This window comes from Loxodonta africana, chromosome 8 (assembly GCF_030014295.1).
Source record: "Loxodonta africana isolate mLoxAfr1 chromosome 8, mLoxAfr1.hap2, whole genome shotgun sequence".
Classification (NCBI taxonomy): Eukaryota; Metazoa; Chordata; class Mammalia; order Proboscidea; family Elephantidae; genus Loxodonta; species Loxodonta africana.
Genome location: NC_087349.1, coordinates 14,857,970 through 14,930,058, shown reverse-complemented (window position 1 = coordinate 14,930,058; position 72,089 = coordinate 14,857,970). Strand labels below are relative to the sequence as shown.

At 42.0% G+C, this 72,089-nt stretch overlaps 1 protein-coding gene across 2 annotated transcripts; it reads left to right on the top strand.

Annotated features, from left to right (window-relative positions):
• The first annotated feature begins 20,304 nt into the window (after positions 1 to 20,304).
• BPGM (bisphosphoglycerate mutase) lies at positions 20,305 to 53,398 on the top strand. 2 transcript variants are annotated; one of them, XM_010600443.3, is made up of 4 exons: positions 20,305 to 20,665; positions 30,083 to 30,186; positions 34,600 to 35,257; positions 51,752 to 53,398. In XM_010600443.3, exons 3-4 carry the CDS (start codon positions 34,657 to 34,659, stop codon positions 51,928 to 51,930), a joined length of 780 nt encoding a protein of 259 aa, XP_010598745.1. In that variant the 5' UTR covers positions 20,305 to 20,665; positions 30,083 to 30,186; positions 34,600 to 34,656; the 3' UTR covers positions 51,931 to 53,398. The 2 variants fall into 2 exon arrangements, with proteins under 2 accessions (XP_010598745.1, XP_003420916.1); XM_003420868.4 differs by lacking the exon at positions 30,083 to 30,186 and having other exon boundaries at positions 51,752 to 53,396.
• Positions 53,399 to 72,089: the final 18,691 nt, after the last annotated feature.

The following is a 72,089-nucleotide window of genomic DNA, read 5'->3' as shown; positions in this document are numbered from 1 at the left end:
CGGTGGGTTATAATTGGACCTTTGGTTTACAGCCAAGCACTTAACCTTTGTGCCACCAGGGGTCCTTCTTTAGTCATTAAAAAACCCATTGCTGTCGAGTCAATTCCAACTCAGAGCAGCCCTATAGGACAGAGTAGAACTGCCCCACAGGGTTTCCAAGGAGTGGCTGGTGGATTCAAACTGCCGATCTTTTGGATAGCAGCCAAACGCTTAACTACTATGCCACCAAGGCTCCCTTTAGACATTAAAAAAAAAAAAAAAAAAAATTTTTTTTTCATTAGGGACATGTAAATTAATACTGAAGTAAGTATATTACTCACACCCACCAGAACAGCTATAATTAAGACCGAAAATACCAAGTGCTGATGAGGGTATGGAGCAATGGGACTCCTCTATTGCTGGTTGGAGTATAAAATCATATAATTGCTTTGGAAAAGGGTTTGGCAGTTTCTTATAAAGTTAAACATACCTTATGATCTAGCAATTTCAGTCCTAGGCAATTACATAAGATAAATGAAAATGTATGTTCACAAAAGGACTTGTACAAGACTGTTCACAGCAGCTTTATTCACAGTGCTCAGAAATTGAAAACAACCCAAATGTCCAGGACCAGGAGAATTGGTGAACAAAGTGTGCTATATTGCCATTCAGGAGTAGAAAGGGATGAATCACGGTTCCGTGCGTGCAACACCATGAATGGATCTCACAAACATAACGCTGAACAAAAAAAAAGTCAGGTACAAAAGAATATCTATTGTATGATTCTGCTTATATGAAATTCCAGAACAGGCAAAATGAATTGAAGGTGGAAAATACTCAGTGGTTGCCTTTGAGGGTTGAGGGGAAGCATGAGGACTCTTTCTCACCAGACGGCAATGTGGTAAGGGTATGGGTAAACAGGTTTACCTATTTGTCAAAATGGCTCAGTTAAGATTTTTGCATTTCGATGTCTGCACATTTCACCTTAAAAACTGAAACATAATTACAACCGTGAAATGGAGGTGGTGGAGTAGGCTGAGGTAAAGACGAAACAAGGGTGGCGGAACGTCGATAGTAGTTGAAGCTGAGTGATGGGTAAGTGGGGTTCATTATACTATTCTGTTTATTTATGCTTGAGATTTTCCACACAAAAAAAAGTTTTTATAAAAGACAATATAAGCAAAACTCATCAAAGGGCTTTCCAGGAACTGAAAATAGTCCTGCGTGGCTAGAGCAGAGAATGGCCTTTCCACTCCTTCATCCCCCAGGAATCCTCCCGACAGTGGTAAACTGGAACACCCAAGCTCTTAGTCACATCCGATCTACAGCATGGATGGTTACAATGACTAGCTGACACAAAGGAATAACTGTGGTAGGAAAAACAGGCGCTTACATCTCACGTATAAACATACCGTGCCAGATATTGTTCCTTGAGGTACCTGGCAACTCTCAATTGGAACAAGAATTTAAACAGGAGCCACGTAATACCATGGAATATGGACATGTTTAATAGTACAGGTTCAGACCAGTATAATCCCCTTTCCGAACTTGGGAAATCTCCTGAAGTTGCAGTTGCTGAACTACACCACACCCAACCAACAATTAATTTAAAAAGTTATAAATGTCTTCTAAAGGAAAGAATTATGCACGAAAATGCACAAAAAAGATGCTTAATAATTATCCCCTTCATCACCTCTCATCACTCCCTATTTATTTTAAAACAGATTAATGCCAAATGCTGTGGGTGTTTTTATAAAGGTGTGTATTAAATGTCCGTCATCTTAATACAACGCTTGTGTGTGTGTGTGTGTGTGTGTGTTTGTAATCAGGGGTCCATGTAGACTCGTTAGAGTGAATTACGGATTTCTTTTTAGGAAGGGAACTTAAAGCCATAGTTCAGGCCTTTCGTTTACACATCAGGGAATTGAAACTAGGAAAAAGGAAGTGCCTTTTCCAAGGTGACAAGGGGCAGGACCACAACTCTGACCTTCTGGTTTCTTTGAGTCGAGATGTATTATTCTGCAAAGTACACAAATATGGAATGCTTTCCATTGGCCGCATCCATACTACATAACAGAATTCACAGGATACTACACAAACACAGAATTGTGTAAAATGTTTCCAGTGCACTAGTAGAAATACTCTCTTGCCCCATGGAGATTACAGTGCTGGAACAGAGCAACACCTTCAAATGATTTTGGAAAATCCTGCTCTCATCGATTGGATCATGTCCCCCCAAAAATATCTGTATTAACTTGGTTAGGCCATGATTCCCAGTGTTCTGTGGTTGTCCTCCATTTTGTGATTGCAATTTTACGTTAAAGAGGATTAGGGTGGGATTGTAACACCCTTACCAGGTCACATCCCTGATCCAATGTAAAGGGAGTCTCCCTGGGGTGTGGCCTGCAGAAAGGGGGGACCTCATACCACCAAGAAAGCAGCGCAGGGAGCAGAGTATGTCCTTTGGAGCTGAGGTTCCTGCACTGAGATACTCCCAGACCAAGGCAAGACTGATGATGAGGATCTTCCTCCAGAGGTGACAGAGAGAGAAAGCCTTCCCCTGGAGCTGGCACCCTGAATTCAGGCTTGTAGCCTACTGAACTGTGAGAGAACAAATTTCTCTTTGTTGAAACCATCCACTTGCAATATTTCTGTTACAGCAGCACTAGATGACTAAGACACCTGCCAATTCACCATTTGGCTATGTTTGTGGACACAGCATTACCATAGATACTGAAGTGCTCAAAACTCTGTTCTCTACTTTCCCTCCTTGCCCTTCTCTTTACTTGGGTACCATCACATACTCTTTACATCAGTGTTTTCAAGTTGTGGGGTACAACCCATTAGTGGGTTATGAAATCTACTTAAAAGGCCACAATCAGCATTTTTAAAAAGAAATCAAATAGGTTAGAAAATATCAGCATAAAACGCACATAGTTACAGCAAGTATTATTTTGTGAAATTTTTGTTTCAGTCACATGCATAATGTATGTGCACTGGGTGGCAATGTAAAAAGTTCTTACTGTGGATCACAGGCAAACCACTTGACAGCCTCTGCCTTACTCCATAATAACATTAGAGGGGGATAGAGAACCGGGTCTTCTCTAGGCATTTACACGTACAGAGGTCAAACCCTCGGCTACACAGATAAACAACTGGGAAACGAAAAGAGAGGAGGGGCGAGGAGCTTTGTGGTTCATTTCACACCACATGCTGCCCATAGCTCCTTCCATGTTCACCTTCTTATATATTTTAAGTTGTCTAAATTAATTGTAATCTAAATTAGTCACTGTTCTTCCAAACTACATACCAGTGGCCATCAAGGCGATGCCGACTCATGGCAACCCCATGTGTGTCACAGTAGAACTATGCTCCATAGGGTTTTCGATGGCTAATTTTTCAGAAGTAGATTGCTAGGACTTTCTTCCAAGGTGCCAAGGACTTGAACTTCCAATATTTTGTTTAGCAGCTGAGCATATATTTACCATTTGCATCACCGAGGGAATTCCCCAACAACATAAACCCATTGTCAAGTCGATTTCGACTCATAGTAACCCTATAGAACAGATTATACTGCCCAGTAGGGTTTCCAAGGCTATAAATCTTTACAGGAGCAGATTGCCACGTCTTTCTCCCGCAGAGTAGCTGGTGGGTTTGACCTGCTGACCTTTTAGTTAGCAGCCAAGTGCTTAACCACTGCATCACCAGGGCTTCCCCTAAACAGCGTAGGGACCTTAAAAACCTTTAACTCTGATTACCTTTCTCTCAACTCTGATGTCCTTGTCATCCACTATTTTAACTCTCATTTTTTTAGCCACTCAAATTAGACATTATCATCATTTATCATATTATACAATGTCTAGACTTACGTACGTTTGCTATTTTTTTAATCTCTGAACTTAGATTGTGTGTGTGTGTGAGATAAAATTCACATAACATGCAATTCATTATTTTACCCATTGCAAAGTGTACAATTGAGTGGCATCTGGTACATTCACACCGTTATGCAAATATCACCACCATCTAGCTCCAGAACATTTCCAACATCCCAAAAGCAAATCCCATACCCATTCAGCAGTCACTCGCCATTTGCATCTGGGGCCACTCTAGTCTCTTCAAAGGTTCTCACTTAATGGAGGAGTCTCACTTCCCATTTTGCAAAAAGTTCAAGACTTAATCTTCTAATCTGAGTACTAGGTGTTGACATTTTCCCCTAACATAGCCCTAGCCTTTTCGTTTAACTGTTTATCATTCCTATTTTAGCTGTTTTTCAATTTTCTGGGGATTTTCCTTCTTTCTCGTAAGTCAGCGATACATTCAAATTTATATTTGAGACGTGTACATGTTCTAGTTCTCTTTAATGGGAAAGCCATTCTATCTGGTCTATCATAATCTAGCAGTGAGAGGCGTAAGAAATATTTTTATCTGTTTTCAGTGGAAGGTTGTGATGTTGGAAGAAAAAAGAGGACGTGAGAAATACGCCATCTAGATGTACTGAATGACAGATTTGGCTTCTTGGACCATGACTATACCATGCCTCTTCTGAGAGCTAGAAAGAGAAAGCTGGATAGATGGAGAAAAGTTAGCTATACTTGGTGCTAGTATGGGCTTAAACCAAGGTCATCCTAAAAAGAGAAAATGTTGTCTTATATCTAACTACTTAAGACATGTTGTATTTAGTCAAATGAGATCCTAACTTGCTCTATAAACTTTCACCAAAAACTCAATAAAAAATAGACAAATATGTCGTATTTTCATGAAATAATATGCTTCTTGAAAGTAAGGTCTATACTTCTTCCATTTTACCTAGGACCCCAACATAGAATAAGCACTTATGTACTCATCGGGGCCCTAAAACTGCTATGCTAAAATGACCTTTAAAGGCCACGTAGTTAGTTCTACAGCTTCAATTTGCAGACAAATAACTTGGACTACGGTTTTAGGGGACTGGTCTGGAGGTTACACCATTAGTGTACCAGATTGTGGGAGCAGACCAAAGCCTCCTGACTCTAGACCATGCTCCAGCACCATCAAATCAAATCAATAAGACTTGTTCAAGTCTGTGGCACTGCATACCAAAAAGAAGGGGAAATGCCCTTTGGACTAATTGTGTTCCTTCCTTCTCTTTGGCAGAACTGTTGACTTCATACATAACTTTGTGTGCTGAAAGAAGAGCATATTCTTTATGAATATAAATGCTCAATTGTGCTTTAAAAAAAATTTGCACTAGAAGGACAAAATCCTGTTTTGTAATAGTTCAACTCCTAACCTCAGTGGCTAAAGTTGGACACTGTCTTTGAGTAGGCGTCTAGGAGAGAGCTGATTGGTGCATGAAAATCCGGTGTCTAAAACAGGGGTATAAATAGTAAATGTGATGAAAGAGGCTGAGAGAAGAAACAGAGCCATGCATGTATGAAAAGGGCCAAGCTGGGCTCTGAAATTCTAAGAGATAGGTATGCTTTGTTGATTTGGGGGGTGCTTTTAAAGGGGTGGAAACCCTGGTGGTGTAGTGGTTATGGAAACCCTGGTGGTGTAGTGGTTAAGTGCTACGGCTGCTAACCAAAGGGTCCGCAGTTCGAATCCACCAGGCACTCCTTGGAAAATCTATGGGGCAGTTCTACTCTGTCCTATAGGGTCGCCATGAGTCAAATCAACTCGACGGCAGTGGGGGTATGTGTGTGTGTTTAAAGGGATCAGGGTCAATGCATACTGTCAATACTTATCCACTTGCTGATATTCAGGGAAGGGCTGCATATAACTGGGTTGACATTTCTTTAGTGGTTTGTTTAGCGGAAAGTTGCCACATGGTTGGGGGTTTGCTTGTCACACACTAGGGACCCCAACTTGATCATCAGGTTTGCAGGACATCCTTGTTCCCTTCTCCAATAATAGAGGTGAACTATGGAGGTAGGACGGGCAACAGGGTGTATAGGATAGATTCCACTAGCCTGGGTGGAGCAGAGAGCAGTGAAGGACAGGCGTATGTATAATACAGGTGAGGATAGCTAGAGATGTAGGTACCATAATGACAACTTTGGGCATTCGAGAATGGGCACAGGACTCTTTTGCACAGGTGGGGTTAGTGCTACAGACCTAGCAGGAAGACACTACACCTGTTTCACTACTGGAATAGCCATCTCTGGTGTGTGGTGCTTGGCAGGTAAGGCCTGGTAGCTTTTGTTGGCCCACTGATGCATGCAGCAAGAAGTGATAAAAGATGGAGTCTGTGTACCTAGAGAAAGGGTAGCTAGAGAGGAGACAGGGAGACCAGCCACAGACAAGTCAGAGAAATGATGGCAACTTGAGTAACAAGGAGGTTATAAGTACAGTGAAAAAAGATATTTAAAATTTATGAGACAACACTACATAATATTTTGGTACCATAAACTTAAAAATCTAGATGAAGTGGATTATTTTATAGAAAATACAAATTACCGAAATCAATTTGGGAAGAGATTGAAAATCTGGATAGACCAGGTAGCACCAGTGATCTGAGGTGGAATTGAGGGGGTCAAAAGCTTGTAAAAATATGTACTGTCTGCAAGACTCAAGCTCAAATGATTTAGCAAGAGTACACTATCAAACACGCAGAGTACTACGTATGATTTTCAAATTATCCGAAAGCATCAGAAGAGAAGGAAATTTCCCAACTCGTCTTACAAGATGAGAATAACCTGGAACCAAAACCTTATGAAGACTCCTTCAAAACTATAGATCAGCCTCTCCAACAAAATATAGATGCAAAAATCCTGAATATGTAACAGTTGAATCGCATATTTTAAAAAAATACACTGTTCCCCAAAAGGTTTTATGTCAAACATTAAAGAATAACCCCTGTGCCACCAGGGCTCCTTGGCAGTTAATACTAGGATGTCTATAAAATGATCAACTAATAAATTTTATTGGTAGAATAAGAATAAAAGCATAAAAGACCAGGAGTCAGTAATTAGAGCAGAAGTCAGAGGCTGAAGAAGTGGTCCTTTTGGGTCCAGAACTAAATACAGTGAAGATAATCATTCCAAGCAAAGAATAGGGACAATGAGGAAATTAAAATATGGAGGCAAAAACCAAACCCATTGTCATCGAGTCAATTGTGACTCATTGTGACCCTACAGGACAGAGGAGAACTGGCCCATAGGGTTTCCAAGAAGCAGCTGGTGAATTCGAACTGCCGACCTTTTGGTTAGCAGCTGAACTCTTAACCAGTGCAGCACCAAGGCTCCATGGAGGCGGAGTCTGTATATTTAAATGTCTGATGATCTTTCCTATTACTTTTTCCCCTTGGGGCCCTTCAGCTACCATAGGAAGACTCCGTCCATCTAGAATGAATTATTCAAGCCATGAAATACATTAGTACCATAGAGATTTATCTGTGCAGTTACCTGGTGACTAGGAGTCCAAGCAGCCCTGGGATTGCACCTGTGAGGCGGTAAGGTCGCTAAGGAGAGGTCAGGTGATCAACAAGCATTTGGGTTCCACCCCAGGCAGGCTTTGATGCAGCCAGCCCTGAGGAGGAAATCTGCCCTTGCACTCACTTGGTGACCTCAGGCCATTACCTCGACTCTCTGAGGCCCCATAGTCACCTCTGTAAAACGTGGACCCTATGAAGTATCTTTCGAGACTGTTTCCAAAGTTAAATGAGATCATTAGTATGAAAAAGCTAGTCCAGACCCAGGCTCACATTCAATGGCTGGTAGCTGATACCTTGATGACGACTGCGTTCTCTGACTGCCAACCCTTCACGTGTGCTTTTTCCTCTGACCACCAGAGAGCAGACCAACACTGCCCTTCGCACATAAGAAAAGCCCTTGCCCACGTCCTGAGACTTCAGAACCGTTCTGGCCAAGCCGTTCTATAAGTCCTGTCGAAAGTGCAAACCAACCTTCCTGAAGGGCATAAACAGAGTATCTGCCTCCCTCTTTCTGTATTAGCTGAGAAGTCAGTGAGCAGGCTGTAAGTTACACAGTCATTACATTTGAAATACATAGAAATATCAAAATATGCTAAATTCCTGGCATTAGGAAGTAGATTGGAAGTCTTGATTTTCTTTAAAAAAATTTGGGATACTCATTGCCTTTTCTAAGTATGAGCATATAGGTGTAAATATTTTGTTTCATCCTCACAATAACACTGTGAGGTACATAGGACAGAGTACATCGTTCCCATTCAATTGGTGTGAAAACTGAGGATCAGAGAAGTTGAGTGACTCATCCAAAGCCACACAGATGTCTGTTGTCAGAATCTGAACTACAACCCAGATCTTAAGACATCATGTACAACTCTTTTTCTTCCTCGTCTTTCCTCCCTCGCTTCCTTCTTTTCTTCCATTCTTTTCTTTCTCCCAGACCCCTCCTTCTTCGTTATGCAACATTCACACACAAAAAACCCAGTGTGATCTAAATAAAACGAATGCCCACTAACCCATCATTCAAGGTTAAGAAATATGATAGTGCCAATGCCTCTGAAGCCCAACTGCATTCTACCCACAACCAGTAACCTCTATGCTGGATTTTTTAGTTATTGTTTCCTTTTCTTCCTGGTTTTATCACACACTTACGCATCCCTAAGGAGCCCTGGTGGTGCAGTGGTTACGCACTTGGCTGCCAACTGAAAGTTTGGCAGTTGAACCCACCAGTGGCTCCGTGGGAGAAAGATGTGGCAGTCTGCTTCTGTAAAGATTACAGCCTAGAAAACCCTATGGGGGCAGTTCTACTCTGTCCTATAAGTCAGAGTCGACTCAATGGCACGCAACGACAACTTACATCCCTACAAATATACATGTTGTTTAATTTTAGCGTATTGTTGGACTTTACATAACTGGAATCGTACTACACGTATTCTTTTTTCTGCTCAACATTATATATCTGAGCTTCATCCTTGTTGATGTGTCTACCCGTAGTTCATTCATTTTCACCCCTTTAGGGTTTTCCATTTTATGAATATACCACACTTTATTCACCTATTCTACTGATGGGCATTTGGGTTATTTTCAGTCTTGTGCTGTTCTGAACACAGCTGCATACGACTCCTGTTGCACCTGTGCAAGAAGAGTTTTGCCAAGGTATTTACCTAGACGTGAAATTACTATTTCATCGCTTGTGCCACCTACAATTTTACTAGCGAATGCCAAATTATTTTCCAGGTTGACTGTTCCAGTTCCCACAAGCATGGGAGTTCCCATCACTCTGCATTCTCACCAGCTTGAAAGTGTTAGACTTACATTTTAGCCAGTCTCACACCTTGTGCTCATGTCTTGTTTTCTAAACGCCATTCTCCAGTAAAAGGAACCAGGTCTCTTGGGGACAGAGTTGAGCCCAAGCTAGGGATATACCAGATGACCCTGGAATGTCTTGTGGGGCTGGAAAGGAAGAAAATGCTATTCTCTCTCCCTCCGAAGAAAAAAACAAAAAAAGGCGACCTGAAGAAGCTCCTAGTTGCCAAAGCTGGAACAATCTGAGCAGCAAAATAAACGTAGTATTGGATTTTAATCCATAAAGTATAATAAATATCCAGGAGTCCATGATGATACAAATAATCAAATAAGCAAATAATGAGTTGGGCAGGTCTTTCTTAAGGTAAAATTCCAATTATAAATGTAAAAGAACAGGGAAAATTAGAAAATCACCATTAAACACCACAGCAATGACTGTGGTAGACAAGAGTCACTACCCAGACAGAGATGCTAAAATTAGTGGGTGCAAGTTTGAGGAGAAATAAAGTTTGCATGGTCCTAAACTATCTCTCCAAGGGGGCATATGGGAACCCCCTGTACTTTCTGCATAATTTTCTGTAAATCCCAAACTTCTCTAAAAACAAAACCAACAATAACAACAAACCATAATTCTATTTAAATTTTAAAAGATATCTCCCCAAAGATATTTATTCAATACAAAGGGAAAGAATAACTTTACATTGGAGAAATTGGGCATAAACCACCTCAACCAAGTGACCAATGTCAACACCCCCAGTAGTAAGACACACTGATAACACAAGCCTCGTGATTCGATGAAATCATACAACACCCTCCCTGTGGGATTCTCACCTCAACCTCAGTTCAATCACGAGAAACCATCAGACAAACTCAAGTTGAGAGACATTCAGCAAAATCAAAATGTAAACTAACCTACACAAAAGAAAACAAATCCTGATTCCAACTTATAGCTACCCTATAGGACAGAGTAGAGGCTGCCCCATAGTTTCTGAGGAGCGGCTGGTGGACTCGAACTGCCAAACCTTTTGGTTAGCAGCCAAACGCTTAACCACTGTGCCACCAGGGCTCCAAACTAACCCACAGACTCGTCTAATTGAAAAGTCATGAAGTAAATACAGCAAAACGTGAAGATGTGATTGCGCTGGATGGTAGATGCACAGTGTTTACAGATTATTCTTAGTTCTTCTTGGGGTGTTTCAAACATTATAATTTTAAAATCCTAAAAATAAATAAATAAATAATAATTAGGGGTAAGTTCAGTGAATCGGGATGAAACATGTTCCAGGCAGAAAGAACAGCAGGTATGCAAAGGCACAGAGGTGAGAAATACCGTAGAGGTCTAGGTAAGATGCCTGATGAAGGTGCTTAGCAGAGAAAGAAGAGAAATGGCAGAGTAATTAGAGGGCATAACAGAGTCAAGATCTAGTGAGAGGAAGTCATAAGATGCTACAGCTGCTCACTGACCATTTTAAAAACACAGCAAACAGAGGTGTTTGGTGGACAATTCATACAGCTAAACCCGCATTAAACACCACCGGGAGAGAAAGGGAACTATCGCACGTGGAGCACCTGTACGTAGCAGGCACTTTACATAGGCCATCTCATTTAATCTTCCTAACAACCCAGCGCTAGATTATCACTATTCCTATTTTACAGGTTACTTCTCCTTGCCCCCAGGCCCCTCCTATACACACACCTAAGTACCCCCCTGCCACCAAAACGCCCTGTGAGGCTGCAGTAACTGCACTTGCACTTGGATTTATTCTACTGTAGTCAACAGTTCATGACTGGGTCTCTCCCCTGCTGGGCCGTGCTCCTCGAGGACAGGGATGAGGTTTCGCTGCTCTTTCCTTCTCTTGCACCTGGCACAGTACCTTGATGGTAGGCACTAAAAAGATGTCGTTAACTCACTGCCTTCAAAATTCCTAATACAAGGTCTTAAACATTAGGAGACATCCAGTGACTAGTTGGCTACTTACTTGTTGGTTTGATTTGCTAATTGTGACCAGATCCTATGCATTTCTGAACATTTTACTCATATTCCAATTCTTCTTTTCCTTTTTCACTCTTCTTCCTCCTCCATTTTCTAGAGAAGGTGGTGATGCAAACTGTAAGGAATTAGATGAATTTAGCAAAGAGGAATTATACCACATTTAGCTTTTTTTTTCAGTTAAAAAGTAAAAACATTTTGCATACTATTTTGTTAAAAGTTGATCTCTTATTAATATTCTGCCTAAAGTCATTGGGTTTGGAGGTCCTTTCCTATTGGTCCTAAAAAACAATTCTTTACAGCCGAGAAGTTCTATCAAGATTAGAGATTATACAATTGCTTAAGGTTCTGATGGTGAAGGGACACAGGCCAGTTGAAGCTGCAGCTCTCTGCCTCAGCTGCCAGTGCTCATGGGCCACAACCACCCACCTTCCAGCTCCTCACCTCACCTGGAACCATCGAGCGCTGGAGCCTTTGCCATTACTCACCTTGTAAAGCACAGCTAGCACACAGAGCACCAGGTGTGACAGTAACCGTTCTTCTCTTCCCGATGTTTTCATCCTGTGGTTGCCCACAGGGGATTTATCTATCACTCTTACCTGCTGCCTACAGAGAGATGATGTCACACTAGTTAGGACACTCACCTGGCATGAAGAGACCAACACTGAGTTGTTGGCACTGACTGATGGTGGTGACAAGACTGGTCACAAAGTCCTTATTCTCAGTATTCCTCACTTTAAGACATACTAATAAATGAAGCCAGTCAAGCTATTTGCTAAATTTATTTCATAAGGATTCTGTGAGGATTCAAATGGGGAATGTGGAGCTTTGCCTCGCTCCTGTTGGAGTCACAGATCTCCATAAAGTATAGATCTCATGAAGTAGCTTCTCTAAGTGGGGCATAAAATAGCACCTAGAAGTAGCTCTAGAAACCACCAGAAAGCATTGTTAACAACGGTGCTACCTGGGTTGATAGGTAGCCTCCAAAACACCAAGTGAAATGTGTTTTATATAACCAGGCTTAGTTCAGCTGCTTAAGATGATCTCAGCTTTAAGTAGGTTGTCTTTTGTCATCTGTTGTGGTATTTTTATACTAAGAGTTTTAGATTAATTTCTCCCCCTCTGTGTATTCTTCAAACCCTGTAGGCTTCACATTATCTCAACTCAACTGGCATCTGCCACTAGGCACTTGTGCTGACACTGATCACATGCCTTTCCCTACCTAGCGTAGCCCCTGGACACTTATCTTCCAGCACCAGCCTTTCACTGCCCCAGGAGGGCCTCCCAGTTGCTTGCTCTGTTTTTCTCCAGAAGAAAACAAGAGAAAATCAACAAGGTTGATTTTACCCTGCAAATAAGAAATGGTATTTGGTCCTTTATCACTGAGACTTTTTAAAGTTAAAGTTTATTGAGCTATTTCCATGTATTAACTTGTTTAAATAACATAACAACTTTATGAGGTAGGTACCACTATTGTGGCCATGATATGACAGAAGAAAGAAGGCAGGGAGGTGAAACTGGTTGTCCAAGGTCACATGGTTAGTGTGAAATAGAGCCAGGATTGGGTAGTGTGCTTCCAAAGCCCACACTCTTATCCACTGTACTGTTGCACTTCTTTTGCACCCCAAAATCATGGTTCCCCTCTTGGACAGTTATTTGTCCCCAAACACTTGCATTAGAGATTCAGCCTGGGAGTTAGGAAGCTTGGATTTTTGTTCTGTGTTTAAGTACTTTTATAATCTTAACAAATTCTCTCATTTACTTGGGCCTCAATTTCCTCATTTGTAAAATAAGGGAGGTGAATTATATGATCCGAAAAAAAAGTGTTTTTCAGGGCTAACATTCAGAGTCTTTGTATAAAATGTCACATTATTCTTAAACATATATATAAATGTGTGTATATATATATATCCCATTGCCATCTAGTCGATTCTAACTTGTAGCAATTCAAATCCACCAGCTGCTCCTTGGAAACCCTATGGAGGCAGTTCTATTCTATCCTGTAGGGGCACTATGATTTGGAATCGACTTGAAGGCAATGGATATATATATATATATAGTTTATACGTACATACACACACACACACACACACACATATATATATATATATATCACATTTTATCTGACTAAACCACTAGGGTCTGAATGCCTAAAAGTTTTTTAAAAGCCGTGCTTCAACATGAAAAGTATAATCAATGTCATTGAATTGTAAATATGGAAGTTGTGCTGGTGGGTGTTTTGGTGTGTACATTATCACAAGGTAGAAAAAAAGACATGCTTATTTGTATGAGTTATATATGACAATACTATGTAGGGAAAAAGGTGGAGGGAATTTCATTGCTTATTTCATTGCTGGTGGTGAAGTGGTTAAGTACCTGGCTGCTAACCGAAAGGTTGGTGGTTCGAACCCACGAGACACTCCTTGGGAGAAAGATGAACGTATGTTAATTGAGTAGAGGCCCGGTGGCGCAGTAGTTAAGAGCTTGGCTGCTAACCAAAAGGTGGGCAGTTCGAATCCACCAGCCGCTCCTTGGAAACGATATGGGGCAGTTCTAGTCTGTCCTATAGGTCGCTTTGAGTCAGAATTGACTTGATGGCAATGAGTTTGGGGTTGTTTTTTAGTTACTTAAGCATGTACTACCGTCACTTTGCACCAGTGGTAAGCCAAAGCATCAAAATCCAAGCTCTCCTGAAGCTCGCAGACCAGTAGAAAGAGATATAATGTCCAATGTAAAATTTAATTTGTGTTAAGTCTATAAAGTAAGTGTACATGGTATCTTGACAACATGTAATTAACCTAGGAGATCTGAACCAGGCAGGGGGATCAGGTTTTCCTGGAGAATTGACCACTCAATAGTATCAAAGTTGACTAGGAGTAAATGAGACAAAGGGGACAAAGAGGGGTAGGGGAGGGAGAGAGGGAAATGGCGGGAACAGCAGCCTAGGAAGGGAAAACACACGTGCAAGGCCTGACGGCCACAGGGAGGAGAAAAGATGTCAATGCTGGGGCATGGGAAGCCTCTGCAGCATTTGAAGCCTGGAGGAGGAGAGGTTTAGCTGTGACATGATCACAAAGACATTCTACCAGCATCACCCAGGTTGGCCTGAGGGGAGCCAAAGTGGATTCAGGGAGACTCATAGAGGGCTACTGAGGAAATCCAAGCCAGAGGTGACGGTAGTCCGTGGTGTCAAGGGACGGGGGTGGTGGTGAAAAAAAGTATTTTAAAACATGTACCCTTTACTGAAACTGTGGATTTTGTTTCCATCAAGTAAAGTGGCTTTAACAAACAAATCCAGAAATTACACGTCCAAATTACTGCCTTCAAAGTGTCATATTGGGAGGTTATACACCTGTTTCAATGATGCTTCATGGCTCTAAACAATTCTGAAAGCCTCTTTTAGAACTTCCTTCAGAATCAGTTTATGAGCCAAATAAGAAAAACAGAATTATTGCTGTATATATAGTCATTTTTTTTTTATATAGTCATACTTTACAAATCCTTAAAGCTGAGAAAACAAACCTAAGTCATGTTTTTAAATTGAGGCAGCATTTATAAGAACTTCCTTTTATGAGTTTGACCTTCCAGTATATACAGTGATGTCACTTTAAGAAAAAAAGCAAGTATGTGGAGGGAAAAAGCCAAGTCTCATTCTACATCAAAGAATGAGGATATGTTCTTTAGGCAAAGAGCTAGCCAGCTGCGAAACCCATGCTGTTGTTGTAAAGTGCCGTCATTCCACAGGGTTTTTTAGGCTGCAGTTTTTACAAAAGGAGATGGCCAGATATTTCTCCAATGAAGCTGCTGGGTGGGTCTGAACTGCCACCCTTTCAGTTGAACGCTCAACTATTGTGCCACCAGGGATCCTTGAGGAAACCCCATGTTGTTGTTGTTAGGTGCCGCAGAGTCAGCTCCGACTCACAGCGATCCCATGCACGACAGAACAAAACGCTGCCTGGTCCTGCGCCATCATCACGATTGTTGCTATGCTTGAGACCATTGTTGCAGCCACTGTGTCAGTTCGTCTCATTGAGGATCTTCCTCTTTTTCGGTGACCCTCTACCGAGCATGATGTCCTTCTCCAGGGACTGATCCCTCCTGATAACATGGCCAAAGTATGTGAGATGTAGTCTCCCTATCCTTGCTTCTAAGGAGCATTCTGGTTGTAGTTCTTCCAAGACCGATTTATTTGTTCTTTTGGCAGTCCATGGTATATTCAATATTCTTCACCAACACAATTCAAAGGCATCTAAATTCTTCTTTGGTCTTCCTTATTCATCGTTCAGATTTCACATGCATATGAGGCAATTGAAAACACTATGGCTTGGGTCAGGTGTACCTTAGTCCTCAAGGTGACATCTTGGCTTTTCAACACCTTAAAGAGGTCTTTTGCAACTGATTTGCCTAATGCATTGCGTCTTTTGATGGCTTGACTGCTGCTTCCGTGGGTGTTGATTGTGGATCCAAGTAAAATGAAATCTTTTGCAACCTCAATATTTTCTGTTTAGTATAATGTTGCTTATTGGTCCAGTGGTGAGGATTTTTGTTTTCTTCATGTTGAGGTGTAGTCCATACTGAAGGCTGTGGTCTTTGATCATCAGGGAGTTTGACCTGTCAGTTTGTTGTTCTGTGGGGGCTTGTGTGTTGCTGTGATGCTGGAAACTATGCCACTGGTATTCAAATACCAGCAGGGTCACCCATGGCAGACAGGTTTCAGCTGAGCTTCCAGGCTAAGACCAACTAGGAAGAAGGACCTGGTGGTCCACTTCCGAAAAAAACTAGCCAGTGAAAACCTTATGAATAGCAGCAGGGAAACCCCAAAGACAGAAGAAATTATTATTATTTTTTTTAGGGAGCAGATAAGAAATGTCTTAGAAGATGAACAACAAATTCCCCACAGAAAAAGAATAATAATGAAGTTACATCCATAAGTTTTTACAGTTAGCATCCACAGTGGAAAGAATTCAGAGTTTAGTAGGAAGACTAGGAGTCGCACTAGGGCTCTGTTGTTGGCTGTGCAGTCTCGGACATAGTACCTGGAGGCATATTCACATGATGGAAATGTATATTGATGGAAGAGTAAATGACACAGGGAAGTGTCCATGACAAATTAAAACTTCTGCCATAAAATAGTATATACGATTGCAGACTTTTTAAAATAACTGATTTATAGGGAAGAAATACACAAAATGTTAACAGTGAGTTCTGTCTGGGTGATAGGATCATGGATGTTTTAGAATTTTTCTTCTTTTATTTTCCAAACCTTCTACAATAAATGCAATACTTTTATAATAAAAAGTTATAACATAGCCTTTAAAAAAAACCTCACAGGGCAGGAATTGGGACCACTTTGTTCAGTACCGCATAAAATCAAGCATTTAAAGAAATGTTTTTCTGAGCAGTGAGGTAAAGAATTTGCAAAAGGGGAAAGTGTCTGTTTCGATTTTCTGCAACGGTCCTTCCTTTTTCCAAAGGATTGTTTTGTTTTCTTTTGGAATTGAGAATAGGAAAAAAAATCAACCTGGCTCTTTTCCTACCCCAAAGTGCTTCATGTCAAGGTTTCGGGTAGGACATCTCCCTTGGTTCAGACCTCCCAACAGCAGAAGCTCCTGGCCCTGCCAGGTCTCTACTCTCCTCAAGTCTCCATTTCCTGACAGTCGCTTCTCTGGGAAGCACAAGATAAACAGGGAAATTCCTATTCTATATCCTCTGCAGAAGTCCAAGTGTCTGCTTCAGCAGAGAGCAGGAAAAGGGGGAAAATCACAAGGCCCAGACCTTCTTGTTCTTACCATAAGAACACTTTGGAGTCGTTAAAGCACTTCACATTTAATCATTTTTTAATAGTGATCGTTGCTGTTGTTTGTTGACATTGAGTTGATTCCCACTCATGGTGACCCCATGTGTCCAGAGTAGAACTGCTCAACAGGGTTTTCAAGGCTGTGAACTTTGAAGAAGCCAGGCCCGTCTTCTAAGGTACCTCTGGGTGGGTTTGAACCTCTAAACTTTTGGCTACTAGTCGAGTACTTAACTGTTTGCACCACTCAGGGACTCCATTGTTAATAGCTGTCATTTATTTGAACACTTCTTATATGACGGGCCCCACACTACGTCATCTCATTTAATTTCCACACTGACCATTTAGATGTCATCCCTACTTCACAGAGAAGGACAAGGAGGCTGAGGTCAGGCTACTTGCCTAAGGTGCTAGGAGGTGGCAGAATTATAGGTTTTAGTTCAGTGCTATTTCAAAGTTGCCACCATTATTCTTCATACTACTTTGTGAAGTAGGGATAATTCTAAATTTTAGCTTGTAAAAAGAAAGAAAAGATGGCTTTAAGGTCCTTTCTAAGGGTCTGGATGGCTGATCTGCAGAGCATTTCCAGTTCTTATTATCAGGAAAGGGGTCCTGTGTTTAGTAGGTCAGCGGTGGGGGTCCAACATAGCCCTCTCGCATTGGGTTACGGATGGCAGAATTTAATCTGACCCCGAAGAAGGTGGGGTGCTGTGGGAGAAAAGATACCAGCAGCTAACAGCCAGATTATAATGTTATCCTGACACTATTAAGAGGAGACTGTCCTGTGTATGGACTATGGAACCAACTAACTCTGGAGTTTGCTAGAGGGAGGGAGCCAAGGGCTCTGTCAGGCCAAGAAAAGGCAGTCCAGCTACTGTCAGTGGGTGATGATGTTTTGATGCTTGGTGGACCAGCTCAACCCTGGGAAAATGCTAGGGCCTATGTGTAAATACCCATGAAATTACTTTGACCAGGTATATATGCTATCACAAAATAGTATTTTATTCAGACCCTGAATAGGGCAATCTGCTACACTAATCCTTACTGTAGTAATACAATATTGACTTTTCAAAATACACACATGACAGAAATAAAGACACACAAAGAGAACATGGGTATAATACTTTTTTATTTCTTGTTTAGATGAAAGTAGGATTACCAAAAGTTGTTTGAAGTAGTAAACTGACATACAAGGAGCTATTTTTATAATATCTAAACCACTTGCTATATCAGAATTAAATTCCTCATGATGGGTTTTAATGGAGGTCAATTTTAAAAACTAGTAATCTTAAATTTAAAAAATATATACATATATTGCCAGGGGGTGGGAGAATGGAGGCAGCAGGAAGGGAAAGTATTTTCCCAGAGTTATGAATTAGCTACCTTGGATTCTTGTGCCAGCTCCGCCTCCACCCAGCTATGCAATTCTGGGCAAATCCTCAAGCTTCAGCTTCCTCGCCTGTACAACTGAGAGGCTATGCTTAATTTCTATCCCTTTCGAATGCTAATACACTTTGGAGTTCATTTTTGTCTTAAACAGACCTATGGTTATCTTTGTGGGCCAAGATCTCTTTATTTAGAAGTTCATAAGGGAGACAGTTCATCAAATAGACCGGAAAGTAGGGTCCAGGACGTGGTATTATTATTATAGCTATCTATGGAAAACACTTTTGCCATAGGACAACAGTGAGTTTTCGAATTCTTCCAGAATCTTGGTTGAGATCAAGTGACACATTTCATTTTAAGTAACGACTGCTGAAAACCTTCATCTTTGTGTGTCTGGTGCTTGGAAAACAGAGGACAACAGTGTCTGCACTTATTTGTTCTACAAAGACCACACCTATTCCTGGCTAAAATTGCCTTTTAATTTCTATTCGACAGAATCACTGACTAAGTTGCTTCCATCTTATATAAAAGTCACTTATTCATACACCAAATACTCTCAGGAGTGATTCTGAAGAGGAGGTGATGTTTGATATTGTTAATATTCTATGTGACAAACCAGCATTCCCTGGGTCTCCATTAAACAGTTAAAAACTAAATCCAAATAAGCAGGTGTTTAATTCCAGAGCAAGTATTTCTAAAGGTCAAACGCCATCAGACTCTGCCACTTGTGAATGGCTGCCTTTATCCTCCAGAGTATGGATGGTGTGGGCACTGAGTACGGAGCTTTGACCTTATACTGCAGGACAAAAGCTTTCTCATCACATTGTTCCCATCTGCTATGGAGAAAAACAGCAAGTGGACAAGTGATAGGATTTGGAAGCTGTATTCCTCAGAACCGACGAGACTGGAAGCATCCTCGAGCTGCCTTACAAATGAATCTTACCACTCTTGCACCACGTTAAACTTCAATTAGCACTTAATAGCATCTATCACTTTAGGGGAAGGAACTATCAGGTCTCTTTCAGAAGTAATGGGCTGTTCTTTGAGATCCCAGGAGAAATCTTCCTCCAGAAAGGATAAACGAGAAATAGAATGAGCTACGATTAAATCTTAATGTACTCAGTGTATGACATAGTTCAAAATGTAAAAAGGTCATCTTTTCCAAACTTATACATCATTATTTCGAGAACCTCCTTGTAGTCACAAGCCTACTGGACTTGTCATGAGGATGGAATAGAAAAAATTCAAAGGGAGCCATTGAACAGTAGGTAGGACTTTTCTTTTAGGACAGCTTCTAGAAACCCAGAAAGGGAATTTCCCCTGTGGTCACCAAACACACCACTCCTTATCCTTCTCGCCTACCCAAAAGTTCTGACATATATGCTTCAAAAAACCTCGCCTGGTCCTTCAAGCCAGCTTCGAAGATTATAGGGCCTCCTGCCAACCCTCGGGTATTTCCACAGGTTTCTCCCGTTCCGTAACTGTAGCCTCCTAATTTACAATCCTCCTCCTCACTCCACCTCGTTCTCCTCCCTCAGTTCTAGAAGCTTTTAGTGAATGCCAATCATCACTTTTCTTCCCCGACTGAAAGAGTGTCAGGAAACTGCTTGAGGGGAGTCCCTATAAAAGCCATAAGAGAATAGGAGACATGGCTGTCCATAAATAAAGTGGACTCTTTAAAAGCTTTCGCTTTAGTCAAGATTTAAGGCGTAAAACCAGGCATTTATGTAAAGGACGCTCTCTTCTGACAGGACTGTCGGGCCTCACTTCCAGGTTTCAATCCCTAAGTAAGCCAGAAGTAAAAGAAACATCACCTCATCATTTCCAAGCTCCCACCGACACGCTCTTCATTGGCAGGTCTCTCCCTCAAGACGCAAAAGACACTTTTGAAAACCCAAAACGCTGAGACACTCCTCAGGCCTGTGGTTTTTCTTTGCCCAGGAGACGCTCACGGGCTGGTCTCCCTACTTCCCCGGGCCAAGCCCGCCCACCAGCTCCGAAGCTAGCCTCTCACTGGTCCAGCTGAGTGCTCGTCTCCGCAGCAAGCCAATTAGAGCCCCACTTCCTACCCCAGGGGTTTGGAAACGGAAAAGACCTCGGCGGTCCCCGGGCGTAGGGCGGGGCCGCCGCTCCCAGCCGGCTGGGTAGCTGAGTGACAGCTCCACCTTCCAATAGGAAGAGCCCTTGGACCTGCCCCTTTCTGGCTCCCGGCTAGAAAAGAGCGTTGATGCCGGCGGCAGCGATGAGTCCTCGGAGGCGTTGGCCCCTTGGCGGCCCGGAGGAGCTGTCGCTGGCCTCTCTGCAGGTGAGTCTTTAGAATATTATCCTTGCGAACCTTTCCATTTTTTATTGACATTGTGGGGGGTTTTGGAGTGCGGGGAAGGCAAGTTCCTTTACTCCCGGGAGAGCCTTTTTGGTGGGAATCTGGCTCCGACGCTCATTCAGCCCGCTGGTCCCTCTTTACTGCCCCTGTCACAATGAACCTCTCTGGGAGTCACAGTCCTGTCAGCTGAAAGGAGAACTCAGACTTGGTCGAGGTGCCTTGACGGCAAGAACAAATAGAAGTTGGAGGAGTGATGAACGCATCTCTCCTGGGGCGCCTCAGGCACAGGGTGGCAGAACCTCTTCAGTAGTGAGGTTCCCTGGAAGGGAGCTCTGTGTATTTTCAGGGCTATGCTACTGTTTTTAGGGTGCTGTCAGACCTGGCCTCAAAAGTGTAAGTAGGTAGAAAAACCTGAATGCCACCCAAGGAGAAGGAACAGCCCCAGTGAAGGCGAGTAAATGCAGTGGTTTTAGGTAGCACACAAATTTGCAGCATAATCATAGGTTCTTAGACCACTAAAACCAAAAAAATGAGTGGCTTTCCCTCTGTTCTCTGGGGGCAAGAGTGATAGTCACTGGAGAAGGTCGATAGAAATGCTCGATTGAAGTTCCCGGTTAAGTTTTGAAGGGTAATAAGTTGTTAGTTAACTTATTATAACTCACAGTCCCCTGTTTTCTCCCCTTCAAATTATGGGGGATTTATAGCTTGTGAATGAGTGGTACCAGAATGTTAACTGATGGAATGCAGAGAGTCCCTCTGGAAAGTGTAGTTGTTGTTAGGTGTCGTTGAGTCAGTTCCAACACATAGCAACCCTGTGTACAACAGAATGAAACACTGCCTGGTCCTGTGCCATCCTCACAATCCTTGTTATGTTTGAGCCCTCTGTTGCAGCCACTGTCAATCCGTTTTGTCCAGGTCTTCCTCTTTTTCGCTGATCCTCCACTTTACCAAGCATAATGTCTTTCTCTGGGGACTGGTCCCTCCTGATAACATGTCCAAAGCATGTGAGATGAAATCTTGGCCATCCTCATTTCCAAGGAGCACTCTGGCTGTACTTCCTCCAAGACAGACTTGTTCACTTATCTGTCAGTCCATGGTATATTCAATTTTCTTAGCCAACACCATAGTTCAAAGGCATTAATTCTTCTTCAGTCTTATTTTCATTGTAAGGAAGTGGAGGAGGAGGAGAATAAAAATCAAATGCTGTCTTTCATCAAGAGTTAGTAAAGCCTTCTATAATGAAGGCAGAGCACATGTCAGTTTGTCTTTTATAATGTCTTTCCTGAGGCCAGGGACTAGGTTTTACCCATATTTATATTCCTACAGTGCCTTGCATGCTATAGATTCTCCTCAGGTAGTGGTGGACTTTAGAGAACTATAATTCAATCAAATGATGTGGTAGAAGTTAGCATTGAGTTAGAAGTCAAGACACCTGGGTTTTTGTCCGGAAGCTGTTACTATTTATGAGATCTTAAACAAATCATTTCACTTTTCTGGCTCTTAACGTTGGCACCTTTAAAAACTAGGTGTTGCATTAGATTATTTCCTAGGCCCATTATTGTATTAAAAGTCCATTTTAAAATAAAGATTAGATGTTTTTCCACCAGAATATGCCAGCAAAATCTTGTTATAGCAAATTCTGTACTAATCTGTTTAGCAAATAAAAGTTCCCAGCTTTAAGGATAGTTCATGTTCTTTTCTGTTCATATTTATACCAAATCAAACCAAAACCAAATGGATCATCGTAGAAAACTTGGAGAGTACAGAAATATCATGTGGCAGAAAAATGCCATCCTTAATCCCATAGCCCAGAGGCCAACCACTGTTAGTGTTTGGGTGGATTTGTCAATTGCTCTTCCTCTTTTGCCTCCTATGCCTGGTTGAGATTAACTAGCATGTTTCACTTTAAGTAATGACTGATGCATCTAGGTTTGCCCGTGCCTTCATCTTTGTGTGTCTGGTGCCTGGAGAACAGAGGACATGCAGATGGTTGAACTGATAGGCCTCCTGAACATCCTTGGAATGAAATCTGGTGTGAGAGAATGTTTACATGGGGAAACAGGACTGAAAGTATTACTGAATAACAAAACTCTTTCATTGAAACTTGGCCATAGGAATGCAACAATTGTATTTTGTACGATGCAAATTAATTTTAAAACCACATAACTGAAACATTTGGATTGTAGAATATTGCTTAGCATTTGTTATGCTTTTAGGACTGTATCTTGCCATCATCTCTTCCAACCTTTGATTGCACTCCTTCTTTGCTACCTGAGTTATTCCCTTCTTTTCTACCTCACCCTCATTTTACTTTATTCCCAGCTTTTGCTTCTACTCATACTATCCGCAAAGTAGGATTGTTCCAATGGGCCTGAGGTCTGGGCCAGTCTTGGTGAGTTAGTCAAGCTCTGCTCCTTTCAAAATAGAATACCTTTAAATCTTGACAGAGTGCTTCACCATAACCTCATTTAATTTTCCTCATACCTCCTTGTGAACAGTAGTTTCCTTATTTTCATCTTTATGGGTAAGGAAACCAAGATCCAAAGAGTTTAAATACCTTGTTCAAGATCACATTGTCAATAGGTAGCAGTGCTGGGACTCATGTTGAAGTTTTTTTGACTCCAAACTTTTGGGATGTGGTAGAAATAGTTTGTGTTGATCAAAGCTCCTACCTTGGGGAAGTAAAGAGCCAGAGATGGAAAAGAGGTGTCCTGAGTAGGTGTTGTGCACAATGGTGATGACGTGCAGGCTGGAACAAGCGGCACGCCCCAGGCAAATATGCATGCCATTACAGGCATAGATCTCTTCTCCAGAGTGGAGGGTCTACCTGCTACAGTTTGGTAAGCCCTTGTAACAGGTGATCAGTAGAGGATGTTAGTAGATTTAAGGTTGGAGAATGAGAGGGTAATAGTGCCTGGAAAACATCTGTCAATGATAGCATTTGCTTGTGGTAAGGAGATGTTCTTATAATGCAAATACAAATGGAAAAACAACTGCAAAGCTTTAGCAAAAATGATATAGACTATGGCACAATAGCATTCGGTTATTTTAGGTACAGTCATATTTGAACTTTACATATCGAGCTTGATTTTGGTATATGTGTGTGCGTGTGTTAAGATGTTAAAAGCTGTAAGGAACTGAGTCCCCAGATCTCATTTTTCTTTACCATTGTTCTTTTTAACTTTATCAGAGATATGGGTAACCTCTCTTTGTCTTCAAATAATAGCCAGTTCATCTTTTATGGTTAGAATTCTAATAAAATGGGGCTTAAGAGTTACTCAGAAACATGCAGTGAGGATTTGGACCAACGAAAACTTCTGATGGTCTGGGGTAGCAATTGATTGATTAATATCTAAGGGTGAGCTTTGGATTAAAGTGACTCTTGTTCTGTGTTCTTCGTTTTATATGACTTCCAACATTGTGTCATTGATGAAATTTCTTCTTCAGTTTATGGAAATGAAAGACAAGCTAAGTTTTTAGGCTGAACTTTATCCTGTAATTTTCTCCCCTTGTTCATGACTTGGGATACTAGAGTTTCTCAAACATTATTAATTTCTAAACATTTAAGGTGGAGCCCTGGTGGAGCAGTGGTTAAGAGCTAAGGCTGCTAACCAAAAGGTCAGCAGTTCGAATCCACCAGCTGCTCCTTGGAAACCCTATAGGGTTGCTATGAGTCGGAATTGACTCAATGGCAATGAGTTTTTTTTTTTTTAAACACTTAAAGAATGGCAGAAGCAAAGTTCTAGGAGTGTGTTAGTTCGGAAGATGGGAAGACCCTCAGTTCTGGGAGTGGGAAGGGCATGTGAAATTATATTGTTTAATGAGGAACAGGAGGAGGAGGCAGCAGTCAGTTTAGATGGAATTTCTATGCGTGCATGTATTGAAAAGTCTTTGAAATACAAGTCGCCTGCAAAGCACGTTTCCTTTGCATCACCTGTTGTTTCTTTATTGCCAGGGCGTAATACCTACTCCTGAGCAAGTATACATTCACCTGAAACATGAGGCACCATGACATAACTTATGAGGATGTCTAATAGAGGGAAAATGTGTCAAAATGGCAGGCAGCACTCTTGAAGGAGGTTAACAAGTTGAATTTTCTTTTTTTCTAGAGTTTTATCTTGAACACATTTCTCAATAATTCAGTTAAAAGTCAGGTGTTCAGACTGATTTAAATGTGTTCAGTGTTGTCTTCTCTGAGAATAGAAACAATTATAAATGGGATTCCATTATTCGTGGTGCCCTCAGTTCTGGCCAAGAATGAAATCTGGTGATTTAATAATGTTGGGACCATCCCATGCAAAGATGTGTGGCTAAAAGCTCAAAATGCTGTTGTGATTAGTAGATGTGAGGACAGTAACGAGCTAGACCAGGGTTTGGCAAACTATGGCCTGTGGGCTATATCTGTCCCACTGTTTGTTTTTGTACAGCCCACGAGCTAAAATTGGTTGTTACATTTTTAAATGGTTGAAATCAAAGAATAGCTATTTCATGTGTGTGAAAATCATATGAAATTTGAATTCATGTCCATTTGTTGTTGTTGTTGGATGCCATTGAGTCAGTTCTAACTCATAGCAACCCTAGGTACAACAGAAAGAAACACTGCCTGGTCCTGTGCCATCCTCACAATCATTGTTATGCTTAAGCCCATTGTTGCAGTCACTGTATTGATCCATCTTATTGAGGGTCTTCCTCTTTTTTGCTGACCCTCTACCAAGCATGATGTCCTTTTCCGGGGACCGATCCCTCCTGACATGTCCAACGTATGCGAGGTGTAGTCTCCCCATCCTTGCTTCTAAGGAGCATTCTGGTTGTACTTCTTCTAAGACAGATTCATTCTTTTGGCAGTCGATAGTCGATGGTATATTCAATGTTCTTCACCAACACCACAATTCAAAGGCGTCAGTTCTTCTTCGGTCTTCTTTATTCATTGTCCAGCTTCCACATACGTAGGATGCAATTGAAAACCCCATGGCTTGGGTCAGGAGCACCTTAGTCTTCAAGATGACATCTTTGCTTTTCAACACTTTTAAGAGGTATTTTGCAGCAGATTTGCCCAATATAACGTGTCTTTTGATTTCTTGACTGCTGCTTCCATGGGTGTTGAATGTGGGTCCAAGTGAAATGAAATCCTTGACAACTTCAATCTTTTCTCCGTTTATCAGAATGTTGCTTATTGGTCCAGTTGTAAGGATTTTTGTTTTCTGTATGTTGAGGTGCAACGCATACTGAAGGCTGGGGTCTTTGATCTTCATCAGTAAGTGCTTCAAGTTCTCTTTCATCAAGTAAGGTTGTGTCATCTGCATAACGCGGATTGTTAATGAGTCTTCCTCTAATCCTGATGCCTCGTTCTTCTTCATACAGTCCAGCTTCTTGGATTATTTGTTCAACATATAAATAAATATGGTGAAAGGATACAACTCTGAAGCACACCTTTCCCGACTTTAAACCACGCAGTATCCCCTTGTTCTGTTCAAACGGCTATCTCTTGATGTATGTATGGATTCCTCCTGAGCACAATTAAGTGTTCTAGAATTCCTGTTTTTTTGCAATGTTATCCATAATTCATTATGATCCACATAGTCAAATGCCTTCGCATAGTCAATCCAGTGTCCATGGACAGTGTTTTATTGGAACACAGCCATGTTTATTCATCTAAGTACTGTTTATGGCTGCTTTCAGCTACAATGGCAGAGTTGTGTAGTTGTGACAGAGACCACATGATCTGCAAAGCCTAAAATAGTTACCTTCTGGCTTCATACAAAAAAAAAGTTGGCCAGTACCTGAAGTAAGCTAAGCATTTTTCACAGTCATCTGCTTCCTCCCCTTTTAGCAGCCATTATCCTTGTCCAGGTCTTCATTATGCACCTACATCTCACTTATCGACATGGCTGGGTTCCAAAGCCTGGGTTGTTATAGGGAAATCGGTGTTATGCAGAAATGGAGGAGGACTACATCATTACATAACTGCCAGATTACGTCATTACGTAATTGCCAAGCCATTGAAAATCACGGGCCAGCCCGGTTGACACATAGCCTTAACCATCACAGCCAGTGTTACTTTGACCTCAGTGATCATAGCTGCCGGATGTATGTTGTTAATGCACAAAAGAGTTAGTAGATTTTTCTACTATTGTCATAAATGCAAAATGTCTGGTAACAATATAGTTGGTAAGGGAAGAGCAGATGTATGTTACCTGAATTATTGCAAAAGCCTCACAACTAGTATTCACGGCCATGGTTTTTCCAGTCACTCACTTGTGTCTGTGAGTACTGCCTGATGCTCCTAAAATGCGTGCTGTTAAACCTTTACCAATGTCCCAGATTTATAGAAGGACTTACATCCTTTGGCACAAGGCCCCCGTTGGGCCACTCTAAGGTCTTATCTTTCTAGGCTTGTCTCCTCCTACTTCCTGTCTTACCCTATACTTAGGTTGAACCTATGATTTTCCAAATGGGGATACTTAAGAGTGAAAGGGGGTCCTAGTAATAATTATGTTGGAGAAACAGGCCTGAAGTGAGACTGTCCCAAATGAACCAGGATGTTTGCTTACCTCACCTACACTCCAGCCACTTTCAGTGGGCACACCATTCTTTGAATATGCCAGTTTCCTGACCTCTGTTTCCTTAGACTAGAATTTCTTTCTGCAAACATAAATCTTAATACCTCTTTCTAAATCCAGCGTAAGTAATGCCATGTCCACAAAGAAGCCTTACTCAGAAGTAGTCTTTCCTTGTGCATCTTCGTTATGAATGAAATGCTTTCTCATGGCGTAGATGACTTTCTGCTTTAGTGATAAACACACATATATGTCACCCTTCTCCCACCAGCTCCTTGAGGACATAATCCATGTTGGATTCCATGCTTCTTGCAGGCCTAGCATAGTGCCATGCCCAAAGGGGGTTTGCCACACATGTTTAAAGAGTGAGTTAATGGACCAAATTTCGGAGACTGAGTGTTTGGTGATATCATTCATGTGGCCGTGAACATACTAAGCTGGTTAAGGTAGTGAATAGTTGGGTTTTCCATAGGAACAGTTATTGAGAGCTGAGGGCTGCATACAGAGCCTTGGGTGCCAATGTGGCAGTATAGCAGAGTAGCTCAAGACACAGCATAAGCTGTGGGGTTCAGCCTGCCTGAGACTGAATTCCGGCTCTGTCACTTACCACATGAGTTACCTTGGTCATGTTAACCTCTCTTCCTAAGTTCCTGTATCTGTAAAATGGGGGTAATAATAACCCACCAACCCAGGGCCATCGAGTCGATTCCGACTCATAGCGACCCTATAGGACAGAGTAGAACTGCCCCATAGAGTTTCCAAGGAGCGCCTGTTGGATTCGAACTGCCGACCCTTTGGTTAGGGGTAATAATAGTACCTACTTAATAGAATAGTGGTTGAGGATTAGAATAATGCCAAGCACACCGGGTGTACTCTCTGAATGTTAGTGGCAATGACTAATAGCATTGTCATCATAGTATTTGTCTTTGTCAATAGGAACATACAGAGACCCAAGACCAGAACATAATCACAGAAAATCTGGAGATATGCAGGACTGAAATCTTGAAGAATTTTTTCCATTGATGGAAATAGTCAGCAATATCAAATGCTACAGGCCAAAGCAGTGTGCATCCTGAGAGAGATCGTCTCATTTAGTAAGAACAAATGGGCAGTCTCTCCAGAGCCCCCTTCAGTAGAGTGGGCAAGGGGCAAGTTAGATGTCAGGGGATGAAAAGGTAATGGCTAAAAAAAAAAAAAAATGGCTAGATGGAAGCAAAAACAGCAGAGGGAGGGTACGGGAGACGAGAGCTAGAGTCCTGTAAAAGACTCATTTGTATAGTGTACTTTCCTTCAAACCAGACCAAATTTTATAAGGGAAGAAACTCTGGGGATGGTATTTAGGTAACTAGTTTGGCTCTTTTTGGTATTAAGTAAATGATTGATTAAAATTAGTGAATTCAAGTGCCAGTAACCTTTGCTGAGGAATACAAGAGGAACCTCAAGAACTAATTCTGGGGTGGTGGGCTTTACCAAAAAAAAAAAAAGCTTGAGGTTTGGTTTTAAAAAGTGTAGTTGTATATATTCCTAGCAAGCTGCCTCTTTATAAGCTGAGGTGACTATGGCCCGAGTTGACTCTGTGCCCTGAGGTTTTTCTCAGCAGCAGTCATGCATGTACGGAGCCCTCCTCCATGCTCACCACGTTTGGGTGCATTTTGTGAAACGGCTGCCTGGGGTTGGCAGGACAACTTGTGACTGGAGATGCTCCTCTGAAGTGAAGCCAAGTGAGCCTGGATCCTCAAAGCAGGGCGCTGCAGTCTTCAGGGCTCTGCCGTCTTCAGTGGGGATGTGGAAAGGCGTAGGTACTGGAGGCAGAAGACCTGGATAGCAGGCCTACCTTGCCACTTAGTGGCCGCATGTTTTTGAGCAAGACAGTTGGAGTCTCTGTTGGTAATTATGGCCGTGAACATACTAAACTGTAAAGGACACAACAATATAGTGATTAATTATTCTTGGCCCTTGCTTCACAATTTTTCATACCCAGAGTCTTCAGTTAAAAGCTTCCTACCATCTCGGCCCTGCCAACTGACTTTTTATTTGGCAGTTACTGCTACAATTGTCAGCCTTAGCCTCATTAACACAATCTAGTCATTTTGGTCCAACTGACTTGTGATTCAGCCGACACATCTAAGCAGCCAAGCACTTAACCATGGTGCTGCCAGGGTGCTTACTAAGTACCTAGAATATGGCAGGTATCAGGCTAGGTTCTAGAGATACAGCAGTGATTCAGACCTGCCTTCATGCAGCTTACAGTCTAACCAGCTGCACAGACATTGTACAGGTAACCCAGCACGACTGTGCTGAATGTTATAGAGCGGGAAGCTACAAGTGTATGTAACCAGCAAGCCTGAGCTCGTTCGGTGGGTGAGAAGGACGGGCAGAGAAGCCTGCCTAGCACAGGTTCTCAGCGTGCAGTTCTGGGGCCGCCAGTGTCAGCATCGCCCAGAAACTTGTTGGAAATGCAGATTCTGAGGCCCCCTCAGATCTGTTAAATTAAGATCTGGGGGTGGCTCCCAGCAGCAACCTGTTGTGAGCGACTCTCCCGGTGACGCTGAGGTACGTCAGCGTTTGAGACCATTGGCCTAGAGGAAATTGCATTTACGCTGAGCTTTAAAGCTTGCTGTCCAGTAAGATTGGCTACTGAGCACTGGAAGTGTGACTAGTCCGAATCAAGATGTGCTTTAAGTATAAGAGACACACCAGTTTTCAAAGACAATGTGGGGAAAAAAAGTAAAATACTGCATTAACATTTTTTATGTTAATTGTAGGTTGAAATATTTTGGACATATAGATATAGGGTTAAATAAAATATATTAAAATAAATTTCACCTGTTCTTACTTTAAGATGCCTAGAAGAAAATGACATATATGGCTTGCATTTGTGGCTTACATTATATTCCGATTGGACAGAATCGGTCTAATGGATGAATACAGATTACCTAGAGCAAGGTGAGCTAGGGTGGCAGTGGAGAGGGGAGGGGCTGACGGGAGAGGGTTTGGTTTGGATACAGTATGTACAAAAGTCCTGAGGCAGGAAAGAACAAGACATGCTCAAAGAAACTAAACCAAAGCCTTGCAGGTCACATTAAGTATTTTAAATCTTCTCCTAAGACCAACAGGAAGTAATTGAGGGTTTTGATGTGCTCCGTCTTTGAGAAATTTGCAGTAAAAAAGGAAAGCAGGAGAGCAACAGCTGGGATATAGGGTGATTCTCAGAATCAAAGCTTTTTCCCCTCCCTAAGGAGCCCTGGACGCAGCGGGTTTTCGGGTTAAGGAGCCCTGGTGGCAGTGGTTAATATCTTGGCTGCTAACTAAAAGGTCGGCAGTTCAAATCCACCAGCTCCTTCTTGGAAACCCTGTGGGCCAGTTCTACTGTGTCCTAAAGGGTCGCTGTGAGTCGGAATCGACTCCACGGCAACGGGTTTGGATTTTTTTTTCTTAAGGAGCCCTCGTGGAAGGAACCCTCATGGTGCCATGGTTAAACGCTCAGCTGCTAATTGAAAGGTCAGTGATTCAAACCCACCAGTCGCTCCATGGAAGAAAGATACGGCAGTCTGCTTCCATAAAGATTATAATCTAGGAAACCTACAGGGGCAGTACTACCGTTAGGGAATCGACATGACAGCAACATGTTTGGATTTGGGAAGGAGCCTTCGTGGCATAATGGATAAGAGCTCAGCTGCTAACTGAAAGATTGGCAGTTTGAACCCACCTGGCAGCTCCCCAGAGAAAGACCTGGCAATCTGCTCCTGTAAAGATTACAGCCAAGAAGACCCTGTGGGGCAGTTCTGCTCTCACGTGGGCTCGGGATCGGCTAAACAGCACCCAACAAAAACGACGAACAGCACCAACAAGATGGTGGTATGGGGGGTGGAGAGTTAGTCCAGCAAGTTCCACTGAGAGAGCAGGACCCTGCCTGCCCCATCACCTGACCCTGACCCTAAGGTGTGAGGCATGAACTTCCCCACTAGAGGGAGAAGCAGTGTTATCTGGGGTGAGTTTTTAGCTCAGTTCATCTGGAGCTCTTTTGGAACCCCGAAACACTTGGGAAGGCTCCCAAGCTGAGTGGGAGTTGATTACAGAGCTAGGAGCTCAGCAGGCAGGGTCAGAGGGCTGGGCGAAGGAGGGCTGTGAGTTTGGGCCAGGGAGAAGGAAGCCCAGAGCATGTCAGGGGGTTCAAAGGTCTGCCCTCTGAAAGGGCCACGTTAGATACTAACAGGAAAGCTAGGATAAGAGGCCCAGAGGCTTGGATTCTGTCCATCTCCTGGGTGATAGTGGCCTCACAGAACTTACCTGTGGCCTGGGGGGAGATTTGCCTTTAAATCAGGAGTCGTAGCCTCACAGATTCAATCTAGCCAGCAGACATGTTTTATTTAGCTCGCGTTTCCAAAATATATTCAAATTCATTGCCAGTATCTAAACCAGATCCACATAAAAACGTGCGTTCCCAAAATGTGTGTTCCCGTCTCCTAGGACAATATGGAGCTGAGGAGTGGCTACCCCCTTTATTTATCATAGGAATTTTTAGGATCTGAAAGGATTGTTTTGGTTTTTAAAGACATTTACTTAACAATAAAAACAAAACCTACAGGCTTCCCGTGGTCTGACTCTAAGTCTTGCGTTCTCCCAGTCTTTGGTTCCAGCAGCCTCATCTCTGTTCTCCAAGCAGCTCCGAGAGTGGTGCTCTTGGTTCAGCAGGACCAGGTCATATGGAAGCGTTGTCCATATACACAAAGTCTTCTTTGTCAGCAGCCTGTCCATTTTATGCAGTTGACAGCTCTCCCTGCTCCCTGTGGTCCAGGTTCACTCCTCTTCACCCATCTGTCCGGCCATTGTAGGCATTTGAGTTTGCAGCCCCTACCTTAAAGCTTAAATCAACCTGATTACAGTGTTATAGTCAGGTTGGGAGTTAGTGAACACTTGGAATACCAGCTACAATGCATGGGAATTTTGTAAAATGATCGCAAACTTTAAATCTATCAACTTCAGCGTATTTGTTACTATTCAGCAATTAAAGGGGAAAAGCCAGATGATAGCACCAAGGAGGAGGAAAGGAAGTGGCTTCTTGTTTACCAGAGGTAAACACACCAATTGGTCACCTCCCAGTGTATCCATTCCCTGATCATCAGAGTGGGGAAAGGGTGTATCTTTTGTGCCTGTAGTACTATTCCTCTGCATATGTGTTTTGAGAAGAAAACAGAAATTGATTTATTTTTTTAAAAATATTGCAAAACGTTAAGGTGCAGCAAAGCTTGGTGGTGGGTGGCTGAGTGTTGTGATGTTATTGCTCCACTTGCCTGTGTCCTGATAGAGCTCATTATCAAAAGATGAAGAGTGCCTCTGCCTGCAAAATTGTTCATTGTTCACCCTCCCCATCTCCATCTAAGGCAGAGGAGAGCTTCCTTAGCCTGTGGAGGCATCTTGCTTGCCAAGAAAAGCTAAGGGTTGTGGTAGAAGAACAGCTGAGAAACAGAAAAGTTTCTCCTCTCCGCCCTCCCACCTCCAAGAAAACTCAAACAATAAATGGTTATAAACAGGGGTGAATCCAATTTTTGTGGGGCCTGAAGCTTCTACTACTTGCTGGATTAGGGCTCTTTGGAAAAACAATACAGAAACATCTTTTTGGAAATTAAAAAAAAGAGCATCCTTTGCCATGTGACTTCATGGCTTGGCCTCTTTCAGGCTCTTAGAAGGGTCTGTTTGGATATGGGGCCCTGAGGCGTAAGCCTCCTTTGCTTTAGGGTTATTGTGCCTCTGGGCACAAACTGTCAGCCAGCAGAGCACTGCCAGCAGCCTGTCACCCTGTTCCCGGTTCTGCCTTCCTGATCCCCCTGTCCCCAACTGGGATTTCTCAGTCGAGTGGGATGCCTTCTGCTGAGTCCAGGCTTCTCTCAACACGTGGTGCTTCCCTGATGTACATGAACTAAAGCTTCAAAGGTGATGCTTAAAGAGAAAGGGTTATTAGCCGAAACTCTGTAGCCTTTTCAATTGCTTCCAAACCCCTTCCAGCTGATTGCCTCTCTCGGTACCCTTGTCTGCCTTCCACTAAGATAGGAAACCTTCTTGAAGGACTTTTTCTCCCCAGAATATCTAGGAGTTACTAAAGGAAGGTAGGAATGAGATTTAGACTCTAGACGGCACTGGGGTTTTTTAACTTTGTCACTGAGTGTTATGTAACTGTGGGTGAATCACTATAAGTGGGACAGAAAATCTCCAGCTAATGGGAGTTGCCAACAGTGGCAGAGGACCAGGCCCAGATGCTCACATAATCTTCACTCCCAGCATGGACGTCCTGGGTGGAGGTGGGGAGCATCGCGTGTGTACACGGAGCAACATTTGTCCCTGTAGACCTGTCCACCCAGGAGAATGGAGGCTGGTGCGGCCAGATCTGTGGATTCTCCTGGGGACCAGCAGATCTTTGGACCAGCCCCATAAACTTGGGGAGTTCAGAAAGGCGTGTACCACTTTGCTAGATTCTTCTCCTGCTAAGGATGTAGCTGGTGTGTATAGAGACCTGGAGGTTGGGGAAGAGGGGTGGGGCCTCCTTATCAGCGTGGTTCTTCTCACTCTCTGAACCTGCCCGTACTAATCTGTTTCCTCCAGCAGCATCTCTCAGCTGCCTGCATTTGATAGCTTGTTTTGCATCCGGATTTAATCCAGCCGAAAGCTCTATCTTGAGACAAGTGAGAGATTGTTTAGGCAACTGTCATATTTGGTGTCAGTGGCACTTTAAATCATGTTAATGCTGTCTGGATGTCAGACCGACGTCTTGCGCTGACCTGAGATTTTCCTGGATATGGTACAGCCAGTGGCACTGAAGAACTAGTTGCCACCGGTCAGTGACATCCCAGATATGTGTGGTGGTTCCCTGAGTTAACACGTTCAATGATCCTGTATAACAAGAAGGTGAGACTGGTAGATCTTTCCTTTTCCGCTAGAGGAAAAACAGTGTGAGGATGCTTTCAGTCCAGAGTCAGCTGGGACTTCCCAGCCCCTAGTCATCCTTTTATACAGCTACAAATCCTATTAAATCCTCTCTGCCGTAAGCATAAACTGCCTTTTTATCTAGCGGAAATGCAGCCTGCCATTAGAATGAAGTAGGTATTCTATTATTTTACATCATACAATTAACATGCTATCCAGTCATCAGAAAATTTAAGTCAACTAAGTTCCCTGTAACTAATTAGCCCTAGAATATGACTGGCAGCAGTGGACGAGCTTCCAGATGTCTGACATCAAAACCGTTCAAAGGAATTCCAGTTTATTTTGGAATAAGCTTGCCATTGTACAGTTGTATTTCCATTCCTTGCTAGTCAGTTGAATGAAGACTATAACTTACTCTTTTGTTTCCTCTCTTCTTAGATGTACTGTTACAACTGAACGTTGGCCCACTTGCAACGCCAGGGAAGCTCAGCCACCATGTCCAAGTATAAACTTATTATGTTAAGACATGGCGAGGGTGCTTGGAATAAGGAAAACCGCTTTTGTAGCTGGGTGGACCAAAAACTTAACAGCGAAGGACTGGAGGAAGCACGGAACTGTGGGAAGCAACTCAAGGAGCTAAACTTTGAGTTTGACCTCGTATTCACGTCCGTCCTGAATCGGTCCATCCACACGGCCTGGCTGATCCTGGAGGAGCTAGGGCAGGAGTGGGTTCCTGTGGAAAGCTCCTGGCGTCTAAACGAGCGTCACTATGGGGCCTTGATCGGTCTCAATAGAGAGATAATGGCTTTGAATCATGGCGAAGAACAGGTGAGGATCTGGAGAAGAAGCTACGATGTGACCCCACCTCCCATTGAGGCGTCCCATCCGTACTATCAGGAGATCTACAGTGACCGAAGGTATAAAGTGTGCGATGTCCCTGTGGATCAGCTGCCACGGTCCGAAAGCTTAAAGGATGTTCTGGAGAGACTCCTTCCCTATTGGAATGAAAGGATTGCTCCGGAAGTATTAAGTGGCAAAACCATTCTGATATCCGCTCATGGAAATAGCAGTAGGGCACTCCTGAAGCATCTGGAAGGTACCATCTTCATCCTACTACTTATTAGAGGTTGCTAAGTGTTGTAGTTTGGCCTCCACCCAGAAAGGACATAGTTTCCAAGCTAATAATGTACCTTTTACCTAATAGGCTTCCCTTCCCCATCTCTCATCGTCACTTCATTCTGTAAAGCATAATCCAGTGCCAGTGCCTTTTACCGGCGTTGACTGTATCTGAAGCAGTAGTTCTCAAACTTTGGCGAGCCTCAGAATCACCTGGAGTGCTCCTGAAGACACAAGTGGACAGGCCCCACCCCCAAAGTTTTGGAATCAGTCAGTCTTCCGAGTAGCTGCATTTCTAACAAGTTCCCAAGCAATTCTGCTGCTGCTTGGGAGCCCCGACTTTTGAGAAACACTGATCTAAAGGATTATGTGGGATTATGTGGCTTTTGTAGAAAGATGATAGCTTAGGGAGGGAAGATGCAGCTGTAGAAGTAGTGCCCAAATTAAGTTTATTGAAGTCTTTCAAGTAAATTATTTAGACTTCAGTTTCGCTCAGTTTCTTCCAACTTTAAACAATTATTGCTGTGTTTTCAGACAGAGCTTTCCTGAGTTAATTTTCTTGTTCAGTCCTTTTTCCAGATCAGGTTTAGTCATGGATTGGGAGAAAGTAAGAGGGAAGGGGGAAAAAAAGAAGACTTTACTGTTTATCTTGATTCCAAAGTTGTGGAGATAATCAATATCCTTAAGAGTCACTGTTTTAATCCTTTATCCTGATGTCTAAGTGTGTTCCAAAATGCCCTGCATTCCTACCCTCTTCCTAAGTAATGAGCTACGTTAATTGTTTTGAGAATTCAAGCTCACCAATTTGGGCATCAGTGATTGCAGTGTGAACCCTTCAGGGGATTTTGCCCTAAAAAAATTTTACTACGTAATCCCAGAGCCTTCTGCTTTTGGAATGATCTGCTCCGCCTAGTGTTTTCCTGTCTCTTAACACTGTCAGCAGTTAGTTTTCAGGTATTTGAATACCTTCTCCACCACTCCTTTTCCATTCTGCTTTACTTTTCTCTAGGGGGCTGGGCAAACAACGAAAAGGTTGGCGTTGTATGTAAAATAAGTGAAAATAGGCTGTTGGCAGCAAAATGAAGTGATCTTTGAGATTTTAATGTAAATTTTTTAGCCTGTGTGTTCTTTTCCTAATTTCTGTAACATGGCCAAGAGCTAAATTGTTAGTCACATACCTGACATCTGTTATTCATACATCAGTTTGTTCAAAGACCGAGAAGTATACAGATTTTACTGGTAATTGAAAACTGGCTAGACATGACATTTAATCTGTATATATATATATATATATATATATATATATATATATATATATATAATTTACTCAACTATATAAAGGCTTCTATTCTTTGTTCAGAATAGTCATATATTTGATTAAATGATATATAACGTTATCATGTTAATGGAATACAGCACTTTGTTTGAAGAATAGTTGAAGCTCCTCTTAGGGCAGCAACAAACTAAAATTCAGAATTTCAAGGTTACTGCCAGAAGAAATTCTATCCTACCCACCAGCTCATTTTTCTATAGGTGAAACTTAGATCTCCCTGTGGCCAGGCTTCCTTCCCTAAAGAAAATGCCAGCTCCTCAGAATCCTGTACTCTTCCCCCTATTTACTAGGAAAGCCCCCTTTAAAAAACAAAACAAAAAGCTTGTCCTGCTGGTTAGAATGACTTACTCTTCACCTAGCTTCAGATCACTTGAAAACTATTCTGCAGCCCCAGTCCAGGCCTTTGAACCGGTTTGAACCAGTTCATTTATGACTGATGAAGCAAAACCAGAACAGACCTGAATGTTTAAAATTTGGGTGATCCAGAATGATAACCAGAACAGGAAAAATAACAGGTTGAAGCCCTGGAACGGGAGACTCGGGAGACTTAGAAGAGGCATAGTGAGCCCTTTCAGGAGCATGATGCATGAGATGGGATTATTGGCAGGTTTGTGAAGAGTGACACACATTCAAAATGGTGTGGTTGGCCGCCGTACTTGAGCGGGGCACCACTGTTTCAGACTCTGCTCAAAATACAGTGGGCAAGAGGTTTGGTTGCTGTAATAATGCTTACACTGCCCTTGTTTTCTAAGAAGGGGATTAAGTTTCCAATAGGGCTTTGAATCTAATTTTTTTTTTCATATTTTTACTGTACTTTAGATGAAGGTTTACAGAGCAAACTAGTTCCTCATTAAACAATTAATACGCATATAATTTTGTCACATTGGTTGCCAACTCCAGAACATGTCCACACTTTCCCCATCTCAACCTTGCATTCCCCATTACCAGCTTCCTGTCCCCTCCTGCCTTCTCTTCCTTGCTCCTGGCATGGTGTGCCCATTTAGTCTCATTTTGTTCTATGGGTCTACCTAGTCTTTGGCTGAAGGGTGAACCTCAAGAGTGACTTCATTACTAAGCTATAAGTGTGTCTGGGGGTTATACTCTTGGGGCTTCTCCAGTCTCAGACCAGAAAGTCTGTTGGTTTGTTTTGTTTTTTTGGTGGGTTAAAATTTTGTTATACATTTTTCTCCAGCTCTGTCCAGGGCACTGTTGTGATCCCTGTCAGAGCAGTTGGTGGTAGTAGCCGGGCAAGATCCCTAATGTTTCCCATTCTGGTTATCATTTCAGTTCACCCAAATTTTGAAAACTCGGGTCTATTCCGGTTTCGCTTCCTTGGCCGTGACTGAGCCAGGAAGAACTGGTTTGAAGCCCTGCCTGAATCATTGCTCATTCTGGATACTCCCTTCTTGCTTACCTGCCAACCTCTTGATCTATTTAGGAAACAAAGGCACTCAGTAGAGTCAGATTAGTGAATTCCTTAGTGAACTGTCCAGAATAGGTAAACGTGTATAATGGGCAAAGTAGACTGATGGTTGCCTAGGGCCGGTGGGGATGGGAAATTGGAGACTGACAGCTAAGGGGTATAGGGATTTTTGGGGGGTTAATGAAAGTTCTAAATTTGATTGTGATGGATACACAACTCTATGAAGAACCTCAAAGTTAGTGAATTGTGAATATACTAAAAATCACTGGATTAATAACTAGTATATGAATTACTACGATCCCTGGCTACGTAATGGTCAAGAGCTTGGCTGCTAACCAAAAGGTTGGCAGTTCAAATCCACCAGCTGCTCCTTGGACAGCAATGGGGGCAGTTCTGCTCTGACCTATAGGGCCACTGTGAGTCAGAATTGACTTGATGAGAACGGGTATATGAATTACATCTCTATAAAGCTAGTAAAAATAATCAATGGGATTGAAACGTTAGAGAATTTGGCATTGTTTGGCCTAGAAAACAGAAGTTTAAGGTGAATTAACATGAGTTAATATAGAAGTAATAACAAAGCAGAAATACATGTGTGTGGGGGAAAAAAATTAGACCACTTTGACCACTGGGGCGGAAGTGGGCTTGCTTATTTTTCAGCGATTTTTGCATTAGTCCTGTGACTCAGATCTAGCTTTGCTCCTAAAGGTCTTTTTTAAGTTAGATATAGGAAGCTAAATGACCTTTCAGAGATGAATGAAATTGAAGTTAGTAAATCGATATTAAAAAGATGTAATTAATAATTCTTTAATTATAACTCCTTCTAACCCTATCACTATAAACAGGCTTGATAGGAAATGTTATTATTTGGGGGATGACTAATTTAAAACTCTGGTGCCCAAGCAGGAAGAGGTAAATTATAAAAAGAGACTTGAGTAGGATGTCTGTGGAAAAAGGGTGTCGGAGGTGTGGGAGGGAGACAGGGAACGGAAATGGTAGGACTGGCGACCAGAAAGGATGGCGGACATTCAGGGAGAATACTGGGTAGAAAAGCCAGAGCATGCAGTTAGGAACAGGCCCCCAGGCTGGAAAACTGTGCGTGTGAGGATTGAGATTTGTAGATGAGAGAAAGCGTGAGGGTGCTTGTAATCTTGGCTCCTCCTGCCTAGTACAACTGTGTTCCTTTTTGGCCTCTAGTACCCCCTGGTGGCATTAACTGGTAAGATGCATTTGATGTTGCTGTGATTCCTTATTTTGACCTAAGAAGCCAAGTATTCTACGTCAAAGCCATTAAGACTTAAGCATTGGTGACCTTCCCAAGAGCCGAAGAAATAGCGTCTGCTCTTTCTTCCCGGTCCTTGCTATTCGTTTTGGGAGATCTAAACCAAAGAAAACCAAACCCATTGCCGTAAAGGGCTTAAAAAAAAAAAAAAAGTGAGATCTAAGCCTTTTAAAAATGTATTACAAATGAATAGGCTCACCAAATAGGAACGCCAGTGGTGATGCTATTGTCTAACTTTCAGGAGCTCAAGTTACAGGGCTTCCTGTGGTATATGGTAAACTCACTGCACCACCAGGGCTCCAGACAAAACCTAGCACTTCAAATTCAGTGAAAAGCTAACTTTCCAAGACTCCAACAATTAAGCAGTCATCTTTATTTTAGGGGGATAATTTAGATTTTCCTCTTTGGGGAAGGACTACATGCCAATGTATTTTTACTGTAAAGTTATATGACCATACACCCCTCATTTTCTGGTTCATAGCTGTTGTCCCAGTGCAATTATTAACACCTCCTTTCACTCTCAAAAATACCCAGCTTGGACAACTACAGCAGCACTTTACTATAAGGGTGTTAGCCTTCGCTAGTGTTCAGGAGAAATCCTTGAAATAGGCTTGACTGGAGAGAGTTACCATATTTCCTATAAACACAAAAGCTGCTAAATTTCTTTGTATTGTTTATAAAAGTCAAAATGCTTATGGTTGTAGATTCATCTCATTCCTAGTCATGCTTTATGCATATGTTTATTCCCTATAAAATGAGATTGTTCAAGGAACTGGAGTGATTTCCCTATAATGTCCTTAAACTGCTTGACAAACTTACAGCATTTTACTTACTGCTGGGAGGAAGTCTGGTAACTGATAGGATCAATGACTGCCCACTGTCAGTATCCTAAAAACACTTTCTTAGCTTACAAACTGTAAGTTTGGCTTAAGAACAATGACCTAGTTAAAAAACTCAAGATATTGGCCTATCCTGAAATCCTAAAGGGCCTGATCTCTTCCTACGAAGACTGTCTATACCTCAGTGATGGGAAGTATGGGTTCTTAAGAAGTTACCTTGTTTCACAAGTGTTTGGTGTTATGACATAACCCCACAGGCAGTCAAACCCTGACTGACACTTCTTCCACTTGAGGGAAAGACGACAGGTGTTATTGAAGGGAAATGAAACCCAGAGAGCCCTCAGATGACCTGGTCATGATCACGATCATGATCATGTTAGAGTCATGAATTCTGCCCAAAACCCAGCTCCCCGAGCCTCCACACATGGTACACATGATAACCACCTGGACTTGTTTTAAATTTTCTCTGAAAAGTTGTCCTTTCTTTCATCTATTCTGTTTGGAATACTGTGTTGTAAGAAGCTGAGTCAAGAGCATCCTTGGCAGGTAACCCGTAGAAAGGTAATTTGATGAAAATAATTGAGTCTTAAACTGTTATAACTGTTATAACATTGTGGTCTGTGAATGGCGCTCCCTAGCACTGTCACACAGGTGGCTCTGTTTTTGAGCACATATGCTGTGCCAGGCACAGTTCTAGGCATTTTGCATATTTTCTTTAACTTAGGAAGCTGGGCTAAGCTCTGAGCTCACTAGAAAGCTGTGGTTTAACACTGTTTGGTATAACTAAGTCATGCTTTTATTTCATTTGATCAATCATTGATCCCTAATCTGTTTTGCTTAAAGAAGCTGACCTAATAAAAAGGAGCAAACTACTGAACCCACTACAACACTGTGGATGAGATTCATCAGGGATGAATCTTAACTGCATCTCGGCAAGTGAAAGAAACCAAAGCTATGTGTTGTATGAGCCATTTAAGCCATTCAGGAAAAAAGCAAAACCATCAGGACAGAAAACATGAGATCAATGGTGAGAAGGGTAGACTGCGAAGAGGTCTGAGGGACCTTTGGGGGATGATAGAAGGGTTCTGTATCTCGATCGTGGTGGTGGTTATACCACTGTTCCTGTCTGTCAGAACCCAGAACTGTATACCAAAAACGGCACGTTTTGCTATATGTAAACTGCACCTCAACTAAAAAGATGTGTTTTTTCTAGTGAAATCATCATTACCCTTAACTGGAACCTTGGCCTCTGTTGCAGAAAATAGTAGATTAGATTAGTTTGTGCATTAGCAGAATGAAATGAAGACTGCTACATACACATACCTGTGCCTTTGAAAACTAACCTGGTGGGCATTTCTTGTGCTTTCTCAAGGTTTTGGGAGCTTTTGACTTTATTTAGCACCTAAGCCGCGGTCATGGTAGAGAATGACTTTTTAAAGGCCTTCTTCATGAGGAGTTACGTAGCAGTTGCTGGCACGTGAAGTTTCATTACAGAGTCTTGCTAATGTTACTTGTGAGTTATGAGTTCCTCTAGTAAAAGTTGTTTCACCCTATCAGCAGAACTCTCTCTGCTCATTCGCTGCCAAATTCTGTAGCTTTAGTGGGACTTCAGTGGAGCCCTGGTGGCACAGTGGTTCAGGTGATCAACTGCTAACTGAAAGGTTGGCAGTTGGAAACCACCAGCGGCTCCTCTAGGAAAAGATGTGGCGGTTTGCTTCTACAGGGATTTACAGCTTTGGAAATCCTGTGGGGTAGCTATGAGTTGGAATCAACTTGACAGCAGTGGCTTCAGTTTGGGTTAGTGGGACGCCTTTTTGCTTTTATTCCTTCTTACAGCCACCTGGTCTAGGAGTGGGTCAACAGGGACCTCCGGGAGCCAACACAGGTGATGGAACCGTGAGAGTCAAGTGTTAACATTCAGAGCTAGACAACACCCTTGTGCAAGAATTGCAAACGGAGGAACCGCAGGCCAGTGCCTAAGATAGGCTTCTTGGCTGAGGGTGGCCTCTCCTCTGTCAGATTATGTCATCTCTCTGCTCTCAATTATATAGAATTCTAGGAGTCACTTTGCTTTTAATTTGATAGTAGTTCTTAACACTTAAGAAAGAAGACTTAAAATAGACATGTGAAATATAGTAAGAAAAAAAAATTCCTACTTTAGGTAGTGCTTTACTGACTTTCATAAACGTAAAAAACTACCTCTACTGTGCTATTATTGGGCAGGATAAGGAAGGGCCCAGCTCTGACTAGTTCAGATACACTTCTCACAAAGCACCACCATAAAAATGATAACACGGGCTGAGAATCCGCCAGATTCCAGACAGGCGTGTATTTCTTTCTCTGTGGTTGGCATAGTCACTTCCTGTTTGTTTTCTGCTGGCCCACACTGAAGGAGAAGCCAGGTACTAAGTGAAGCATTCCTCTGGATCTTGCCAGAGGAAGTAGATTGTTTAGTCTGGGTTCAAGTACAGGACCAGGCAGTTTCAAGGTTGGAACAAGAGTGGCACGCCAGAGACTCATGAAGGACAGAAGTGGTCCCTGAAGAATTGCTGGGCAGTTGGATACATAACGGGTCCAAGAAGTGGGGAGCTGAAATTAGAGAATTGGGGAGGAAAGGTCAGCTGGAAGCCCCACTAAAGCTGTGGGGACAAGGATGACAAGGCCATCACCTTTGGTATTTTAGTGTGACATTTTCAGGAGTGGTAAATTTAGGCCTCTCTTCTGAGACGCAAATACTTAGTAGTGTGATTAAGCTTTATTATAACTATAAATGATTTATAGAAACCAAATTTTTAAAAATTATAGGCTTTTCTAACTGTAAAGTTAAATGTAGAATGGACTCTTCCCCCTGTCCTATTCTAAGTTAGAGGTTGTTCTGTCACGTTACACTATTCAAATACAGGCAGTCCCCAGGTTACGAACGAGACCTGTTCCTGAGTCTGCCTTTAAGTTGAGTTTGTAAAGTTGGAGCCAGGTGCCTGCGGTTCTGCTGGAAACCTTTTCAATTATTTAAAAGCTGTAGGAGCAGCAAGTGAAGGTGATTGTGACGAAGAATTTGTTGTGACTAGGAGTTGATTCAGTCATTTCAAAGTGAGGGCAAATCTACATAACATCAAAGCGCAAGGGGAAGTTGTCCATAAGGACTTATGTGTCAGCTATTTCCAGTTGTTCCCCTACTATACCTTTAAGTTGTGCGTATAGAGTATTCAAACTTTAAAGAATTATCATTCAAAATAGATCATCTGTGAAACTCAGCATCCCTTGTTTCAATTTTTATTTTGACAGCAATATGGGAGTCTTATCAGAGGTCATCTGTCAGTGGGGTTTGATTTGGGACTTCCTTGATTGGGAAGGGGTGGTGGGAAGTGGATGGCGTATCACAGTTGAATGAGTGTATGCATTACAGAACGGGATTTCCTCTTATCCTGTAAAAGAGCTCTTTGCCACCCTGAGCATCTCTTTTTGTATTTCCTGAAGTCCAGTGATTTTGAGCAGACACTTTGGAGAAAACCAAAGAATATGTAGAAGACAAACTTAATTTAATTCTTGATGAGCACTAGACTTAACTTGTTGCAGGCTAAGAACGTTCTCAGTCCTTTTTTCTGGCTAAGGTAGTAAGGGGAACAGAGTCTTTAATCAAGGCTTTAGCAGTAACAGACTAGATTCAATCTGAAAATCCAGAGAGTTAGAATTCATTCCATTCAGCTTTGTGCTGAGGGCCCGTTATATCAGGCGCTATTCTAGATGCGAGGGGAATGGCACCTCCAGGTGAAATAGTCACACCCAAGGTTCTTAGTTTGTGGCATTCACATCTTCATAAATCTGGCCAGTACTACAGCTCTGGCCACGTCTTTGGAGTGCTTTCCTATCTGGGCTTTATGTCTTAGAATTTATTTTCTTATTCCTTATAGCCTTTAGTTATATGTAAAAATAGATTCATATAATAAATGCAGTGACGTTATATTAATGATTGCTGGACCCTAGCAGCTAACCCCTAATAACATTACTTACAGTTTAGCAAACATTTGCTAAGTTTTTACAGTGGGTAAGGTACTGTTTTAGGAGCAGGGGTAATACCAAACCCAAACCAAACCTGTTGCCATGGAGTCAATTCCAACTCATAGCAACCCTACAGGACAGAGTAAGACTGCTCCATAGGGTTTCCAAGGAGTGGCTGGTAGATTCAAACTGTCAACCTTTTGGTTAGCAGCTGAGTTCTTAATCACTGCATCACCAGGGCAGGGATGAGTAAAACATGGTCCCTGTCTTCAAGGAAGTTTCCTGGGTGGTACAAACGGTTTGTGCTCAGATACTGAGTAGAAGGTTGGAGATCTGAAACCACCCAGTACAGCCACAGAAGACAGCCCTGGCGATTTATTCCTGTAAGATCACAGCCATTGAAAACCCTGTGGAGCACAGTTTTACTCTGACACACATAGGGTGGCCATGAATTAGAACTGACTTGAAGGCAACGAATTTGGATCCTCAAGGAGCTTCTGATAATTATGGGAGAGGCAAGTCCTTGCACAGCCACCCCCAGCAGGAGGCAAAGCATGCATGAGTGCTATAGTAGCACTGTAGTGTGATCATTCCAGTCTGCCTTTGGGTCCTCTCCCTGCCACAGCCACTTGGGGGAAGGGACTTGTAGGTACAGATCTGACTTTCTGAAGTTAGTCCTGTATGCAGAAAATGAGGGTGTTTGAATTTCCCACTATTTTGACCTTGAGTTAACCCCATCTAAACGTTTCTTTTTTTTATTATTGTTGAAAGTATACACAGCAAAACATATGCCAATTTAACAATTTCTACACGTACAATTCAGTGGCATTGATTACATTCAAGGTGCGCAACCATTCCTACCTCCTTTCCCAAGTTGTTGCCCATTAACACGAACTCACTGCCCCCTAAGCTTCCTATCTAACCTTTCGAGTTGCTGTGGTCAATTTGATCCCATATAGATGGCTCTTCTAAAGAGCACAATGCTCAAGGCAAACATTCTTTACTAAATAAGTTAACCCATTGTTCAGTTTAAAGAAAGCTTCAGGGGATATTATGGTTTAAGATTTAAAGATTATCTCAGGGCAACAATTCCAGCTTCTTTAATTATTTCTTACTTGAAAACTCACAGTTGTTCAGATTGATTGCAGTTAACCCCCAGGTGTCCCTACATGAAGATTCAGCATGTTAAAAACAATGGTCGGGGGTACATGACTGGGTGGCCACAGAGGGGGAGTGGTGGGGAAGGGTATGTGCAGGATGAGAACTCTGTGATGTTGTCCTTGAGAACATTTCTTGGTCCCTGTACAAAACATGCGGGCCAGTTATCAGACAGGGGGTGTGATATGTGGCCCCTCATTTTACCTTTCATATGATGTTCCAGCGAATGAGCTTGTAGTAGGATTTTAAATAATACAGCGTTGATTCCCTCTGGTTTAGTCCAGTGCAGCTGCATCTTCTAGCCCAAGGAGTTCTGCTCGCTTAGCTTTCTTAGAATGAAGAATGTAGGTTATGACAAAATTGAATAATGAGTAATGGCCTCATTGTGGTTTTTCCTAATTTGCTATTTTGAAATTTCAGTCATTTGGGTCTCCTTGACTGATGATTAGCCAGTCTAAGTATGTTAAATATTTGTAAGTAATTAGTCTGCTGTGTGAATGGCTTGAGTAGTCATGTCAAGTTCTCTATTTATTGGAAACATTTTTATTGCGCTGTCCTTCCTTTTCTAGGTGAATTATTAAAGTTCTGGTGGCCTTTGTTCAGTTGACTCTTTGATTGGGTCCATACAAAAGTAGGTTGTTAGCTAAGCCACAAGCGTGAGCTTAAGAGTGGGCCTGTTAGAGCTGGTTAGCTCTGAGGCCATGGTCATTCGAGTCAGCACTACGTGTTTCCCTAGCTCCTTGCTGGAGACCGAGAGCTCTTTGCTAGGGTCACAGACTGTAACCTCTGAACCTGCTCCACCATGATCCCGGTGTCTTATCTGTTACAAGGGCATCAGACAAATCTGTTCATGCCCTTTACCAGACCTAGAAACATGGGGACCCTGGGTCTTTCTGTCCAGTTAGTACCTGGCCCTTTACAAGGGCAGAGCGTGCCTGTAAACATTCCCCTCTTCCCTTGACACTGGCGGAAATTGCCAGCCCTTAAGTCCTGGGATTTAAAAGTAAAAAAAAAAAAAATCAAGCCCAATTTTACTGCCTAATAGTCTTGTGATTTGAGCAGGTTTTAACCTTTCTGGGTCTATTTAGTCATTTTTAGTCATGTTTTTCGAACAGCTTTATTTTTAAAGTATACAATTCAGTGACTCTTAGTATATTCATAGAGCTGGGCGTCCATCACCACACAATCAATTTTAGAACATTTTCATCACCCCCCAGAAGAAACTTCATATCCCTTAGTAATCATCTCCCAATCTCCCTACCCCTGCTCTGAACCCCCAGCCCTAGGCAACCACTAATCTACTTCCTAGCTCATAGACTTGGCTATTCTGGCCGTTTCATATAAATGGAATCATTACTATATGTGGTCCTTTGTAACTAACTTCTTCCACTTAACATAATGATACCATGGATCGTCCATGTTGTAGCATGTATCAGTACTTCATTTCTTTTTATTTCATTGTATAGAAGATAACACCACGTTTAAAGTATCCATTTATGAGTTGATGGACTTTTGGGGTGTTTCAAATTTGGGGCTATTACGAATAATGTTGCTATGAAGATTTGTGTACAAGTCTTTATGTGGACATATGCTTTCATTTCCCTTGGGTATATATGTTGTAGAGCCCCAGTGGCGCAGCGGTTAAGAGTTTGACTGCTAACCAAAAGATTGGCAGTTTGAATCCACCAGCCGCTCCTTGGAAACCCTATGGGGCAGTTCTACTCTGTCCTACAGGGTCATTATGAGTCGGAATCGACCCGACACAATGGCTTTGATTTTTTTTTTTTTTTTTTTGCTGTGTACCTAAGAGAGGAATTGCTCGATCGTATGGTAACTCCATGTTTAACCTTTTGAGCAGTTGCCAGATGGTTTTCTAAAGTGTCCATACCATTTTACACTCCCACCAACAATGTACGAGGATTCTAATTTCTTCACATCCTTGGCAACACTTGTTATAATCTCACTTGTTGATTATAACCATCCTGTTGGATGTGAAATTGTATCTCATGGTGGTTTTGATTTGTGTTTCCCCGATGGCTAATGAGTATCTTTTCGTGTACTTATTGCCTATTTGTTTACTTTCTTTGGAGAAATGTCTTTTCAGATCCTTTGTTTATCTTTAAGTTTGGTTGCTTATCTTTTTATTACTGAGTTGTAAGTGTTCTTTATATATTCTAGATACAAGTTTCTTATCAGATATATGACTTGCAGTTTTTTTTACCATTCTGTAAGTTGTCTTTTCACTGTCTTTACAGTATCCCTTAAGCATAAACATTTTTAAAATTTTAATGGTGTCCAGTTTATCTAATATTTTTGTTGCTGTTACTGTGCTTTTGGTGTCATACTTAAGAAGCCATTGCCTAGTCCAAGGCCGTGGAGATTTATATTTTCTTAAGAGTTTTATAGTTTTGGCTATTACATTTAAATCTTTGACCCATTTTGAGTTAATTTTTGTATATGGTGTGAAGTGAGCGCCCAACTTCCCTCTTTTGCGTGTAGATATACAGTTGTCCCAGCACCATTTCTTGAAAAGACTGTTCGTTCCCCCATTTACTTGTCTTGGCATCCTTGTTGAATTTCAGCTGACCATAAAGGAGCCCTGGTTGCACGGTGGTTAAAGCGCTCGACTGCTAACCGAAAGGTTGGTGGTTTGAACCCACAAGCCGCTCCATGGGAGAAAGATGTGGCAGTCTGCTCCTGTATTGGCCCTATTGACCATAAATGTCAGGTTTTATTTTAGACTCTGAATTCTATTCCATTGATCTATAATCTATCCTTACGTGAGTATTACAGTCTCTTGATTATTGTATTTTTACACAAATAATATGTGTCTTCTGTGTTTGTTTGCCAACCGTGCCCTTCACCTGCAAGGTATTTTTGTAAGTGCACTATGCTAATTTTTAAAAATTTATTTTTACAACAACATGTGAAAAACAACTGGCATAGTGGCCTTTATGAAACTACCTTGTGGGGAGGGGGGCATGGTTGGCAAACAAACATAGAAAGTGCACTTTTTTGAGTAAAAACTCGGTACTGCAGGTTTGTAGTAAATGTTGAATTCAGAAAGGGAGAGTCCTCCAGCTTTGTTCTTCCAAGATTGTTTTGGCTATTCTGGGTGCCTTGAGGAGGTGCGCTATGAATTTTAAGATCAGGTTATCAATTTCTGCAAGTTCTGAGATTTTGATAGGGATTGCGTTGAATCTGTAGATCAATTTAGGGAACATTGTCATCTTAACAACTTGTCTTCTATCCATGAGCATAGGGTGTTTTCCCATTTATTTAGGTCTTCTTTAATTTCTTTCAGTAACGTTTAGTAGTTGTCAGAATATAAGTTTTATACTTCTTTGCTTAAATTTATTCCTAAGTATTTTTTTCTTTAGGTGCTATTGTAAATGGAATTGTTTCTCAATTTCATTTTAGCTTGCTCATTGCTACTGTATAGAAGTATAATTGATTTTTGTGTATTGATCTTATATCCTGTAACCTTGCTGAACCTGTCTATTCTAATAGTTTTTAATGGACTTCCTAAGATTTTCTGCAAATAGAAATAGTTTTATTCCTTTCTTTCCAATCTGGGTGCCTTTATTTCATTTTCTTGTCTAGTTGCCCTAGTTAGAACTTCAAGTAGTGTTGAATAGAAGTGGTGAGAGAGGACAATGGGGGACCTGGTTAGTCATCTTAAAATAATGTCCAGAGTCCTAGTACTTTTATGAGGATAAATAGTTGGTGGTCCTCTGAAGTCACACAAGCTGTAAGTGGTGAGTGTGAGACGCTGATAGAGTTTAATTTTTGGTTTCTGCTGCCTCCATTAGCAAACTGTAGTCAAACATGGTCATTTTTGCTAAAATAGTTGTTTTCTAACTGATTTTTTGGTGAAATTTAGACTAATTGAAGAAATCTGTAGAATTTATCTTTCTCTTTCTCACCCTTCAGTGAACAAATACGCTTATAAACTCGGGAGACAGATAAAATCTGGGGACATACATTAATGAAAAGTCCTAATTTTAGGATTAACCTGGGGAAAAATGTAAAGGGGTGGGGGAAACAGAAAAGGGTGTTCTGGGGTTCACTTTCAGATTTTTCAAGGTTAAATAATTCTGTGGAAACCTAGTGATGTAAATGGGCCATGGAGAGAATCACTTTCGTTCTTGTGTCCTTGCACAGTAGGTGAATGTAAGCAGTAGTTCTATTTCTCAGCCCTCTGAAGCGCCTCTGCTTCTCTAAACTGTTTAGAATATTATTGGGGAACTGAGGTGCTAGAAGACACCATCTTCCTCATTTTATAAACAAAGAAATAATTCAGTAGAGGTCAAGTCATGCCCAAGGTCACGAGTATCCTTCCCCAGAGTATTAGGCACATAATAGAGCCTCAGTTACTGGCTAGTTAAGTGAGGTAGGCCTGGGACTTCCAGAGCGTGTCCCGGATTTGGGGGTCGCTTGGTTGTATACCACACACTGCTGAACTCTCCTTCTTCCGTCCAAGGGGAGGCTGTGGCAGCTGCCAGCAGCCAGCTGATAGGCTGGCCTGATGGAGCCCATGAGGGCTCTCAGAATCCAAGGCAGTCATATCCCAGCTAAACGGCTGGCTGTCTGCTCCGGATGTATCTGTTCTCACCAGCTTTCATTTGTGGTGGTAATCCTGCTTGAATACAATTGTGGGGAAACAGGGTAGGGGCTTGGCAGGGTAGAGTCATCTCTGAGTAGCCTACCCTAGAACTGAAAGACGTGTTTTTAAAGTAGGTAATAACTTTCTGTCTAGAAGAAAAAAAGAAACACTTAAGTGCTACACTTTTTTTTTTTCATGTTTGTTCTCTTTTAAATCCATCCCTCCTGTGCTACAACCTTTGCAATGGTGATGGTGGGAGAGTGTTTCTCTCTTTTTTTTTTCTTTAACAAGATAGAGAAAATGGAGGCCCAGAGGGTTACTTACCTAAAGTTAGATAGCTAGTATATTGAAGACGGCGTGCTAAGGGAGAAGATGGGGCGGTGATCTTAGAAGAAACACTGACTTCCATGGTAGGATTGAGTCTTTCCCTTGTTGCACATCTGTCTGGGTATGTATAGTTGGTAAGTGAGAGTTCTTTGGTAGCTCCTCTGGGCCTAGACAGGAAATTCTAGTTAAAGAATCACCTAGTGGTAGAGATCCAATACTGTGATTCTGAGGCTCTTGCTTGGGGCTCGTGAATGACCAGTGACCAATTAAAATGACAAAGTGCATTGATAACTAACTGGTAATAACTTATTCTGCCACTGTTATCCCCCAAGGAGAGACGAACCCTTGGACTGTCCTCAGAATGTGTTGAACTGCTTGACCTTGGGCCTTTCTATTAATATACAACAGAAGCATATGGTTAGAATTCAGAAATCTCTGTATCAAAAGTGTGTTCTTAAAGTAGGTAATGCTTTCAGTTGCCTTTTAATTTGCTCAACAGCATCTCTTTTCACCTACCTTGCCTTTGCCCATTTTGAGACACTTGAGAGACAGCGTGATATGTATTAGGTACGGACACCTGGGTTAGAATCCAGGCTCTGCCAGTTACTCTCTGTGCAATCTTGTAAAAGCTTCTATCCTCACAGGGTTACAGTGATGATGAAATTCATTACTACAGATAAAGTGCTTAGAAGAGCACCTGGCATGTAGCACATACTCTGCTTTTTGTTGTTGATAGTAGTCACGGTAATAACAATATTACTGCCGCTCTTACGACAATACCAACTCTCATGGTCAAAGGTAAATTACGTATAATTTAGCTATATTTCAAAAAGGATTGAAGGTGACTTGTTCGTTACACACACCTTCGCTCTCCTAGTGGTCGGGCTGGGACAGTAGGAGAATAAGGTCCGTTCACAAGGCGTGCCACAACCTCCTTTCCTGGATCGTTCTGGCTGTCGATTCTAAGCATCCCGGGGGAGCATTCTGGCTTGGCTGGATCTAGCCCAGCATCTTCCAAGCTTACCTAGTGCTGGGAAACCAACGGTATTCCAATCAGATGAGGTAGATTCAGAGATTTGGGAGAAGTCCTAATTTTAGGATAAACCTGGGGACAACACGTAAAAGGGGGAAAAAAAGAACAGAAAAGACACCTGGGGGGTTAACTTTTAAATTTTTCAAGGTTAAGTGATTCCTGTGGAAAACCAGTGACATGAATGTGGGCATGGGGAGAATCATTTGTTATTCTTTTAATGTTTGAATAGGGAACAGCCAGGATAGGGAACAGCCAGGAACAGATGGCCTCAAAAGATATTTACTGCCCTAAGGTTTAGGTTTAGAACTTGATGATGTCACTCTATCTAGGATTTCTAGGAAGTTCTTGGACTCCCTCACAATACCTGGTCTGGTTTCAAACATGCGGAACTAAGTAAATAGGCAGTTAAACAACCGGACAGAACTTCCTCCTAGGTTGTTGCTAACACCTATCTCTTCCTCTCCCAATCGACAGGTATCTCAGATGAAGACATTATCAACATCACTCTCCCTACTGGTGTCCCCATTCTCCTGGAACTGGATGAAAACCTGCATGCTGTTGGACCTCACCAGTTCCTGGGCGACCAGGAGGCAATCCAAGCAGCCATTAAGAAAGTAGAGGATCAAGGAAAAGTGAAACGAGCTGAAAAATAAAGTCTTTGCCGAGTATGGCCTCAGAATAGGTGTAAAAGCAGTGGCATATATTGTGTTATGGGTGCCAATCTCTCCTCATCTCTGTCTCTCTCCTCTCTGTCTCATGAATTTGCATTTTCCAGAGCTAGTCTGTAGGACAGAGTTTAGGGTAACTTATCTTTGTCTAGGTAATGGCTTTAGGATGCCTGAGTACCTCATGTCATAAGACTTAGGAGTTAACAGTCTGCGAGCCCTGTTTGAATTAGTCACCAACCTTAGTAACCAGTTGGGTTTGATCAAAGTCCTAAGTTTCTGAGATGGGAGAGTAATAAGTGAAGGTGCAGTTCAAGGGTTACATCATTCAATAAATCACCATTATTGAGTCACCACTGCCTGGCACTATTCCAAGCCTGAGGTCATGGCAGCAAACAAAAGATAAAAATCCTTAAAATATGCATTGTTGTTCACTTAACTGTCTTAATAGTTCACTTCACCTTTAATATTTACTAAGACTTTCTGGGATGGTGGTAAAGGATATTAGATAATTCACTATATTAAAGTATTTATTACTAGTCTTTTCCTCTACGAAAAGAGATCCTTCGGTAGTTAAGACCAGAGGCTCATTGAATGGGAACGTCACAGGTGGGTTCCTCTAAGCAAACAATGATGATGACAGTGTCAAAGGGCAAGAGGGCCTTTAACTGTCTATAGTTTAGGGACATCCTTTGGCATTTGGTAGAATTCCTCTTGGCCACTAGAATTAGCAGCACATAGACGACCATAGCTGTTTGTGCTCTTGTTTTTGTTTTTTTTTGTGCTTCAAGTTTTGGATCCTTAAAATTGGTTTAGAAATAAAGTTCTGGGACTGAAAATGACATCCCCAAAGTGTCTTGATATGTTTCATAAGTGAAGTCTCTGAGCTAGTCTATAACACTGTAAGAGTCGTGTTTATTTCAACACATAAACGTCTAAAACCCATGCTACTACTTGGGCTCCATTTCATCTTTAATTTAGGACTCTTGTAGTATTGGACAAGGAAGGTGGTTGACAAGGAGAAAGATGAAGCTGGCTTGCTCACAGCTGGTCACATCTGTGATGCACAGGCTGTGAAATGTGCAGGCCTTACATCAAACTCACTGCCGTCGAGTCAGTTCCGACTCATAGCGACCCTATAGGACAGAGTAGAACTGCCCCATAGAGTTTCCAAGGAGCGCCTGGCGGATTCGAGCTGCCACCCTTTTCTTTAGCAGCCATAGCACTTAACCACTACACCTCCAGGGTATGCCTTACACAGACCCTCTTTATTTATGAATCATAGTTTATATACCTTTATTCGCATGGATAACATAAATGGAATATTGGGGCCTGTCACATGCCTTTGTTCATCAGCTGAAAGGGAACATGACAGTATTTCGTGTAGAGTACCAAAAAAGGTATGGACAAAATTGATTGCTTATCAATCTTACTCTTTCCCACAGTATGTTTTTAGGTGCTGCAGGTGTGTCAGTTTTCATTTCTTTAAGCTATTGTCTCTTTCAAGGCAAGTAGCATATATTACAAGGAGGAATCCATGTAGAAAAATTGCAGCTCTAGTAGCTGCACAGCTGGTAGATGTTTACCAATTCTGTCTTGGTTTTCCTTTGGTGGATTAGTTTATTTGTATCCATTTCATATCAAACTGTCCTTTGAAGGAAACTACTTCCAAAACCCTTGGCTACTGCTTGGTCTCCGTTTGGTCTTTAGGACTCTTGTAGCAATGGATGAAGAAGACAGTTGACGAGAAATGAAGCTGGCTTGCTCACAGCTGGACACATCTGTTCTGCCAAGGACATGGAGTGTGCATACCTTACATTTCTGACCAAGGATAGTTTCTTCACTGCAAGCTGCATTTTTTTCTGCCATTTCTTAACCAGATGATAAGTCCTGAGACTCCAGAGATCGAGGTGGAGAATGCAGCTACCAGATCTTACTAGAAGTCTGAAACTATGGCTAGGCTGCAGCTCAGACCGTTGTTGAACCCCTTCATCTCTGGAATCAGCCCCCGAGTTTTTCAGCAGGAGCAGGGCCCAGTCTTAATGCCACTTGAGATCCTCCAGTTGGATACTCCTCCTGCTCCACGTCTAGATATCCAAGTTTAGGGGACGTGGACGCCCTGGCAGCATGATTTGCTTCTGCACACCAAGCAGTCGCTTTGGAATTTTCCAGGCTTCCTAAGATAGGGACCATTTTTGTTGACACTTTGTCTGATATAATTTGATTTTATTGTTTTTGAGATCTTGACTGAAATCTGAATAGACAATTTTGAAAACTTGGTGTACAGTTACTCTCAACAGCTCCAGCCCTTCAACCTTAGGACTGCCCAGTGAACCGGTTTGCTCTGCACTGTCAACAGGAAATCAAATAGTTTGGGTGCAGAAACCTTGAAGGCTGCCAATCTGCACCCTAATGTTGACATCTCCTAAAGCTGGGCCAGAAAGTAGGGATGTTTTTCTATTAAAAAGAAGCCAGCCTGTGCTAGAAATTTGTTCCTTGGAAAGGGCAGCTTTTGTCCCGGGTATATCCCCCTGCAAGTATGGGCATGCTCTCGGGCCAGCTGGCCCTGTTCCTCTGCCCAGGATGAAATGATTGTCCCAGTCTGAGTCCTGTGTGGTAAGATGGCACAGGAACAAAGAGCAGCCTCATCTGCTCTTGAGTTTTAATTTTTAAATATCTCAGGTCAAGTGTCCTAGTACACTGAGAACTGTTTTTTTTTAAAGCACAAGTTCTGCTTCAGAAAATGGAAGTTTTTTGCATTCCCGAGTGCTCATTTGAACGCTGAATTAGCAAAGCGTCCTTGGGTAGGATTTGTTATTGTTAGGTGCTGTCGAGTCAGTTACAACTCATAGTGACCCTATATACAATAGAACAAAGCGCAGCCCAGTCCTGCGTCATCCTCACAATTTTTTTTTTTTTTTTTTTTTATGGGCCCATTCTCATAGCCACTGTGTCAATTCATGTTGCTGAGGGTCTTCCTCTTTTTGGCTGGTCCTCTACTTTGCTTTTCTATTTTCTACTTTGCCAAGCATGAGGGCTTCCAGGGTCTGCTCCTGCCTGATAACATGTCCAAAGTAGGTAAGATGTAGTCTCACCATCCTCACATTTAAGGAGCGTTCTGGCTGTGTACTTCCTCCAAGACAGGTTTGATATTCTTCTGGCAGTCCATGGTATGTATATTCAATATTCACCAACACCGTAGTTGAAATGCATCAATTCTGCATGATCTCAAATGGATTCTTCCTGGGCAAGTCGTGAAAGGACAATTTCTTGATGTGATCTGGTCATTTCCAGGCCCAATCAGATTCTCCTGTCCACTCTTTGCAGATTATTTTGCATCTTGGATCTTGACTGTTTTTTATTAAAATGCACTTTAATGACCAAGGCTGTTTGTCTCCCGGCCTGGGAAGCCTCCCTGTGCCCTGTAGCTTTGAGGGGAAGAATGCTTTTTCCAGTCAGTATGTAAGCCTGTTAGAACCAGTCCCTGTTGGGCAGCAGTCAGCCAACTTGGCCAGAAGTGAAAATCCTTCTATGGTCACATTGCCACTGCCAGAGGGGTCAGAGATGAAATCCTTGTTTTCCTGCCTACTATGTAGCTGTAGTTCTTGTTGTCCTAGCCCCTTAAAATATTTTGACAAAACGAGCTTATTAGGGATTGAAGAAAATTGGTTGAGGTGGGGGAAACAGCTCTCCTAGAGAATAGACTCATCATCCCTAGTGTTGTTTTAAATATATATACTTTTACAAAAAAAAAAGTGTAAGAATCTCTTCAAGGTTTAACCTCCCTCTCACCCAGAAAGACTTTCATATCTTCTTCCCTACATTCCCCTTCCTCTCAAACACTCCAAAAGTGCATCAACATGGCAGACTCCATCACGTTTCCTGGGTTGTCTTTTGCATAGTTGGGTTTTTGCAAGTTTTGGTCTCACTTATATAACATCCTTCATGGTATTAAATCTCGCCTTGCCTCCCAGCAGACCTGGTTTTTGAAGATGCCGTGCTGAGCTGTAGCCAGAGGGCTTTCACACTGGACTAGGAAGGGAATTGAAACCACTGGTTTCAAGGGGAACATGGAACACCAAAAACATAAGAAACCTAGTCATGCGATGGAAACCCTGGTGGTGTAGTGGTTAAGAGCTACAGCTGCTAACCAAAAGGTCAACATTTCAAATCTTCCAGATGCTCCTTGGAAACCATATGGGGATGTTCTACTCTGTGCTATAGGGTTGCTATGAGTTGGAATTGACTCAACAGCAATGAGTTTAGCCATCCAATGGTAATATAGTCGTCCAATCTCTCTCAGATGACAAAGTTCTCTGGCAAATTAAAGACAGAATTGAAATCACTCCCACAGTTGGTAGAGTTTTGTTTATTGGAGGACAGTCTAGCTCTACAGTCTAGCCTTTAAGTCCCTGGAATCTTAAGTTGCCAAAAAATGTATAATGGTCCTTTGATAATTTCTAAAAGGTAAGCTAGAGTGTCACACTACATTCTATATACACATAATAGAGCCCCATCTTACTTGTTTGCCTTTAAGTCATTTAAACTTAAATTTATGCTAATTTGATAGGGATACACTTAAAAATATATTGATTACAAAACAAATTTTGGATATCCACAAAAGTAGAGAGTGTGACTAGCAGGAAGAAACTCAAGTTCACTTCCCCCAATGACTACATCATTAACTTAGGACCGATGTAGTGTAGACTTGCTCATGCTCCTCCCACCACCCCACTGGAGTATTTTGAACAGATGCCAAACATCAAACAGGGTAGATTTTGAAAGGAAAACAGCTCAGACAGTCTTCAGTCAGTTAAAATGGAAGTTTTCAGTGATCTATGCTGAACCTTTGTCCTTTTTTGTACTCAAGACAAACCCAATGGCAGCTATTACAAAGTTGTTCGATTTACGTTTTGACATAGATGTAGTCTATATTGTCTCTGGTTGTTACCTAGAAGCATGTTAGTCTGTTATATGTGACTTCTGCAGGATAATGTGAAGCAACTTAGTGCCTTCGGTATTCAAGTGTTTAAAGATGAAAACGTTCCCGAGATTATTGCTAATAAGTAATTCTGAAACTGTTTTGCTGAATTTTTTTAAATGAGTAAATTTATTGATGATGTTGGAAATCAGGTTTACTATGGGAGAAGGGATATTGTTGCTGATGTCAGATGATCCTGGCTGAAAGCAGAGAATACCAGAAAGATGTTTACCTGTGTTTTATTGACTATGCAAAGGCATTCGACTGTGTGGATCATAACAAATTATGGATAACATTGCAAAGAATAAGAGTTCCAAAATGCTTCATTTCGCTCATGAGGAACCTGTGCATAGGTAAGAGGCAGTTGTTCAGACAGGACAAGGGGATACTGATTGGTTTAAAGTTAGGAAAGGTGTGCGTCAGGGTTGTATCCTTTCTCCATACCTATTCAATCTGTATGCTGAGCAAAAGAGCCGAGAAGCAGGACTACATGAAGAATGGGCATCAGGACTGGAGGAAGACTCATTCAACCTCCGTTATGCTCATAACATAACCTTGCTTGCTGAAAATGAAGAGGACATGAAGCACTTAATAATGAAGATCAAAGACCACAGCCTCCAGTATGGATTGCATCTCAACAAAAAGAAAACAAAAATCCTCACAACTGGACCAATAAGCAACATCATGATAAATGGAGAAAAGATTGAAGTCAAGAATTTAATTTTACTCAGATCCACAATCAACACCCATGGAAACAGCAGTCAAGAATGCAAAAGACACATTTCATGGGGTAGATCTGCTGCAAAAGACCTCTTTAAAGTGCTGAAAAGCAAAAATCTCAACTTGAAGACTAGGGTGCACCTGACCCAAGGCATAGTGTTTTCAATTGCCTCATATGCTTGTGAAAGCTGGACAATGAATAAGGAAGACCGAAGAAGAGTTGACACCATTGAGTTGTGGTGTTGGCAAAGAATATTGAATATACCATGGACTGCCAAAAGAACAGACAAACCTGTCTTGGAAGAAGTACAACCAGAATGCTCCTTAGAAGCAAGGATGGTGAGACTACATCTTATATACTTTGGACATGTTGTCAGGAGATGTCAGTCATTGGAGAAGGACATTATGCTTGGTAGAGTACAGGCTCCATGAAAAAAGAGGAAGACCCTCAACAAGATGGATTGACACAGTGGCTGCAACAATGGGATCAGGTGGAATAATGATTGTGCAGGCACAGGACCGGGCAGTGTTTCATTCTGTTGTACATAGAGTTGCTATGAGATGGAACCAACTCTAGAGCACCTAACAACAACAGCAACGTGGGAGAAGGGAGATACTGAATGAAGGATGGTAAAGAATCCCATGTTATTAGTTTTCAACTGGAGGTATTTGTATGAGCATTTGTGTGTGTAGGTGTCTCCCTCCCTCTGCCCCTACCCAGTAGCTCTCGTATCTGAAGAGGCCTAGAAGCAATAACCCAATAACAGTGAGTTTACCTAGGTCCCAAATCTTGATTTCTAAATATTATTCCATAAAACCAGGGCTGTTTGGGAAAAAAGCTGATTTCAGGTGTGGGGCAGATAAAGTACAAGGTGAGTCTGGAGCATCTTGATGAGCCGGAAAAGGGAAAATACCAAAGACTGAGAGACAAAAAGGTGGCTCAGAGAACCAATTTGGGATAATTTAAGATTAAAATAATAGTAATGAATTATAAAATATTAAATTTAAAAATAATACATAAGTACATACTGATATTTTAAAAAATGGGGATGGGGAAGAAAGCCCAAAAGAGAAAACTTTGGAACAACGCCATCTTCCAATGTAATAACTGATTCAGGCAATGTTTATCAATGGATACAAAAACCACTGGATTGTTAGGGAATTCAGTATTTACACAGTCGTAAATCACAAGACCCCCACGTGTCTGTCAGTTTGTCATACTGTGGGGGCTTGCGTGTTGCTGTGATGCTGGAAGCTATGCCACTGGTATTCAGATGCCAGCAGGGTCACCTATGGAGGACAGGATTCAGCTGAGCTTCCAGACTAAGACTAGGAAGAAGGACCCGGCAGTCTACTTCTGAAAAGCATTAGCCAGTGAAAACCTTATAAATAGCAGCAGAACCTTGTCTGATATAGTGCTGGAAGATGAGCCCCCAGGTCGGAAGACACTCAAAAGGTGACTGGGGAATAGTTGCCTACTCAAAGTAGAGTCGACCTTAGACGTGGATGGAGTAAAGTTTTCGGGACCTTCATTTGCTGATGTGGCACAACTCAAAATGAGAAGAAACAGCTGCAAACGTCCATTAATAATCGGAAACTGGAATGTAAGAAGTATGAATCTAGGAAAATTGGAAATTGTCAAAAGTGAAATGGAACACATAAACATCGATATCCTAGGCATTAGTGAGCTGAAATGGATCGGTATTGGCCATTTTGAATTGGACAATCATATAGTCTACTATGCTGGGAATGACAACTTGAAGAGGAAAGGTGTTGCATTCATCGTCAAAAAGACCATTTCAACATCTATCCTGAAGTACCATGCTGTCAGTGGTAGGATAATATCTATACGCCCACAAGGAAGACCAGTTATACGACTGTTATTCAAATTTACACACCAACCACTAGGGCCAAAGATGAAGAAACTGAAGATATTCATCAGCTGCTGCAGTCTGAAATTGATCGAACATGCAATCATGATGCATTGATAATTACTGGTGATTGGAACGCGAAAGTTGGAGAGAAAGAAGAAGGATCAGTAGTTGGAAAATATGGCCTTGGTGATAGAAACAATCCAGGAGATCAAATGATAGAATTTTGCAAGACCAAAGACTTCTTCATTGCAAATACCTTCTTTCACCAACATAAATGGCGACTATACATATGGACCTCACCAGATGGAACACACAGGAATCAAATTGGCTACATCTGTGGAAAGAGACGATGGAAAAGCTCAATATTATCCATCAGAACAAGGCCAGGGGCCAACTGTGGAACAGACCATCAATTGCTCATATGCAAGTTCAAGCTGAAACTGAAGAAAATCAGAGCAAGTCCACGAGAGCCAAAACATGACCTTGAGTATATCCCACCTGAATTTAGAGACCATCTGAAGTATAGATTTGACACACTAAATGCTAGTGACTGAAGACCAGATGAGTTGTGGAATGACATCAAGGACATCATCCATGAAGAAAGCAAGAGGTCACTGAAAAGACAGGAAAGAAAGAAAAGACCAAGATGGATGTCAGAGGAGACTCTGAAACTTGTTCTCGAACGTCGAGCAGCTAAAGCAAAAGGAAGAATTGATGAAGTAAAAGAACTGAACAGAAGATTTCAATGGGCAGCTCGAGAAAACAAAGTATTATAATGACATGTGCAAAGAGCCGGAGATGGAAAACCAAAAGGGAAGAACACGTTCGGCATTTCTCAAGCTGAAAGAACTGAAGAAAAAATTTAAACCTCGAGTTGCAATAGTGAAGGATTCTATGGAGAAAATATTAAACGACGCAGGAAGCATCCAAAGAAGATGGAAGGAATACACAGATTCATTAAACCAAAAAGAATTAGTCGATATTCAACCATTTCAAGAGGTAGCATATGACCAGGAACCAATGGTAATGAAGGAAGAAGTCCAAGCTGCTCTGAAGGTACTGATGAAAAACCAGGCTTCAGGAATTGATGGAATATCAATTGAGATGTATCCACAAACAGATGCAGCGCTGGAGGTGCTCACTCGTCTATGCCAAGAAATATGGAAGACAGCTTCCTGGCCAACTGACTGGAAGAGATCCATATTTATGCCTATTCCCAAGAAAGGTGATCCAACCGAATGTGGAAATTATAGAACAATATCATTATAATCACACAGAAACAAAATTTTGCTGAAGGTCATTCAAAAACAGCTGCAGCAGTATATCGACAGGGAACTGCCAGAAATTCAGGCTGGTTTCAGAAGAGGACATGGCACCAGAGATATCATTGCTGATGTCAGATGGATCCTGGCTGAAAGCAGAGAATACCAGAAGGATGTTTACCTGTGTTTTATTGACTATGCAAAGGCATTCGACTGTGTGGATCATAACAAATTATGGATAACGTTGAGAAGAATGGGAGTTTCAAAATGCTTCATTTCTCTCATGAGGAACCTGTGCATAGATAAAAGGAAATTGTTCAGACAGCACAAGGGGATACTGGTTGGTTTAAAGTCAGGAAAGGTGTGCGTCAGGGTTGTATCCTTTCACCATACCTATTCAATCTGTATGCTGAGCAAGTAATCCGAGAAGCTGGACTGTATGAAGAAGAATGGGGCACCAGGATTGGAGGAAGACTCGTTAACAACCTGTGTTATGCAGACGACACAACCTTGCTTGCTGAAAGTGAAGAGGACTTGAAGCACTTACTAATGAAGATCAAAGACCACAGCCTTCGGTATGGATTACGCCTCACCATAAAGGAAACAAAAATCCTCACAACTGGACCAATGAGCAACATCATGATAAAACGGAGAAAAGATTGAAGTTGTCAAGGATTTCATTTTACTTGGATCCACAATCAACAGGCATGGAAGCAGCAATCAAGAAATCAAAACACAAATTGCATTGGGTAAATCTGCTGCAAAGGACCTCTTTAAAGTGTTGAAGAGCAAAGATGTCACCTTGAAGACTAAGGTGTGGCTGATCCAAGCCATGGTATTTTCAATCACCTCATATGCATGTGAAAGCTGGACAATGAATAAGGAAGATGCCTTTGAGTTGTGGTGTTGGTGAAGAATATTGAATATACCATGGACTGCCAAAAGAACGAACAAATCTGTCTTGGAAGAAGTACAACCAGAATGCTCCTTAGAAGCAAGAATGGTGAGACTGCATCTTATATACTTTGGACATGTTGTCCGGAGATGTCAGTCACTGGAGAAGGACATCATGCTTGGCAGAGTACAGGGTCAGCGAGAAAGAGGAAGATCCTCAACGAGGTGGATTGACACAGTGGTTGCAACAATGAGCTCAAGCATAACAATGATTGTAAGGATGACTCAGAACTGTGCAGTGTTTCGTTCTGTTGTGCATAGGCTCCCTATGAGTTGGAACCAACTCGATGGCACCTAACAACAGCAACAAGAAATCACAATAACTTATTAAGTACAAAAGGAAGAAGGTATTTTCACAGCGGAGAGATCAGCTGGACACCACCTCAACTATTCAACTATGTAATTAACCTTAGCATCTGCAATGAATGACTCATGAATGTCGTTGCTAGGTGCTGTGGAATCGGTTCTCACTCATAGCGACCCTACCTACAACAGAATGAGACATCTTTGTTTTTCAGCACTTTAAGAGATCCTTTGAGGCCGTTTTGCCCAATGCAACGCGTCTTTTGATTTCTTGATTGCTGCTTCCATGCCTGTTGATTGTGGATCCAAGTAAAATGAAATCCTTGACAACTTCAATCTTTTCTCCGTTTTATCATGATGTTGCTCATTGGTCCAGTTGTGAGGATTTTTGTTTCCTTTATGGTGAGGCGTAATCCATACCGAAGGCTGTGGTCTTTGATCTTCATTAGTAAGTGCTTCAAGTCCTCTTCACTTTCAGCAAGCAAGGTTGTGTCATCTGCATAACACAGGTTGTTAACGAGTCTTCCTCCAATCCTGGTGCCCCATTCTTCTTCATACAGTCCAGCTTCTCGGATTACTTGCTCAGCATACAGATTGAATAGGTATGGTGAAAGGATACAACCCTGACGCACACCTTTCCTGACTTTAAACCAACCAGTATCCCCTTGTTCTGTCTGAACAATTGCCTCTTATCTATGTACAGGTTCCTCCTGAGCACAATTAAGTGTTCTGAAGTTCCCATTCTTCGCAATGTTATCCATAATTTGTTACGTTGCAGCCCACTAACACCTAGAATATCGATGTTTATAGGTTGTATTTCATTTTTGACAATTGTCAGTTTTCCTAGATTCATACTTTGTACATCCTATATCCCAATTATTAATGGATTTTACAGCTGTTTCTTCTCATTTTGAGTCATGCTACATCAGCAGATGAAGGTCCTGAAAGCTTGGCTCCATTACGGTGGACTCTGCTTTGAGGAGGCAGCTCTTCCCCAGGTGTCTTTTGAGTGCCTTCCAACTTAAGGGGCTCATCTTCCAGCACTATATCAGACAGTGTTCCAGTGCTATTCATAAGGTTTTCACTGGCCAATTCTTTTCAGAAGTAAACTGCCAGGTCCTTCTTCCTAGTCTTAATCTGGAAGCTTAGCTGAAGCCTGTCTGCCATGGGTGACCCTGCTGGCATTTGAATACCAGTGGCATAGCTTCCAGCATCACAGCACATGCAAGCCCCCACAGTACGACAAACTGACAGATACATAGGGGGCCCAGGTGAATATCATGGGCTTTTCTGTGCCTCCTTGTATGAATCAATGGGAAGTACACAACGTCACCCACGTAGTCATCTTGCCAAAAACCTTTTTATCTTCAGCTAGTAATAAAAAAGCAATTAAGACACATCCAGGATGTAGGACATTCTACAAGACAACTGGCTTAGGCTTTTCAAAAATATCAGTGCCAAGAAAGAAACACAAAAATGTGGACAGGCAGTTGCAGATTAAATGACACTAAGGATACAGGACAACAACATGCCATTTGTGACTGTAATTGAATTTTTAGATTTAAAAAAAGTTATAAAAGACGTTTTGGGGGAATAATTGGTGAAATTCAAATATAGACTCTATGTTAAAAAAAGATGTTAGGTGATATTAAATTTATTGTGTATAGTAATGGTACTGTGTTTATATAGTGGAATGTCCTTGTTCTTAAGAGATACCCACGGAACAAAATAAGGATGAGGCGTCACGATGTCTGCAACTTAAATTCAAATGGTTCATCGAACATAACAGGCATATCTTATTTGATTGCACTTTGCTGACATAGCGTTTTTTACAAATTGAAGATCTGTGGCAACCCTGTGTCGAGCAAGTCTATCAGTGCCATTTTTCCAGCAGCATGTGCTGACTTCATGTCTCTGTCACATTTTGGTAATTCTCGCAATATTTCAAACGTTTTCAGTATATCTGTTATGGTGAGCTGTGATCAGTGATCTTTGATGTTACTATTGTGACTGTTTTGGGGCACCACAAATTGTGCGCATGTAAGACTACAGACTTAATTTATTAATGTTTGTGCGTATTCTCTCTCCCTCTTCTTGGCCCTCCCTAGTCCCTAAAACACAACAACATTGAAATTCAGCCAGTTAATAACCCTACAATGGCCTCTAAGTGTTCAAGTGAAAGAAACATCTCTCACTTTAAATCAAAAGCTAGAAATGATTAAGCTTAGTGAGGAAGGCGTGTCGAAAGCCAAGACAGGCTGGAAGCTAGGCCTCTTGTGCCAAACAGGTAGCCAAGTTGTCCATGCAAAGGAAAAGTTCTCGAAGGAAATTAAAAGTGCTACTCCAGTGAACACATGAATAAGAAAGCGAAGTAGCCTCATTGCTGATACGGAGAAAGTTTTAGTGGTCTGGATAGAAGATCAAACCAGCCACAACATTTCCTTAAACCAAAGCCGAATCCGGAGCAAGGGCCTAGCTCTCTTCAATTCTCTGAAGGCTGAGAGAGGTGAAGACCCTGCAGAATAAAAGTTTGGAGATAGCAGAGGTTGGTTCATGAGGTTTAAGGAAGGACGCCGTCTGCATAACATGAAAGTGCAAGGGCAAGCAGCAGGTGCAGATGCTGAAGCTGCAGCAGGTGACCCAGAAGAGCCAGCTGAGAGAAGTGATGAAGGCGGCAACACTAAACAACAGATTTTCAATGTAGATGAAACTGCCTAATATTGGAAGAAGATAACATTTTGAACTTTCACAGTTAGAAGTCAATGCCTGGCTTCAAAGCTTCAAAGGACAGGCTGACTCTCTTGTTAGGAGCTAATGCAGCTGGTGACTTTAAGTTGAAGCCAATGCTCATTTACCATTCTGAAAATTCCAGGGCCCTTAAGAATTATGCTAAATCTACTCTGCCTGTGCTCTACAAATAGAACAACAAAGCCTGGATGATAGCACATCTGTTTACAACATGGTTTATGGAATATTTCAAGCCCACTGTTGAGACCTTCTACTTAGAAAAAGAAGATTCCTTTCAAAATGCTACTGCTCATTGACAGTGCACCTGGTCATTCAAGAGCTCTGATGGAGATGTACAAGGAGACCAATGTTGTTTTCCCGCCTGCTAACACAACATCCTTCTGCAGCCCATGGATCAAGGAGTAGTTTTGACTTTGAAGTCTTATTATTTAAGAAATACATTTCGTGAGGCTATAGCTGCCGTAGATAGTGATTCCTCAGATAGATCTGGGCAAAGTAAACTGAAAACCTACTAGAAAGAATTTACTATTCTAGATGTCATTAAGAACATTTGTGATTCATGGCAGGAGGTCAAATTATCAACATTAATAGGAGTTTGGAAGAAGTTGATTCCAACCCTCATGGATGACTCTGAGGGGCTCAAGACTTCAGTGGAGGAAGTAACTGCAGATGTGGTGGAAAGAGCAAGAACACTAGAATTAGAGGTGGAGCCCGAAGATGTGACTGAATTGCTGCCATCTCATGATAAAACTAACGGATGAAGAGTTGCTTCTTATGGATGAGCAAAGAAAGTGGTTTCTTGAGATGGAAACTACTCCTGGTGAAGATGCTGTGAACACTGTCAAAATGACGACAAAGGATTTAGAATATGACATAAACTTAGTTGATAAAGCAGCGGCAGGGTTTGAGAAGATTAGCTCCAATTTTGAAAGAGTTCTACTGTGGGTGAAATGCTATCAAACAGCATCACATGCTAGAGAAATCTGTCATGGAAGCCAGAGTCAATCAATGCAAAAAACTTTATTGTCTTATTTTGAGAAATTGCCACAGCCACCCTGGCCTTTAGCAACCATCACCCAGATCAGTCAGCAGCCGTCAACATCAAGGCCAGGCCCTCCACCAGCAAAAGGATTACAACTTGCTGAAGGCTCGGATGATAGATGGCATTTTTTAGCAATAAAGCTGGTTTTTAAAAAAATTTTATTGTGCTTTAAGTGCAAGTTTACAAATCAAATCAGTCTCTCATACAAAAATTTATATACACCTTGCTATATACTCCTAGTTGCTCTCCCTCTAATGAGACAGTACAGTCCTTCCCTCCATTCTCTATTTTCATGTCCATTCAGCCATCTTCCGTCCCCCTCGGGCTTCACACCTCCCAATAAAGTATTTTTTAATTAAGGTACATGCATTTTTTTTTTTTTTAGACAAAATGGTATTGCACACTCAATAGATTACAGCATAGTATAAACACAACTTTTATATGCACTGGGAAACCAAAAAATTCGTGTGACTTGCTTTATTGCGGTGGACTGGAACCAAACTTGAAATATCTCTGAGGTATGCCTGTGTATGTTTAGAAGCAGACAGAAAGCAAATATGGGAAATGTTTAATTGGTGAATTGAAGAAACAGCTTATGATGTATTGTACTAATCTTTCAGCTTCTCTGAAGTTTTGAAATTTTTCAACATAAAACCAGGAAAAATAAAGTGACAGGAGAAAAAATTGACAAGCAAGTAAAACTACTTAAAAATTTTTTCTTGTTGTTGAGAATATACATGGTGTCTTAGTCATCTAGTGCTGCTATAACAGAAATATCACAAGTGGTGCTTTTAACAAAGAGAAATTTATTCTCTCACAGGCTGGGAGGCTGGAAGTCTGAATTCAGGGTGCCAGCTCCCCAGGAATACTTTCTCTCTGTTGGTTCTGGGAAAGGTCCTTATCATCAATCTTCCCCTGGTCTAGGGGTCTCTCTGTTCAAGGACCGAGGTCCAACGGACATGCTCCACTCCCAGCCCTTCTTTCTTGGTAGCATGAGGTCCCTATCTCTCGGCTTGCTTCTCTCTCCTTTTATCTCTTGTAAGATAAAAGGCGATGCAGGACACACCCTAGGGAAACTCCCCTTACATCACATCAGGGCTGTGAACTGAGTAAGTGTGCTCTATCCCACCCTAATCCTCTTTAACATAATCTAATCCTGCCTCATTAACTACAGGCAGAGACTAGTATTTACAACACGAAGGAGAATTACCTCAGATCACAAACTGGAGGACAACCACGTACTACTGGGAATCATAGCCTAGCCAAATTGACACACATTTTGGGGGAACACAATTCACTCCATAAGACACAGCAAGACATATACCCATTCAGCAGTTTCTACATGTACAATTCAGTGACATTGATTACATTCTTCAAGTTGTACGATTCTCACTCTCCTTTTCTGAGTTGTTCCTCCATTAACATAAACTCACTGTCCCCTAAGGTTCCCATCTAATGTTTCAAGTTGCTGCCATCAGCTTGATCCCATACAGACATAAAACAACTGTTATATGAAGTACAGCTATTAAAACATGTCCTGCAGTATAGAGTGAACAGAGGTGCCTGCTTCCTGTGCTTTTTATTCCTCTTGAAATCTCAGCCCTTGTTAGAGAAGGGAAAAACTTCTAAGTCTGCATAATATTGTCAGGAAACAAATTGTACACTCATTTCTATTATGCTTGGGACTACAGCTATGCATCAGACAGACAACCTGAATCAAGAAGTTTAGCTTGTCTGCTGTTACAACAAACCAGAAACAGGACTATGATTGCTGTCACCTAGTAGCAGAACTAATAGTAATGGGATTTCTTTCTCTGGGTGCGAAGCCATCCCTTTTAACCTTCTTAGTACCTTAGGGTGGTATCCCTTCTTGGTGTCCCCAGTTAGCTAAACTCTACTTCATTTCTGGGCCTATTTCCTTGAATTTTAGCTCCCTGCAGCAGCCACCTCCCAAGTGTCCTTTGTGTCACTGAGCTCAGTGTCCCAGCCCAGCCTGAACCCACGTGACTCCAAAGCAGCCATGGTTTCTACCACTCCTCCACACACCCTTCTACTGAGATTGCCGAGGGCTCTGACTCAACGTCTGTGATGAGTGCCTCTCGATGCCCCAAGAAGTCAAATGGAGTCTGTTGCTAAATATTTGCCTTGTTATTTATGTTGTAAGGAGCCCTGCTGACACAGTGGTTAAGCACTTGGTGGCTGATTGAAAGGTCAGCAGTTTGAACCCACCAGCTGCTCTGTGGGAGAAAGATGTGGCAGTCTGCTTCTGTAAAGATTACAGCCTTGGAAACCCTATGAGGCAGTTCTACTCTGTCCTATAGGGTCACTTGGAGTCAAAATGGACTTGATGGCTGTGGGTTTCATTGTTTTTTTTTTTTTATGACTCGGTTAGCCATTTAAGGAGCTCTGGTGGCACAGTGGTTAAGAGCACAGCTGTTAACCAAAAACTCAGCAGTTTGAACCTATCAGCTGCTCCTTGGAAACTCTATGGGGCAATTCTTCTCTGTCCTATAGGGTTGCAATGAGTTTTGGAATAGACTCAGTGGCAATGGGTTTGGTTTATTTATTTTTATTCTAACTCAAAAACAGAGTTCATAAAAAGCCTCTTGTTTGCTTGAAGGAGGCTCTACCTTTTCAAGACTGCCTCATTGACCTGCTCATCGAATTCTCTGTAAAGCCAAGTCTTCAAACACTTCAGTGTAGCCCAGAATGTGACATAAGCATGTCTCCCAAGAGCAAGCACCTCGTTTCTAGTCTTCAGAAAATGGAAGCCATGGGACGGCAACTGCGGCAACTACCAGCAACTATCCAGATCTCAGATGGTGGCTTTTATCAATGAAGCGACTCCAGCGGAGGGAGTCATTTCACTACCAAGAGTTTACTCAAGAGTTTCTCATGAATTCGCTCCAGCCACCAAGTTATTGGAAGGGAATGTCCGCCCGCCCTCTGCCCAGCCCCACTGCCCTGCATCTGTTTCAGAGGAAACTTTATTTGATGTCCTGTTGACCAAGGTGGGGAATCAGAGCTGGAGTTTTCAGTAGTCACATTAATCCCACAAAACCCACCCTTTTAGTGGGAAAGTCCTTTGGAGTAGTTGAACCTGGGCCCTGGTATATGTAATCTCTGGAGCAGAGGGGACTTCTGTACGCATGGTTGAGTTCCCTGAATCCATCTGGACCCTCCCTCTGTAGAACACACATTAGATTTCTGTAGGTATCCACTAGCCATCAGTTGGTATTTTGATTTCTGAAGGACCCTGAATTGGATTGCAGGGAAATGTTATTTGCATCTTAAATTCCATATACTCTTCCAGCAGTCTTGGTTTTTTGTAATCTTTTCGAGCTTTTATTTCTGCACCTAGACACTGGGGGTCAGTGTTTATTCATAAACTCCTCTGATTTGACTGCGTTCCTAGCTCCGGCTACTTACTATGGAGGGTTTTGCTTAAGGAGGCCTACGGTTCCTCTCCTGGTGGGATTTCTTTCTCTGATTATGGAAATGTAGAGCTTAGCCTGTGTGAACATGAAATGCTAATTTAAACATTGTGAATCCTCATTGGATCCTGGGAAAGAGATAGTTTTCAATCAAGCTGAAATTCCATTTCAGATTTTCAGTCTAACATGTAAACTAGTATCAAGTCCTTGTTGGTTTCTGGAGGCTCCCTGGCAACCTTGGCCCAGCACTGTACCAGACACTCAGCCAGCACCCTGGCGGTCACCCATGGCTTTTGTCTCCTGATTTGTTGTTCAGTCCTGTTGATTCCGTCTCCCTGTACCTTCTAATTCATCTCTCCATTCCCAGTGTGCCTGCCTTGGGTCAAGCCCTCAACCTTTCTGCTCCTTACACATTTCAACATCTTTGAGCCGCCATCTCTGCCTCCCCCATTTCAGCTTCAGTCCTCTCTCCTCCATACAGTTGCCAGGGGGACTTCTCCAAAGGTCAGCCACACCAAAACTCACACAGACTGTCAGAAACACTGTCACTCTCAAGGCTCTGCCTTTGCACGTGGTGTCTCCTTTGCCTTGAACAACCCTCCCACCCCCCACACTTTGCCCTGCTTTAATCACTAATAGCTGCTCGGAGCCCTCGTGGCACAGTGGTTAAGAGCTCAGCTGCTAACCAAAAGGTGGGCATTTCGAATCCACCATTGACTCCTTGGAAACCCTATGGAGCAGTTTTACTCTGTCCTATAGGGTCGCTATGAGTTGGAATTGACTCGACGACAATGGGGTTAATAGCTGCTCATCCCTAAGGACTCTTGGGCTCCCACGATGCCCCAGGATTCGCGCTTCCAGATGACACTTATTCATCTGTCTCTTCCCTGGTGGAAGGAGAGAAGATACTGAAGAACTGGATGGACTCAGGACTCCACCTTGTGGAGCTGGGCTCCAGACAGTCCTGTAAACTTGCCCTCCAAAACTTCCTAAATGTGTATCCCTGGAGTATTAAAATGTCCATTTTTGTAGATTTTAAAATAGTTCTTGCATAGCAGGCATTTCATCTTAATCTGTGCTGTGCTCCAGGGCTGTCTTCCTGCTACTCTGGTCCATGGAAGCAGGGAGAGACAGCTGTAGATGACTCCGGGAAGGCAGGCACAGCACACCACTGGTCAGCTCGCAGCATCTCTCCAGAGGCAGCTGGAGTGCAGTTACCATAGGGCTCTTTCTTTGTTCTTGCTTTTCATCGCAGTTATAGAGTTCAAGGTGGCAGTACGAAGATTTTGAAAATAAGCAGAAAGATCCCCTAATTGTACTATGCTAACAACAATGAAGGAAACCCTGTTGGCGTAGTGGTTAAGTGCTACAGCTGCTAACCAAAGGGTCAGCAGTTCAAATGTGCCAGGCGCTCCTTGGAAACTCTGTGGGGCAGTTCTACTTTGTCCTATAGAGTCGCTATGAGTCGGAATCGACTCGACGACACTGGGTTTTGGGGTTTAACAACAATGAATGTGCATGTTGCCCATTGCTACATTGCTGGTTTTCTTTCCTTTTGTACTCTTTTCTTCATCATAAGCATTTCTTCCTGCTTCATTGGCTACAAATACTCTTCCAAAAACCAAACCAAACCCAGTGCCGTCGAGTCGATTCTGACTCATAGTGACCCTATAGGACAGAGTAGAACTGCCCCATAGAGTTTCCAAGGAGAGCCTGGCGGATTCAAACTGCCAACCCTTTAGTTAGCAGCCATAGCACTTAACCACTACACCCCAGGGTTTCTGCAAATACTCTTACATGGGCAGAATACTCTTCGTCATTTGGGTACAACTTCAATGTCCCAAAGGGAAAAAATTAGGTGCTTTCAATATTTTTTTTTAATAATAAGTGCTTCTGCTCATATAACTCCAAGCCCACCCCGAATATTTGTAGGGCCTGGTTCAAGAGTACAAGTGGAGGCCCACATAATGTGTGTCTAAAAATTTTTTAAATATAAATCGAGCTAACAAGTTGTTTTTTAAATGTGTCGGCTGTTTGAACCCAACAGCAGCTCCGTGGGAGAAAGACATGGCAGTCAGCTGCCATAAAGATTACAGCCTTGGAAACCCTATGGGGTGATTCTGTAGGGTCGCTATGAGTCCAAATTGACTTGAGGACAGTGAGTTTTTTTTTTTTTTTAATAAGAACTGCAAATCCTGTCATATTTAAAGAGAGGTTGTGAGGGAGCCTCTGATACTTCTAAAGGCACACTTCTTGAAATGATGTCAGTAGTATCACAATGAAAGGAAAATGACAATCAATATTTTTATGACTGTTCAAGTCATTTAAATCTCGATTTTAAATTTTATCACTTGGGTATGACGAATTATTTCCATAAGTGTATTCTCTAATAGGAAATTAAGCCAGGCCTTTAATCTTATTTAATTCTCACAATACTATGAGGTGAGCACTTTTATAGCTCCATCTTACAGAGAAGACCCAGAAAAGCTGAGTCGTGGGCTCAAAGTCACAAGGTCAGTTAGTATATAGCTGTTGTTGTTGGATGCTGTCGAGTCGATTCCGACTTGTAGAGACCCCATGTGACAGAGTAGAACTGCCCCACAGGGGTTTCTAGGCTGTAATCTTTATGGAACTAGATCTCCAGGTCTTTCTACCACAGAGGCACTGGGTGGGTTTGAATCTCCAACCTTTCAGTTAGCAACCAAGTGTTTAACTATTGTGCCACCAGGGCTCCTTAGTATATAGCTGGGACAGGATTCAAATCCACATCTATCTAACTCCAAAGCCCTTGCTCCTGGCCACTGTCTCATACAGATTTTAGTTTGCGAA

What these genes read in the sequence shown, in the direction of transcription:
- BPGM (XM_010600443.3), top strand. Translation starts at nt 34,657, where the DNA reads ATGTCCAAGTATAAACTTATTATGTTAAGACATGGCGAGGGTGCTTGG. An exon ending in ACTCCTGAAGCATCTGGAAG is followed by an intron (nt 35,258 to 51,751) that starts GTACCATCTTCA and finishes CCCAATCGACAG; the next exon opens with GTATCTCAGATGAAGACATT.